This window comes from Aegilops tauschii, chromosome 6, assembly GCF_002575655.3.
Source record: "Aegilops tauschii subsp. strangulata cultivar AL8/78 chromosome 6, Aet v6.0, whole genome shotgun sequence".
NCBI lineage: Eukaryota > Viridiplantae > Streptophyta > Magnoliopsida > Poales > Poaceae > Aegilops > Aegilops tauschii.
Window position 1 is genome coordinate 446,715,859 of NC_053040.3, and position 71,648 is coordinate 446,787,506.

The 71,648-nt window shown below is 47.8% G+C and overlaps 1 protein-coding gene and 2 long non-coding RNA genes across 11 annotated transcripts; 2 read left to right on the forward strand and 1 right to left on the reverse strand.

Moving 5' to 3' along the window:
* The first annotated feature begins 38,224 nt into the window (after positions 1-38,224).
* LOC109744194 (MAG2-interacting protein 2) lies at positions 38,225-42,264 on the forward strand. 7 transcript variants are annotated; one of them, XR_012188118.1, is made up of 7 exons: positions 38,297-39,436; positions 39,789-39,919; positions 40,020-40,098; positions 40,205-40,393; positions 40,987-41,117; positions 41,701-41,843; positions 41,966-42,264. XR_012188118.1 is itself a non-coding variant. In XM_073502412.1 (6 exons), the coding sequence occupies exons 2-6, from the start codon at positions 39,851-39,853 to the stop codon at positions 41,714-41,716; spliced, it is 480 nt and encodes a 159-aa protein (XP_073358513.1). In that variant the 5' UTR covers positions 38,225-39,436; positions 39,789-39,850; the 3' UTR covers positions 41,717-42,264. The 7 variants fall into 7 exon arrangements, 4 of the variants coding, with proteins under 4 accessions (XP_073358513.1, XP_073358515.1, XP_073358516.1 ...); XR_012188116.1 differs by having other exon boundaries at positions 40,987-41,113; XM_073502412.1 differs by having other exon boundaries at positions 38,225-39,436; positions 40,987-41,113; positions 41,701-42,264.
* Positions 42,265-53,660: 11,396 nt separating this feature from the next.
* On the reverse strand, positions 53,661-58,439 carry LOC109744195 (uncharacterized). Its single transcript, XR_005760659.2, has 3 exons — positions 55,137-58,439; positions 54,156-54,891; positions 53,661-54,083 (listed from the first exon to the last, which is right to left on the reverse strand). It is a non-coding gene; the product is annotated as an uncharacterized lncRNA (long non-coding RNA).
* A 4,800-nt stretch (positions 58,440-63,239) lies between these two features.
* On the forward strand, positions 63,240-68,194 carry LOC109744187 (uncharacterized). Of its 3 annotated transcripts, XR_006665609.2 has the most exons (5): positions 63,255-64,377; positions 64,504-64,685; positions 65,281-66,043; positions 66,142-66,325; positions 67,153-68,194. It is a non-coding gene; the product is annotated as an uncharacterized lncRNA (long non-coding RNA). The 3 variants fall into 3 exon arrangements; XR_005760661.3 differs by having other exon boundaries at positions 63,240-64,377; positions 64,504-66,043; XR_012188119.1 differs by having other exon boundaries at positions 63,245-64,377; positions 64,504-66,043; positions 67,646-68,194.
* The last annotated feature ends 3,454 nt before the right edge of the window (positions 68,195-71,648 follow it).

Here is a 71,648-nt window from a genome sequence, read left to right on the forward strand (position 1 = left end):
CGAATGTTTCTTTGTGGTCCTCCAGCAGGGTGCCACGCTTCTCTGTCTTCACCACAATGTCGTCTACATAGACGTGGGCATTTCTGCCGAGTTGCTTGAGGAGGCATTTCTGCATGCAACGCTGAAAAGTGGCACCGGCGTTCCTTAAGCCGAATGTCATAGTCAGGTAACAGAAAGCTCCAAATGGTGTGATGAAGGCAGTCTTCAGGCGGTCTGCTGGGTCCAACTTGATCTGATGGTACCCTGAGTAGGCATCCAAAAAACTCAACAGCTCGCATCCGGCTGTGGAGTCTATCACTTGGTCAATCCGTGGCAAAGCAAACGGATCCTTGGGGCAGGCCTTGTTCAGGCTGGTGTAGTCTATACACATACGCCACTTGTTATTCTTTTTCAAAACCAAGACTGGGTTGGCCAGCCGCTCTGGAAAAAACACTTTCATAATAAAGCCGGCGGCAAGGAGCCGGGCTATCTCTTCTCCTACGATTCTTTGCTTCTCTTCTGACAATCGGCGGAGGGGCTGCTTGACCGGCTTCGCGTCGGCTCGGACGTGTAATTTGTGCTCGGCGAAATCCTTCAGGACACCCGGCATGTCCTTTGGGGACCATGCAAAAATGTCTCAATTCTCACGGAGGAAGTCAACGAGCTTGCCTTCCTATTTACTGTCCAGGTTTGCCCCAATGACAGCAAACCTTTCCGGATTCTCCGGGTCCAGAGGTATCTTCTTCGTCTCCTTGGCCGGCTGGAAGGAGCCCTGCGCATCACAATCTTTGGGATTGGAGGACAGGGCCGGCTGCTTGCCGGCCATGGCCACAACCCGCTCCAGCATTTTCTTCTCTTCTGCCACTACGAGGGACTCGGCCAGCCGGCTGCTGGCCATGGCGCACTCGATGGACTTCTTGTAGTCGCCGGCTACGGTGATGATCCCCTTCGAGCTCGGCATCTTCATCTTCAGGTAGGCGTAGTGGGACACAGCCATGAACTTGGCCAGAGCAGGTCGGCCAAGCAAAGCGTGGTAGGGGCTCTCCAGATCCACTACCTCAAACCAGATCGCTTCTCGGCGAAAATGATCCTTGTCTCCGAAGAGAACATCCATCTTGATCTTGCCGATCGGGGAACAAGACAAGCCGGGGACGATGCCATGGAACACGGTCCGGCTTGGCATAGCTGCTTTGCCTTGATGTTCAGCTTCTCCATGGTATCATGGTACAGTATATTGATACTGCTTCCGCCATCTATCAGGACGCGGGAGAATCGGGCAGCTCGCCTCTCCGTCGCAAGGGTGACATCCAAGACCAGTGCATAGGAGCCAGGGGATGGCATCACCTCTGGGTGGTCGGCCTGGCTCCAGTTGATGGGCTTCTCGGACCAGTGCATGAACTCGGGGGCGCTAGAGGCGACCGCGTTGACCTCTTGATGCTGACGGCTCCGACTGCGCTTGTCTTCGGCTTGGCTTGTGAAGACGACGTAGGCGGCGTGCTCTTCAGGGAATTCATCTTGGATGGCTCCGACTGCCGGCCGAGCCGCCGGCTGCTGGGGGGCTGGAGGCGGCGGGCCGGGAGGCGGAGGCGGCACCAGCCCCTCGCCCTTGGAGATTCGCGTGAGCCAGTGGCATTTTCGGGTCGTGTGGTTGGACGGCTTCGCGCCGCTGTGGAACTTGCAGGGGGCATCGAGAGTCTGCTCGTAAGAGAAAGCCGGCTGCCAAGCCGGCCTGCCACCCTTCTTCTTGGGAGCGGGCCGCTCTTCGGGCTGCTCATCTTCAACTGTGGCCACCTGCCGACTGGTGGAAGGCGGCATGGGGGCCTTGCGCTTGTGATCATTCTAGTAAGGGCGCCGATTGGAGTCGCCAGCCAGCATCTTTGGAGCCGGAGCGAGCACCTTCCCAGAGGCGTCCACTCGGAGCTCGGTCTTCATCGAGGAGTCGGCCGTGGCGTACTTGTCCGCGATGATCAGCAGTTCGTCGAGTGTAGCCGGCTCGTCGCAGAGGAGTCGGTGCTTGAGGAGGGTGCCCTCTCGGCACCCGGCGGTGAAGTACTCGATGGCCTGAACCTCGTGCACCCCCTCGCAGGAGTTGCGGAGCTCGGCCCACCGCGTGAGGTAGTCGCGGGTCGACTCGTTGGGCCCTTGGACACATAGGGAGAGCTGGCGAGGCTTGGGAGGCCGCTTGTACGTGCTGGTGAAGTTGTGGACGAAGACTTCCGTGAAGTCCAGCCAGCTGTTGATGCTGTAGGGCTTGAGGCTGTTGAGCCAGGTGCGCACCGTGCCTTGCAGCATGAGGGGGGAGTACTTCACGGCTACGCGTCGGTTGCCGTTGGCTATGCTGACCGCAGTAGAATAGTCGATGAGCCAATCTTCCGGCTTCACAGAGCCGTTGTACTTGGGCGTGTCTCTGGGGAGCGAGAACCCTTTGGGGAAGGGCTCGTCGCGGATGCGGGGGCCAAAGCATGGCGGGCCGACATCATCTTCTTCTTCTAGCGCCAGGGATCGAGCAAGGCGGTCGATCCGGTGGCGGGCATCGTTCTCGCCGACTCCTTCTCGGCGGCCTAGTCGGTCACCAAGAGTCGGGTGCGTGACGGGCGGCGGGGTGAGACGTCTCTCCCTTCGAGGCGGGGGAGGAGGTGGATTTCCTTGGCGCTCTACCGCTCGAGGGCGGCCTTCCGCGTCGCGCTCGATGGTGATACGAGTCCGGCTGCGGCTAGCAGCCGGCTCCTTGTCTTTCCTCTGGCGGGCGCCGCTCGCAGTCGGCGAGCGGGACGTCGCGGCGTGCTCTCGTCGTGGGGGATGACTATTGGCGCGGGCGCCGGCTTCATGCCGTTCTGCAGCCGCGTCGATCAGCTGCTGGATCCGCCTTGTCATGTAGGGGAGTTCGTCGGCTCCCAGCCCATTTAGCTCTTCAGCGGCCGCCTGAGCGGCTCGCAGATTCTCGAGCGGGGTGGCGTAGACGGGGCGATCTGCCCCCAACATGCTGGCGATAGCCGCGCCGCGCTTCTGGACGAAGCCGGCTCGGCTCGGCCCGCTAGGCGGCGGCGTACCGAAGGCAGCGCGGTAGACTTCGCACTGGTGGGCCTCGGTGAGGCGTCTCATGGAGGCTATCTTCTGGCCTTCCGCGACGAGGGTGAGGCGGCGTGCCTCCAGGGTCTCGGCGTCGGCGTCGGCCGGGATGGGACGGATAGGTCGTGCATCGCCGCTTGCAGGGCGTCGTGGGCGTACTCGCCCGAGTTGGCGACGTGGCTGATGACCAACACTTCGGTGACAGCGCTGCTGCCACTGTCAGCTCTAGGGAGAGGATCGTCGAAGACCACCACGTCGGAGGGGTAGGCGTCGAGCGATGCCGTGTCGGAGTCGACGAGCATCGGGTCGATGGAGCCGACCGACTCCACATCTGCAGCAGGCTCGCTAGAGACGTGAAGCTGGTCGAGGAGGCTTACGAGGCGGCTCTCGGGGTAGACCGTGCCCGCGTCGGACGCGGGCTCGTCGGAGATGCGAGTCTCGCCGAGCAGATCGGCGAGGCAGCTCGCCGCGCAGGCGTCGTCGATGCCTTGCAGCGCGTCGAGGCAAACGCCATCGGGCGCAACAGGCTGGCTGCGCTCGCGGGGAGGAAAAGGGTTCCCGTCCAGAATAGGTCTCCGGACGACGGTGCACCTGGCCCCACGGTGGGCGCCAAATGTCGGGTGGTAGGTGCGACATATGCCAACGGGTGGCTTATCATGGTGGGTGCCAGTAAGACGTCGCCGGTGCCTGGAAACGGGATGAGGCGAAGACATGCACGCCGGCGAATCTTACCCAGGTTCGGGGCTCTCCGTGGAGATAACACCCCTAGTCCTGCTCTGCGGGGTCTCCGCATGATCACTAGATCAGAAGGAGTAGCTACAAATGCTCCTTGAGCTGTCGGGTTCAAGGGAGAAGAAGAGCAAGGCTAGCTCTCGCTTCCCTCTCTATGTGGTGTGTGTGTAACTCTAAGAAGCCAACCCTTTGCATGGGTGCCCGGGGGGATTATATAGGCCTACCCCCTGGGGGTACAATTGTAATCCGGCTGGGCGCGGGTCCCAGTCGTCAGTGTCTGCGCTCGTCGGCTTCTCCGCCGGCCGTTGGGGCCTGCCGACTGGTGGGTCCCGCCGGCTGCCGGCCTCTTGGTCGACAGGCCGGCCCCACTGCCTAGGGGTCTTGTCGGCGGCTGCTTACTGTAGCCTCGCCTCTGATGACGAGGGCTTTGTCGAGGTAAGCGTGGCTACAGTGTGCCGCCTCGAGGGCTCTCATTGTAGCCTTACCTCGTCTTGTGTCCTTAATGTGGCACATGCTTCGAGGGAGGGGGGTAGCCGGCTTCTGGGGGCCGGCTACGCCCTTGGCCGACCGGGGGAGGCCGGGCCGCCTTCGCGCCTCTCTCTGGCTAAAGGGGCCCGCCGCCCGTGGGCCGTACTGGCGTCTGTCGCGGATGACGTTGAGGCCAGCATGGCTACAGTGCCGAGCCGGACGGGAGATGGCTGACCCGTACGGCGTCCTGTGGCCATGCCTGCCTCGGGCTTCGGGGGTAGTGGGCCGCACTGTGGCCACACCCCGTCTTGTCACCGTTATGTGGGTGTAGTTTTGGTGGGTGCGGTCTTGGCCGGCTTTGTGGAGTCGGCGTGCTTCATGGCTGGCTCTTGGAAGTCGGTCCTCTTGGCGCCGGCTTCCTTGAATCGGCCATCTCGCAACCATCTTGGGGGAGGTCACCGGGGCCGGCTTGCCTTTGGAGAGCCGGCCCCCGCGGTAGTCGGCCAGGGGAAGTCGGCCCAATGCTTCGAACGCTTGAAGGCTCAATCGGCCTGATAATTTTTGAAGAGCCACGGGCAGTCGGTTAGGCTACCCGTGGCTATTTACTCCGACAATCATTATCAACTCTGCATCTTTTGGCTTCAATATTATTAATATGTGTATCACTACTATCGAGATTCAACAAAAATAGACCACTCTTCAAGGATGCATGACCATAAAAGATATTACTCATATAAATAGAACAACCATTATTCTCTGATTTAAATGAATAACCGTCTCGCATCAAACAAGATCCAGATATAATGTTCATGCTTAACGCTGGCACCAAATAACAATTATTTAGGTCTAAAACTAATCCTGAAGGTAGATGTAGAGGTAGCGTGCCGACCGCGATCACATCGACTTTGGAACCATTTCCCACGCGCATCGTCACCTCGTCCTTAGCCAATCTTCGCTTAATCCGTAGCCCCTGTTTCGAGTTGCAAATATTAGCAACAGAACCAGTATCAAATACCCAGGTGCTACTGCGAGCATTAGTAAGGTACACATCAATAACATGTATATCACATATACCTTTGTTCACCTTGCCATCCTTCTTATCCGCCAAATACTTGGGGCAGTTCCGCTTCCAGTGACCAGTCTGCTTGCACTAGAAGCACTCAGTCTCAGGCTTAGGTCCAGACTTGGGTTTCTTCTCCTGAACAACAACTTGCTTGCTGTTTTTCTTGAAGTTCCCCTTCTTCTTCCCTTTGCCCTTTTTCTTGAAACTAGTGGTCTTATTGACAATCAACACTTGATGCTCCTTTTTGATTTCTACCTCCGCAGCCTTTAGCATTGCGAAGAGCTCAGGAATCGTCTTATCTATCCCTTGCATGTTATAGTTCATCACGAAGCTCTTGTAGCTTGGTGGCAGTGATTGAAGAATTCTGTCAATGACGCTATCATCCGGAAGATTAACTCCCAATTGAATCAAGTGATTATTATACCCAGACATTTTGAGTATATGCTCACTGACAGAACTATTCTCTTCCATCTTGCAGCTATAGAACTTATTGGAGACTTCATATCTCTCAATCCGGGCATTTGCTTGAAATATTAACTTCAACTCCTGGAACATCTCATATGCTCCATGACGTCCATAACGTCGTTGAAGACCCGGTTCTAAGCCGTAAAGCATGGCACACTGAACTATCGAGTAGTCATCAGCTTTGCTCTGCCAGACGTTCATAACATCTGGTGTTGCTCCTGCAGCAGGCCTGGCACCCAGCGGTGCTTCCAGGACGTAATTCTTCTATGCAGCAATGAGGATAATCCTCAAGTTACGGACCCAGTCCGTGTAATTGCTACCATCATCTTTCAACTTTGCTTTCTCAAGGAACGCATTAAAATTCAACGGAACAACAGCACGGGCCATCTATCTACAATTAACATAGACAAGCAAGATACTATCAGGTACTAAGTTCATGATAAATTCAAGTTCAATTAATCATATTACTTAAGAACTCCCACTTAGATAGACATCCCTCTAATCCTCTAAGTGATCACGTGATCCATATCAACTAAACCATGTCCGATCATCACGTGAGATGGAGTAGTTTCAACGGTGAACATCACTATGTTGATCATATCTACTATATGATTCACGCTCGACCTTTCGGTCTCCGTGTTCCGAGGCCATATCTGTTATATGCTAGGCTCGTCAAGTTTAACCTGAGTATTCCGCATATGCAACTGTTTTGCACCCGTTGTATTTGAACGTAGAGCCTATCACACCCGATCATCACGTGGTGTCTCAACACGAAGAACTTTCGCAATGGTGCATACTCAGGGAGAACACTTATACTTTGATAATTTAGTGAGGGATCATCTTATAATGCTACCGTCAATCAAAGCAAGATAAGATGCATAAAAGATAAACATCACATGCAATCAATATAAGTGATATGATATGGCCATCATCATCTTGTGCTTGTGATCTCCATCTCCGAAGCACCGTCATGATCACCATCGTCACCGGCGCGACACCTTGATCTCCATCGTAGCATCATTGTCGTCTCGCCAATCTTATGCTTCTACGACTATCGCTACCGCTTAGTGATAAAGTAAAGCATTACAGGGCGATTGCATTGCATACAATAAAGCGACAACCATATGGCTCCTGCCAGTTGCCGATAACTCGGTTACAAAACATGATCATCTCATACAATAAATTTAGCATCATGCTTTGACCATATCACATCACAACATGCCCTGCAAAAACAAGTTAGACGTCATCTACTTTGTTGTTGCAAGTTTTACGTGGCTGCTACGGGCTTAGCAAGAACCGTTCTTACCTACGCATCAAAACCACAACGATAGTTTGTCAAGTTGGTGCTGTTTTAACCATCGCAAGGACCGGGCGTAACCACACTCGGTTCAACTAAAGTTGGAGAAACTGACACCCGCCAGCCACCTCTGTGCAAAGCACATCGGAAGAACCAGTCTCGCGTAAGCGTACGCGTAATGTCGGTTCGGGCTGCTTCATCCAACAATACCGCCGAACCAAAGTATGACATGCTGGTAAGCAGTATGACTTATATCGCCCACAACTCACTTGTGTTCTACTCGTGCATATGACATCTACGCATAAAACCAGGCTCGGATGCCACTGTTGGGGAACGTAGTAATTTCAAAAATTTCCTACGCACACGCAAGATCATGGTGATGCATAGCAACGAGAGGGGAGAGTGTTGTCCACGTACCCTCGTAGACCGAAAGCAGAAGCGTTAACACAACGCGGTTGATGTAGTCGTACGTCTTCACGATCCGACCGATCAAGTACCGAACGCACGGCACCTCCGAGTTCAGCACATGTTCAGCTCGATGACGTCCCTCGAACTCCGATCCAGCCGAGTGTTGAGGGAGAGTTTCGTCAGCACAACGGCGTGGTGACGATGATGATGTTCTACCGACGCAGGGCTTCGCCTAAGCACCGCTGCGATATTATCGAGGTGTAATATGGTGGAGGGGGGCACCGCACACGGCTAAGAGATCAATAGATCAATTGTTGTGTCCATGGGGTGCCCCTGCCCCCGTATATAAAGGAGCAAGGGGGGAAGCGGCCGGCCTAGGAGGAGGGCGCGCCAAGGGGGGAGTCCTACTCCCACCGGGAGTAGGACTCCTCCTTTCCTTGTTGGAGTAGGAGAAGGGAAGGGAGAAGGAGAAGGAAGGAAGGGGGCGCCCCCCTCCCTAGTCCAATTCGGACTAGTCCATGGGGAGGGGTGCGGCCACCCTTTGGGGCCTTTCTCTCCTTTCCCGTATGGCCCATTAAGGCCCAATACGAATTCCCGTAACTCTCCGGTACTCCGAAAAATATCCGAATCACTCGGAACCTTTCCGATGTCCGAATATTGTCGTCCAATATATCGATCTTTACGTCTCGACCATTTCGAGACTCCTTGTCATGTCCCCGATCTCATCCAGGACTCCGAACTCCTTCGGTACATCAAAACTCATAAACTCATAATAAAACTGTCATCGTAACGTTAAGCGTGCGGACCCTACGGGTTCGAGAACTATGTAGACATGACCGAGACACGTCTCCAGTCAATAACCAATAGCGGGACCTGGATGCCCATATTGGCTCCCACATATTCTACGAAGATCTTTATCGGTCAAACCGCATAACAACATACGTTGTTCCCTTTGTCATCGGTATGTTACTTGCTCGAGATTCGATCGTCGGTATCTTAATACCTAGTTCAATCTCGTTACCGGCAAGTCTCTTTACTCGTTCCGTAATACATCATCTCACAACAAACTCATTAGTTGCAATGCTTGCAAGGCTTAAGTGATGTGCATTACCGAGAGGGCCCAGAGATATCTCTCCGACAATCGGAGTGACAAATCCTAATCTCGAAATACGCCAACCCAACAAGTACCTTCGGAGACACCATTAGAGCACCTTTATAATCACCCAGTTACGTTGTGACGTTTGGTAGCACACAAAGTGTTCCTCTAGTAAACGGGAGTTGCATAATCTCATAGTCATAGGAACATGTATAAGTCATGAAGAAAGCAATAGCAACATACTAAACGATCGAGTACTAAGCTAACGGAATGGGTCAAGTCAATCACATCATTCTCCTAATGATGTGATCCCGTTAATCAAATGACAACTCATGTCTATGGCTAGGAAACATAACCATCTTTGATCAACGAGCTAGTCAAGTAGAGGCATACTAGTGACACTCTGTTTGTCTATGTATTCACACATGTATCATGTTTCCGGTTAATACAAATCTAGCATGAATAATAAACATTTATCATGATCTAAGGAAATCAACAATAACTTTATTATTGCCTCTAGGGCATATTTCCTTCAGAGAAGTATCACCATACCAAGATTTCTTAAGAGGTGGTGAAATTCTCACAACATTGAGGACAAAAGAGATGTTAATGTTCCAAGGTAAAGAAGAACAATTGCTGGATAGCAAGGAACTCAAGGTATAACACCAAACACGAACAAGCTTGTGTTGGTGGGAAGGCAATAAAGTGGTCAATGATAACACAGATCATCGAGGGAAAGGATGGTATTTCTCATCATGAACTCAATCGATATCCTGGAAGAGCGCATAAGGTTGATGATGATCACGACACATTTGTCGAGAGATTTCATGAAGATTTAATCAATTAGCGATGACATCAAGTCAAAGCAATGATGAAGCAGACGGTTATTGGAACCATGGGTAGGACACAAACTTGAAATCAAGCTTGTTGTTCAAGGTGAAATGGTATGAGAGGAAGATCGGCGTAAGCTTAGCTCATCATCGAAAGTTGTGCTCCAGGGTTAAGGACCAGGTAGCACAGTTAAAATTTAGCACGCTAATGATATAGCCGATCAGGCTAGGAATGACTTAAATGATTATTAAACTCGTAAGCAACGAAAATTACTTAGAGTTACTGAATCGGAGTGCGGACTTGATTCACTATTCGGTGTTCTCGGTTGACAAACAACCCAGAACCCATGAAGTGACAAAGACAAGGTAAGGTAGTACTTCATCAAAGTTTATAAGATGTAGTGCAATGGTAAGATATCCTCGAGATACCAGGGGTAATACTCAAAGATAGATCATAATAGAGGTTGGGCAGGCGTATTGACCTGCAGAAGACAAGTGATTTAACTTGTCCAAGAAATGGTATTTAAAGGAGAACATGGTCGGAAACCACGATCATAAATGATCGAACCACGGATACAAGATGAACATATAACAAGGGGGGTAATTATTTTTACGAGCAGCTTCCATGATAAGTTATACATCGTGTCCATGGGCATGAACTCAAGGTTCAAGGTCGGCTCCCACTTCTTCAATGTATAACCTTCCATTCACTTCTCGCCTTGATAAAGGCATTAGTGTTGAAAGTTTTACCTGGTGAAATACCAGATGAGTATGACTCATGAAAACTTCCGAGTTCACACATATTAAGGAAGGCATAGGTTCAACCCGTCAGGGTATTGTGGAAACATATACCACAAGCTTCAATAGTAAATACCACCAGCTCGAAAACAGAGCATGGTTGAGAAAACAGAGGATACAATTTACCAAAGGCATGGTGTATCAGGGGAAGAACTCAAGGTTTTGAGAATATGCAGGAACGGTCGGATAATAATCCACCAAAGGATCTGGCGGACCGCAAAGAAACTGATTTGAGTATATATGTTCAGCCAGAAGAAGAAATAATGCCAAGGCATCGGATTATAGAAAAATCTGGATAATTCGAGACCTTAAATGCAAGGAATTATGATTTCCAAATTGGGGGATCAAAAGCAGATGCTCTGATCAAAAGACAAGTAAGTTGAATAGACTTAGAGGCACAAACGGTGGCAATTTGATTGGTCGACAACCAGCTCATGTTCAAAATGACGTCCGAGCCGGAAGGATAATTTTCAGGGAATAACTGATGATTGTGTGCATTCACACACATGTTGATCCAGCATGATCAGAATGTCGATCACAAAGTATTTTAATGAATATTGCTAGACATATGGAAGTAACCATTATGCAAGCAAGTAAAGAAGATCAAGAGCAATAGGCTACTGAGGATTTCGGAAGATCGAATGGCATTTCGAAGAATTTTGTGGAACACCTGAACAACTAGGGATGAACGAATCCCCGGTAAGTGTGAGGAATTATTCATACATGTATTCATGAGGAAAAGAAGCTGCAAGGCAGCAGACCCAAAGGATTCTCGGTATCCGAAGTATTTCAGGGTATCTTGTAATAACAAGAACAATTGGAAATGAAGTTATGGACGACAAGTGTATGTAGCTTTCCATAGGGATTTATCGGTGGCATGGATTTGCAACGGCGAAGGGCACCAGGGTCTCGGGGAAACATCAGAGAGTATCTTCAAAAATTTCTGGTGCAGCAGGCAGTCATCTGGACTGAAGGGGCTCTCCGGGAGAAGTATTCTCGAGAACCTAAAGTTAGATTTTAGAAAAATCATTTAACCCGAATAGAAGAGAGATCAGAGTCCCAGAGTATAGACGAGAAATAAAAGATCCTAATACCACCCAATGGCGACGTGGGCCCGTAAGACACACAACCATGTTAGTAAAAGTTTTACAATGTCTAGACTCGACTTCGACCAAGGAGTGTGGAAGGGGGATTCCTACAGGCAGTCGGCTCTGATACCAACTCGTGACGCCCCTGATTCAATCGTACACTAATCATACACGCAACGTGTACGATCAAGATCAGGGACTCCCGGGAAGATATCACAACACAACTCTAAAAATAAAAATAAGTCATACAAGCAGCATAATACAAGCCAGGGGCCTCGAGGGCTCGAATACAAGTGCTCGATCATAGACGAGTCAGCGGAAGCAACAATATCTGAGTACAGACATAGGTTAAACAAGTTGCCATAAGATGGCTAGCACAAACTCGGATACAGATCGAAAGAGGCGCAGGCCTCCTGCCTGGGATCCTCCTAACTACTCCTGGTCGTCGTCAGCGGCCTGCACCTAGTAGTAGGCACCTCCGGTGTAGTAGGTGAAGGAAATATGCCCTAGAGGCAATAATAAAGTTATTATTTATTTCCTTATATCATGATAAATGTTTATTATTCATGCTAGAATTGTATTAACCGGAAACATGATACATGTGTGAATACATAGACAAACAGAGTGTCACTAGTATGCCTCTACTTGACTAGCTCGTTGATCAAAGATGGTTATGTTTCCTAGCCATAGACATGAGTTGTCATTTGATTAACGGGATCACATCATTAGGAGAATGATGTGATTGACTTGACCCATTCCGTTAGCTTAGCACTCGATCGTTTTAGTATGTTGCTATTGCTTTCTTCATGACTTATACATGTTCCTATGACTATGAGATTATGCAACTCCCGTTTACCGGAGGAACACTTTCTGTGCTATCAAACGTCACAACGTAACTGGGTGATTATAAAGGTGCTCTACAGGTGTCTCCAAAGGTACTTGTTGGGTTGGCGTATTTCGAGATTAGGATTTGTCACTCCGATTGTCGGAGAGGTATCTCTGGGCCCTCTCGGTAACGCACATCACTTAAGCCTTGCAAGCATTGCAACTAATGAGTTTGTTGCGAGATGATGTATTACGGAACGAGTAAAGAGACTTGCCGGTAACGAGATTGAACTAGGTATTAAGATACCGACGATCGAATCTCGGGCAAGTAACATACCAATGACAAAGGGAACAACGTATGTTGTTATGTGGTTTGACCGATAAAGATCTTCGTAGAATATGTGGGAGCTAATATGGGCATCTAGGTCCTGCTATTGGTTATTGACCGGAGACGTGTCTCGGTCATGTCTACATAGTTCTCGAACCCGTAGGGTCCGCACGCTTAACGTTACGATGACAGTTTTATTATGAGTTTTGATGTACTGAAGGAGTTCGGAGTCCCGGATGAGATCTGGGACATGACGAGGAGTCTCGAAATGGTCGAGACGTAAAAATCGATATATTGGACGACTATATTCGGACATCGGAAAGGTTCTGAGTGATTCGGGTATTTTTTGGAGTACCGGAGAGTTACGGGAATTCGTATTGGGCCTTAATGGGCCATACGGGAAAGGAGAGAAAGGCCCCAAAGGGTGGCCGCACCCCTCCCCATGGACTAGTCCGAATTGGACTAGGGAGGGGGGCGCCCCCTTCCTTCCTTCTCCTTCTCCTTCTCCCTTCCCTTCTCCTACTCCAACAAGGAAAGGAGGAGTCCTACTCCCGGTGGGAGTAGGACTCGCCCCTTGGCGCGCCCTCCTCCTAGGCCGGCGGCCTCCCCCCTTGCTCCTTTATATACGGGGGCCGGGGTGAAGGAAATATGCCCTAGAGGCTATAATAAAGTTATTATTTATTTCCTTATATCATGATAAATGTTTATTATTCATGCTAGATTTGTATTAACCGGAAACATGATACATGTGTGAATACATAGACAAACAGAGTGTCACTAATATGCCTCTACTTGACTAGCTTGTTGATCAAAGATGGTTATGTTTCCTAGCCATAGACATGAGTTGTCATTTGATTAACGGGATCACATCATTAGGAGAATGATGTGATTGACTTGACCCATTCCGTTAGCTTAGCACTCGATCGTTTTAGTATGTTGCTATTGCTTTCTTCATGACTTATACATGTTCCTATGACTATGAGATTATGCAACCCCCATTTACCGGAGGAACACTTTGTGTGCTACCAAATGTCACAAAGTAACTGAGTGATTATAAATGCGCTCTACAGGTGTCTCCAAAGGTACTTGTTGGGTTGGCGTATTTCGAGATTAGGATTTGTCACTCCGATTGTCGGAGAGGTATCTCTGGGCCCTCTCGGTAATGCACATCACTTAAGCCTTGCAAGCATTGCAATTAATGAGTTTGTTGCGAGATGATGTATTACGGAACGAGTAAAGAGACTTGCCGGTAACGTGATTGAACTAGGTATTAAGATACCGACGATCGAATCTCGGGCAAGCAACATACCGATGACAAAGGGAACAACGTATGTTGTTATGCGGTTTGACCGATAAAGATCTTCGTAGAATATGTGGGAGCCAATATGGGCATCCAGGTCCCGCTATTGGTTATTGACCGGAGACGTGTCTCGGTCATGTCTACATAGTTCTCGAACCCGTAGGGTCCGCACGCTTAACGTTACGATGACAGTTTTATTATGAGTTTTGATGTACCGAAGGAGTTCGGAGTCCCGGATGAGATCGGGGACATGACGAGGAGTCTTGAAATGGTCGAGACGTAAAAATCGATATATTGGACGACTATATTCGGACATCGGAAAGGTTCCGAGTGATTCGGGTATTTTTCGGAGTACCGGAGAGTTACGGGAATTCGTATTGGGCCTTAATGGGCCATACGGGAAAGGAGAGAAAGGCCCCAAAGGGTGGCCGCACCCCTCCCCATGGACTAGTCCGAATTGGACTAGGGAGGGGGGGCGCCCCCTTCCTTCCTTCTCCTTCTCCCTTCCCTTCTCCTACTCCAACAAGGAAAGGAGGAGTCCTACTCCCGGTGGGAGTAGGACTCCCCCCTTGGCGCGCCCTCCTCCTAGGCCGGCGGCCTCCCCCCTTGCTCCTTTATATACGGGGGCAGGGGCACCCCATAGACACAACAATTGATCTATTGATCTCTTAGCCGTGTGCGGTGCCCCCCTCCACCATATTACACCTCGATAATATCGTAGCAGTGCTTAGGCGAAGCCCTTCGTCGGTAGAACATCATCATCGTCACCACGCCGTCGTGCTGACGAAACTCTCCCTCAACACTCGGCTGGATCGAAGTTCGAGGGACGTCATCGAGCTGAACGTGTGTTGAACTCGGAGGTGCCGTGCGTTCGGTACTTGATCGGTCGGATCGTGAAGACGTACGACTACATCAACCGCGTTGTGTTAACGCTTCCGCTTTCGGTCTACGAGGGTACGTGGACAACACTCTCCCCTCTCGTTGCTATGCATCACCATGATCTTGCGTGTGCGTAGGAAATTTTTGAAATTACTATGTTCCCTAACAGTAGGAGTCGTCGTCGACGGTGGCGTCTGGCTCTTGGGCTCCAGCATCTGGTTGCGACAACCAGGTATCAGGGAAAGGGGGAAAAGAGGGAGAAAAGTAACCATGAGTATTCATCCAAAGTACTCGCAAGCAAGGATCTACACTACATATGCATGGGTATATGTGTAAAGGGCCATATCGGTGGACTGAACTGCAGAATGCCAGAATAAGAGGGAAGATAGCCAATCCCGTCGAAGACTACGCTTCTGGCCACCTCCATCTTGCAGCATGTAGGAGAGAGTAGATGGTAAGTTCACCAAGTAACATCGCATAGCATAATCCTACCCGGCGATCCCCTCCTCGTCACCCTGTTAGAGAGCGACCACCGGGTTATATCTTCAAGGAAATATGCCCTAGAGGCAATAATAAAGTTATTATTTATTTTCCTTATATCATGATAAATGTTTATTATTCATGCTAGAATTGTATTAACCGGAAACATAATACTTGTGTGAATACATAAACAAACAGAGTGTCACTAGTATGCCTCTACTTGACTAGCTCGTTGATCAAAGATGGTTATGTTTCCTAGCCATAGCCATGAGTTGTCATTTGATTAACGGGATCACATCATTAGGAGAATGATGTGATTGACTTGACCCATTCCGTTAGCTTAGCACTCGATCGTTTAGTATGTTGCTACTGCTTTCTTCATGACTTATACATGTTCCTATGACTATGAGATTATGCAACTCCCGTTTACCGGAGGAACACTTTGTGTGCTACCAAACATCACAACGTAACTGGGTGATTATAAAGGTGCTCTACAGGTGTCTCCGAAGGTACTTGTTGGGTTGGCGTATTTCGAGATTAGGATTTGTCACTCCGATTGTCGAAGAGGTATCTCTGGGCCCTCTCAGTAATGCACATCACTATAAGCATTGCAAGCATTGTAACTAATGAGTTAGTTGCGGGATGATGTATTACGGAACGAGTAAAGAGACTTGCCGGTAATGAGATTGAACTAGGTATTGAGATACCGACGATCGAATCTCGGGCAAGTAACATACCGATGACAAAGGGAACAACGTATGTTGTTATGCGGTCTGACCGATAAAATTCTTCGTAGAATATGTGGGAGCCAATATGAGCATCCAGGTTCCGCTATTGGTTATTGACCAGAGACGTGTCTCGGTCATGTCTACATAGTTCTCGAACCCGTAGGGTCCGCACGCTTAAAGTTCGATGACGGTTATATTATGAGTTTATGTGTTTTGATGTACCGAAGGTAGTTCGGAGTCCCGGATGAGATCGGTGACATGACGAGGAGTCTCGAAATGGCCGAGACATAAAGATCGATATATTGGACGACTATATTCGGACTTCAGAAAGGTTCCGAGAGATTCGGGTATTTATCGGAGTACCGGAGAGTTACCGGAATTCGCCGGGGAGAAGTATTGGGCCTTATTGGGCCATACGGGAATAGAGGAGAGAGGCCAAAAGGAAGGAGGCGCGCACCCCCGCCCCCTCTGGTCCGAATTGGACAAGGGGTGCAACCCCCTTTTCCTTCTCCCTCTCCCCCTCTTTCCTTCTCTCCTACTCCAACAAGGAAAGGAGGAGTCCTACTCCCGGTGGGAGTAGGACTCCCCCCTTGGCGTGCCCTCCTCCTTGGCCGGCCGCCTCCCCCTTGCTCCTTTATATACGGGGGCAGGGCGCACCCCATAGACACAACAATTGATCGTTTGATCTTTTACCCGTGTGCGGTGCCCCCCTCCACCATAGTCCACCTCGATAATACTGTAGCGGTGCTTAGGCGAAGCCCTGCGTCAGTAGAACATCATCATCGTCACCACACCATCGTGCTGACGAAACTCTCCCTCAACACTCGGCTGGATCGGAGTTCGAGGGACGTCATCGGGCTGAACGTGTGCTGAACTCGGAGGTGCCGTGTGTTCGGTACTTGATCGGTCGGATCGTGAAGACGTACGACTACATCAACCGCGTTGTGCTAACGCTTCCGCTTTCGGTCTACGAGGGTACGTGGACAACACTCTCCCCTCTCGTTGCTATGTATCACCATGATCTTGCGTGTGCATAGGAATTTTTTTGAAATTACTACGTTCCCCAACAGTGGCATCCGAGCGTGGTTTTATGCGTAGATGTCATATGCACGAGTAGAACACAAGTGAGTTGTGGGCGATATAAGTCATACTGCTTACCAGCATGTCATACTTTGGTTCGGCGGTATTGTTGGATGAAGCGGCCCGGACCGACATTACGCGTACGCTTACGCGAGACTGGTTCTACCGACATGCTTTGCACATAGGTGGCTGGCGGGTGTCAGTTTCTCCAACTTTAGTTGAACCGAGTGTGGCTACGCCCGGTCCTTGTGAAGGTTAAAACATCACCAACTTGACAAACTATCGTTGTGGTTTTGGTGCGTAGGTAAGAACGGTTCTTGCTAAGCCCGTAGCAGCCACACTTTTGGGATTAGTGTTGAAACTAAATAAGTTGTTGAGGATATAGACCTTAGAGTCACCCGCCAGGAGGGGCCGGGTTACTCTAATGGTCATTACCAGAAGCCCGGGGCCAAGCCTGAAGACGATGGGCCAGAGATGGGCTTAAGACCCGGATATGACTTAAGGCCCAGAGTTACAATCATTATTATGGTAGAGCTTGTACTGTAAGGCAAGTATAGTTGAGAGTCCGAGCCGGACACTCTTATGAGCCGGCCGGGACTCTGAGGGCTGCTGGGCGTCAGCCTCCCTATATAAAGGGACGACCCGGCAGCGGTTTGGGGACAAGAACAATCTCATCGAAAGCCGGGCATAGCAGTTTAGCTCCCTGGTGATCGTAACTCTAATCAATACCACCTCAACTGGATGTAGGCTTTTACCTTCACCGTAAGGGGCCGAACCAGTATAAACCCTCGTGTTCCTTGTCCCACATTAACCCCTTCAAGCTTCCTAGTTACGATGGCTCCACGACTAAGTCCTAGCTCGAGGACATCTGCCGTGACAATTCCATGACAGTTGGCGCCCACCGTGGGGCCAGCGCACGGTGGATTTGAGTCCTTGAGGGGCAGCTTCGAAGGGCTCAAGGGATACGCTGTGGGCCGGATGACCAAGAGTCGTCGCGGCAAGCTCTACATCGACGATGCAAACTGGTGCCCCGACGCCGGCTCAATTGAGTACGGGTACCGGGTCCCCTTCGGCGGAATTCATGTTTTCATTGGCAAGATTGGTGAGCCGGGCCCTGAGCCGGGTCTCTGCGCCGATCTCATCGAGACGGCTCAGCGTGCGCGACCCGCCCGGGCCCGGCCTGCCTTAAGGCATGCTTTTGTGGGGTGTATCCATGGAGGACTCTCTGATCGATCTGGATCTGGTGATGAGACGGCCGCCGGCTCTGACGGCGAGTCGGCCACCGATGAGTCAAACTCGTTATACCAACTTCAAGACGGCAAGCTCATGGGTTGTTCCGAGGGTGACAGTATTCCGGACCTATTTGAGCCGCCAAGTCAGGTTGGAGTTTTTATGGCTGGTGCGCAGCCTGTTCAGAACCCCGCTGCTGGAGCGGAAAACCCGGTGCCTTCTCCGGCTCAGGTGCTGATGGATCTCACGGACAAGATGACGTCCCTGCTAACCGCCACGGTTGACCCGGCAGATCAAGCTCAGCACGATGCAGAGGTGGCACAGTTAAAATTGGATCTAATGAAAGCTAAAGAGGATCTTGCAGCAGAAGGGATCAGGCTGACTGCGGAGAGGGCGGCTCTCGATGCCCAAACTCAGCTGATCCAGGCGTAGTCCTTCCAACTCACGATGGATCAGAACGCGGCCAATGAGGTCATGAGAAGGAGGCATCAAAAGACCCAATCTCGACTCCCTCCGGTTTACGATCCACGCAATCTCTTCAACATGCCAGGTGCAGGGTCTAGTAACCCGCCAGGGGTCATAGCGCCCGGGTCTGGACCTCTTATTCAGCCACGAGTGATGGGGCCTCCCCAGGTGCCCCCTGCCCCACCTCAGTACGTGCCAATACCCCCGGGTCATTATAATAACCCGCTGGAGAACATGGTCGCTGCGGCAGCACGGCTGGCGGCTCTCCCAGTTGACGGCGACTCTCCGACGGCTATTGAAACCCGCCGGGTCAGGGAACTCCTTCAGACAGCACTGGCGCAGCAAGAGGCGTACTCCTACAGCCGGGACAGGATCCACTCGACCCCTCGTCCAGGCCAGAGCCCGAGTTACAGCCGGCACATGGTCTCAGCAACCGGCTCAAGTAACGTCCGACGCCATGACCCGCCCCCTGGCCATGGCCCGGCTCACAATGGAGCCTTTTACACAGCAGACCAGGACAAAGCGCGGCAAGAGGCGGAGCAAGTGCCTCAATTGACGGCTTACCAGACCCTCCCGGCTTATCCGACGACTTCCGTCGATGTGGGTGTCCCTACCAGGACCGGGGGTGTCCCTTGTTTAGTGCCAGCTATCCATAATGAACGTCTACCTAAGGACTTCAAGGGCCCTAGGAAGGTGCCTAATTACACAGCTGACTTACAACCCGCAGCCTGGATCGAGAGTTATGAGATGGCTATGGAACTGCTGGAGGTCAGTGAGGCGGCCATGGCCAAGTATTTCACCATGATGTTAGATGGGACTGCCCGCACTTGGTTGAAAGGGCTACCACCGAATTCCATTGGGTCTTGGGCTGAGCTGAAAGCCCGGTTCATCCAAAACTTCAAAGATACCTGTAGGCAGTCTATGTCAATCGTGGATTTGACTAACTGTAAGCAGCAGGAGGGTGAGTCTACGACACATTGGGTTCGCCGGGTTAAGGAGATCATACACTCGTCAGACAAGATGGATGCCGGCTCAGCGGTTTTAATGCTGGAGCAGAATTGTCGTTTTGTGCCCCTAAAGATGAAACTCGGGCGGCTTAAACGCGACTGCAGTGATATGGGTACACTAATGGCAGCTCTTGTCAAGTACGCCAATTCTGATGGTACCAAGGATCCCCCTTCAGATGATGAAAGGACAGGGAAGGGAAAGAAGAACGGCAATGGCAAGGGTCCTCAGTTTAACCCAGGGAACCAAGGAGGAGGCAAGCGCAAGGCCGATGGCAGCCTAGAGTTTGTAGCCAATGCCAGCTCACAAGGTAATAACCAGCGACGCAAGGGGAGGCCCCCTCCCCGAGGCGGCGGGTCAGGTCCGACGCTGGAGCAACTGTTGAATGAACCTTGTCCAAGGCATGGCTCTAGAGAGAAGCCAGCGACTCACCTGTGGAAGGATTGTGCGATCATGAAGGCCTTTAAGAATTACAATGGCCCGGGCGGCGGCTCAGGCGCCGGCGGCTTTCATGGCCCAGGCGGCGGCTCAAATTCCGGTCCTCAGAATGGTCAAGGGGGCTTTAATCAGCAGTCTAGCCAGGGTCATCAGCAGCAGCAGGGGGGTTATCAGACCAATCCAAAGCAGCTCAGCGGTGGACAGTATCATGTGTTTACCACCAGTCTGTGTAAGCGAGATCAGAAGCTTCATAAAAGGGCAGTGAATGCTGTTGAGCCGGCGATCCCACGCTACTTGCGGTGGTCTGAGCTGCCTATAGTGTGGAGTAGGGAGGATCACCCTCCCCGGGTGGATAACCCGGGCCACTTGGCCTTAGTGGTGGCTCCTCAAGTGGGAGGATATAAATTCACAAAGGTGCTCATGGATGGAGGTAGCAGCATCAACATCCTCTATTATGAGACTTTTCGCCGTATGGGGTTGGTTGATAAGAACCTTAGCCAGTCAAACACTATCTTCCATGGTGTGGTACCTGGTAAATCAGCTTATCCAGTCGGCAAGATCGAATTGGAAGTGGCCTTTGGTGATGAGAACAACTACAGGGTGGAGAAATTGACCTTTGAGGTGGTCAAGATAAGAAGTCCATACCATGCTATATTTGGACGGCCGGCTTAGGCCAAGTTCATGGCACGGCCGTGTTATGTGTACTTGCAGCTCAAGATGCCGGGTCACAATGGGACCATTACGGTTCACGGCAATCGGAAATTGCTCTGGAGTGTGAGGAAGGCGATGCGGCTTATGCAGAATCTGTGTGTGCTACAGAGGAGTTGAAGTTTTACAAAGACAATGTTGACCCAACAGATATGACCTCTCTGAAAAAGCCAACTACAGAACACGAACCGGCAATGAAATTTAAATCGGCTGATGAAACTAAACTTGTTGATTTTATTCCAGGTGACTCATCTCAGCAGTTTAGCATCAGTGCAAATCTGGATCCAAAATAGGAAAGCGCGCTCATCGAGTTCATCCGTGAGAATAGGGACATCTTCACATGGAAACCTTCTGACATGCCAGGTGTACCTAGAGAACTCGCTGAGCATACTCTCAATGTTGATCCAAAATTTAAGCCGGTCAGGCAGTTTCTTCGGCGGTTTAATGAAGAGAGGCGGAAAGCTATTGGTGAAGAGGTGGCCCGGCTCTTGGCGGCCGGGTTTATCGTTGAAGTCTTTCACCCAGAGTGGTTAGCTAACCCGGTGCTCGTACTCAAGAAGAACGGCACTTGGCGGATGTGTGTGGACTACACGGACTTAAACAAGGCGTGTCCGGCTGATCCTTTTGCCCTCCCCCGTATTGATCAAATCATTGATGCTACGGCAGGTTGTGCACGCTTAAGTTTCTTGGATGCTTATTCCGGATATCATCAGATTAAGATGGCAGTTAAGGACCAGGAGAAGACGGTGTTCATCACTCCCTTTGGAGCCTTCTGCTATGTGTCTATGCCTTTTGGACTCAAGTGTGCACAGGCGACTTACCAGCGTTGTGTACAGAACTGTCTTCATAAACAGATTGGGCGCAATGTTCATGCTTATGTGGACAATATTGTGGTTAAGTCCATAAAAGAGGAAACCCTGATAGATGATTTAAGGGAAACCTTTGATAATCTCCGGGTCTACAAGATGATGCTTAACCCAGCCAAGTGTGTCTTTGGTGTTCCTGCAGGCAAACTCTTGGGTTTTTTGGTTTCTGACAGAGGCATTGAAGCTAACCCGGAGAAGATCAAGGCCATCACCTCCCTGGCTAAGCCGGCGTGTATAAATGACGTTCAGCGTTTGGCGGGTCGCATCGCTGCTTTAAGCCGTTTTATAAGCCGTTTGGGTGAGAAGGCCATGCCATTATATCAGTTGATGAAGAAAACTTATAACTTTGTCTGGAATGACGCGGCTAATACCGCTTTTGAGGATTTGAAGAAGCAGCTGGCAGAGCCCCCAGTCCTTGCTGCTCCGGTTGATAAGGAGCCCTTATTACTGTATGTGGCGGCAAAAGCACGAGCCGTCAGTGTGGCTATTGTGGTGGAGCGCAAGGAGGAGGGTAAGGAACATCCGGTTCAACGGCCGGTTTATTATGTCAGCGAAGTGCTCATTGAGTCCAAGCAGCGGTACCCGCATTGGCAGAAGCTTGTGTATGGTGTGTTCATGGCGAGCCGGAAACTTAAGCATTATTTTCAGGGTCACCCCATCACTGTGGTCAGTTCTGCCCCTCTTGGTGATATCATTCAAAACAGAGAGGCCACAGGGAGAATTGCTAAGTGGGCTATAGAACTTGGACCTCATGGTCTCAAATATGTGCCACGCACTGCTGTTAAGTCTCAAGCCTTGGTGGATTTCATCAATGATTGGACAGAGTCACAAGTGCCCGAGCAAAAGCCGGATAACACGTATTGGACTATTCACTTCGATGGGTCCAGACAGTTGGAGGGCTCGGGGGCTGGCGTTGTATTGGCTTCCCCTAAAGGTGACAAGTTCCATTATGTGCTACAGTTAATGTTTCCTTGCACTAACAATGCGGCTGAGTACGAGGCCTTGCTCCACGGTCTTCGGATGGCTAAGGAGATGAGCTTGAGCCGGGTAAGGTGCTTCGGTGACTCAGACTTGGTGGCTCAACAAGTATCAGGCAAATGGGATTCTAAGGACCCTCTCATGGCGGCTTATCGCCGCAAAGTTGATGCGATTGCTGGGCACTTTCAGGGCTACCAAGTAGAGCACATTGATCGCAGGAAGAACGAGGCGGCTGATGCTCTAAGCCGGCTAGGCTCTCAGCGAAAGCCGGTGCCGCCTAACACTTTCCTGGACATCCTGTATAGCCCTTCGGATACGTTGCCTACGGAGGAAGACTTGGCTGTCCCTGACCCGGAGGCACGACTGGTGGCGGCTCTCCATATTATACCAGACTGGACAATGCCATATCTGGCTTACATGACCCGGGGCGAGTTGCCTGAGGATGAAACTTTGGCCAGGCAAATAACCCGACGGGCTAAGTCAATGATTGTTATCGATGGCGAGTTGCATCATCGCAGTGTTACAGGAGCATTTCAGCGTTGTGTCTCCCCTGAGGAAGGTCAAGAGATCTTGCGTGAGATCCATGAAGGGGATTGTGGCCATCACGCCGGCTCAAAGTCCCTTGTGGCCAAGGCTTTTCGTCATGGTTTTTGTTGGTTGACGGCTCATGCTGATGCAGAGGACTTGGTCAGTAAATGTGATGGTTGCCAGAGGTTCTCACGACGGGCTCATGTGCCGGCTCAGGAGCTGAGGATGATCCCAATCACTTGGCCCTTTGCGGTCTGGGGGCTTGATATGGTTGGGCCTTTTAAAAGGTCCAAGGATAAGAAGACCCGCCTCTTGGTGGCAGTTGATAAATTCACAAAGTGGGTGGAAGCTGAGCCAGTTAGCAAGTGCGATGCAGCCACGGCGGTTCAATTTATGAAAAAGGTGATTTTCCGCTTTGGCTTTCCGCACAGCATTATAACTGACAATGGCACCAATTTCTCCAAAGGCGCCATGGAAGAGTTTTGTCAACGCGAGCATATCCGACTTGATGTTTCCTCAGTGGCTCATCCTCAATCCAACGGTCAAGCTGAGAGAGCTAATCAGGAGATTCTGAAAGGTATCAAGCCCCGGCTTTTGGTCCCTTTGCAACGGACGCTGGGTTGTTGGGTGGAGGAGTTGCCCTCCGTGTTATGGAGCATCAACACTACTCCTAACAGGTCTACAGGCTTCACGCCTTTCTTCATGGTTTATGGAGCAGAAGCAGTCCTCCCCAGTGACATCCGTCATGACTCACCTCGAGTGGCGGCTTATGTTGAGGCGGATAATGAACTGGCGCGACAAGATGCTCTTGACCTATTGGACGAACAGCGTGATGTGGCAGCAGCTCGATCAGCGATTTACCAGCAAGACCTGCGCCGTTACCATAGCCGCCGGGTTAAATCCCGGGTCTTCCAGGAAGGCGATCTCGTGCTCCGGCTCATCCAGGATCAAACAGATGCACACAAGTTATCCCCGCCTTGGGAAGGGCCCTTTGTGGTCAGCAAGAACTTGCACAACGGGTCATATTACCTCATTGACATTCGGGAGCACAAAGATTCACGTAAGTCGGAGGAGGAGACCCGTCGGCCGTGGAACATAGCTCAGCTTCGGCCTTACTACACTTGAGCCACCAGCTCTCGTGGTGTACATATTTCTCTCAGCCATGTATATATTATGATAAGCAATAAAGCAGGACATCTGTCCTTTTTTCTCCTCCAAATATGCACGTGTTGTTCTTATTGCAAGATTACATGGTGACTTAAAGGAGGATCCGGTTTATGATCGTATTCGAATCTAGCCGTAAGCAGTAAAGTCACTTGGGGGCTTCCTGTTCAAACATGGGTCGTATTCGAACCAAAGAGAACATAGCTGTCGATACCCATTTGATTGGCAAAGCGCCGAGCTCATTGGGAGGTTACCTTTGGTCATATTTGAATCATAGTTTAACCCCTCTGAGAACCAACGTGGATCGTATTCGAATCAGCGTCGTTAAACAATTCTTAAAATCACTTGGGGGCTTCCTGTTCAAACATGGGTCGTATTCGAACCAAAGAGAACATAGCTGTCGGTACCCTCTTGATTGGCATCGCCACACCCACTGGGGGCTATATGATCGTATCCGAATCTTAGCTTAACCCCTTTGGGCCGGGTCTCTGGTCGTATTCGAACCGGAAGCCCCTAAGTTCTTCTGCTTTATCACAAGTTTACTCTGATTATGTCAAGATGTGTACGGCCGGGTCTCACTTTGCCGGCTTAACTTTGGTTTACAGTGTTAGTTGAACGCCATGGGTGTTATTAAGACAAGTAAATCGGAGTTAAGATACCAACCTTGTTACCCGGGTTATCTAAACCGGAAGTATGCTTACAGGCCGCTAAGTGTGTTATTACGGCTGTGTTAAGGATATAATTGAGGACCAGTCTTTTTTTGATTCATATTCCGGGTTATCTATCCAAAACACCTGATTCTCAGGGCGGTAAGCCGCCTCGAGACTTGTGATTTGCCTTTCTATGCAGGTTACCTAAAGGCACCTCTTTGAGGTTGAGAAAAACAAAGGGATGATTATGACCCGGAGAAACATCAAAGAGACAACTTCAAAAGACCTTGGCATTCAATACGTGCACGATGGCACGGCAGAGATAAACTGTTGCACCTACTCTATTACAAAACTCATCAAGTCTAAAAAGGGTGGAGCATTGTTTGGTAAACCGCCAGCCGAGTTACGATGCCCGCTGAGTTGAAGTCTCCGACTCGTTCCTATCCTCTCCTCCGGCTGATCCCAAGAGCTGGAAGGTTGATGACTTCCAGTCGATGCCGCTGAGAGCTTCGAATTGGGCTTCCTCGTCAATTAACCCGGCCGGGTTAATCTCTGGGGCGAAAGTGTGCTGACGAGCCGGCAGGATCAAGTTGAGGGCTTCATAGCAAGGGGTTGGAATCCTCTGATTCTCCGCATCATATCCCGGCTGGTACTTGGTCAAATCTGTGTCGTTCCCGATAAGGGTGGCCACCGGGCGTACCGCCTTCACGCAAGCCGCGAAGTCCTTCTGATCGAAAGCTGAGCCGTCTTCCTTCAGGCTTGGATAGCCAAGGGCGATGTCCGCCGGGTCTAACTCCGGCAGGAATGCCTTGGCCCGGCTCAGCGCGGCGATCGCTCCGGCCCTCGCAGAGGCCCGTCGCAGCTCTTGGATCCGCTGAGGCAGAACGGCGAGCCGGCGCAGGACTTCTGCCAGGTGAGTCGGCACCTCGTTGGATAGGGCCACCACAGCTAAGGCACGCTGTGACCCGGTGAAGAGCTGCTCCACCAGGGTATACACGGCCTTTAGCTTGGTGACCACGCTCTGGTTGAGGTTGGCACTTCTGGGACCTGTTTAACAGAATCAGATAAGCCGGCGACAAGGATGAATCATGAGATATAAACATTCTAAACTTGATGAAAGCCGGTGAGGCGACTTACCGAAGATGGCGGCCACCATTTGGGAAACCTGGCGCTTTAGGCCGGAGAGCTCGACGGTCTTCTCAGAGAGAGCCTTCTCCGCCTGTTCCGCCCGGGTCACCAGTGCGGCCTTCTCTTCGGCCCAGGCTTTCCGCTCAGCATCAAATTCTGTCTTCAGCTTCTCTTGAGCGGCGATGCTGGATACAAACTTGGCGTTTGCCTTCCGGGTCTCCATCTCCTGCGTCTTCAGCCGGCTCTTGAGATCCGCAAGGTCCGCCTCTAGCTTCTTGCCAACAGCCTGCATACATTTCCGGGTTATTAACAGTCATTATATAAGTCCCAAGCGTTTTCCAAGCAAAGACACTTGGCACTTGGGGGCTAATGCATATTGAACGTATCTATCTACATACTGCCGGCTCAATTGCGTAAGCCGGAACCTAAGTCTACAACATATTCACTCATAAGTCGTCGACTTGGGGGCTATCATGGCAAAGGTAACTATGCAGTAAGTAAGAGGACAGCAGAATGATACCTCAGATTTTTGCTGGATCTGGTTCACCATGGCGACCTCTGCGTCCCGGCTCTTGTGCACTTGGCTGATGTAGCCAGAGACGAGCTCTCCAATGCTCAAGTTGGTGTAGTCGGAGAGGTCCAGGTTCACCCGGTGGGGCGGCAGCAACTCCCCCTTAGCGGAGCACTTGGCCAGCACGGTAGGTCTCCCCGGCTCAACGAACTCCGTCCGGGTGATTACCACGTCCGGGTCGTCTGCTGGTGGAGCCAAGCCGGAGGCCTCCGGGTTAATAGAAGCTTCGGTCATTGCCTTGGTAGTCGGGGCAGTGGCCTCAGGTGCCGTGTCCATTGGAGTGGTGGCTTCGGGGGCGGAGGCAGCTGACGGTTCTTGAGCCGTCACCTCCGGTTCAGGCAAATCCGGCACTCCGGCTGACTTGGTCTTCTTCGCTCTTTTGGTGAGCTTTGCCTGGGCGCTGAAAGGACAGAAACATTAAGCACAAAAAGAGTAAGTACAGACAAATATAATATGAGATGGTTGTCATTACCCGGGCGCGGTCTTGAAAGTCGGAAGACTCGACTGCATAGAGTCGCCCGAAGAGGGAGAGGTCTCCTGATAATTGGAGTCAGAGGAATTGAGTGGCTGACGGATAACACCCGCCAACGGATGAAAAGGGTACAAGTGGGAAATAACCTCAGTTCGGCGCTTCCTTGTTGCGTCGGGTAACCCGGCGGAGAGGTCGGTGTCCTTGTTGGTCCGGGTATGACGCCGGCTTTCATGAGCCTGTCGCTTTAAAATAAATTGAGGGTCTTGATAAGCTAAAGGATGTGAAAAGCTTACTTTCCGGGTTACCCTTCGGACTTTCAGCTGTGGCAAGGGCTCCGAGTCGGAGGAAAGTGACATTACCTCTTCAACCACCGGGTTACTGGCGCCGGTGTCATCCTGTCAATGAGCAAGTATTGATAAGGCGGACAACAAACAAACAGTGAATATAGCAAGGACTTAAAAGACTCAGGGGTTACCTCTGACTCGGAGTTGTCTCTTAATTGCATCAGCTCGGAGGCAGTAGGCCTGCTCCCTTTCTTGCGAGGGGCGGTTTTCTTGGCGGCTTTCTTCGCCTTCCTGGCCTTCTTGGCCGCCTCATGGTCATATTTGACCCGCCAGAACTTATCATCAGCCTGAAAAATACAATGATGAATTCTTCAAACGGTTCAGATGAAGGTTACATGCAGAAGTAGATAAAAAGTTAAAGTCGGCGGCTTACCGCTGGGGCTGGGTTGGTCTTGCAGAAGGGAGCTAACCCGGTCCTTCCGCAGTCTGCCAGGCTCTCGTTTAACAGAGCCTTGGTCATCTCCTCTGCAACGTCTTCTGGAAGATCATTGCGGCTGTGTCTCTGAGGGTCATCCTTTCGTCCTGTGTACTCACACATTAAGCCGGGGCGGCGGCTCAATGGGATCACCCGCCATGAGATCCAGACCCGGACCAGGTCGATTCCGTTCAGACCATTGCCCAGGAGAGCCTTGATCTTGTTGATAGTGGGGAGCAGAGGCTGGCGCTCCGCTTGAGTCAGCTTGTCCGACAGTGGGTGAGTCGGCTCCAGACATGTTGGGCGAAAGCCGGGCAGCGGGCTTTCATCAGCCGGGGATGTATCTTGGCAGTAGAACCAAGTCATGTTCCAGTCCTTTGGGTGGCTCGGCGGCTCTGCGTAAGGGAAAAGGCAGTCCCTACGCCGCTGGATGGAGATACCACCTAATTCCAGACTTGGCCCATTGGCGCACTCATTCTGACGGTTTAAATAAAAAAGCTCTCTGAAGAGCAGCAAACTAGGTTCTTCTCCAAGGTAAACCTCGCAGAAGACTTGAAAATTGCAGATGTTGGACACTGAGTTGGGTCCTATATCTTGAGGCCGCAAGTTGAAGAAGTTGAGCACGTCCCTAAAAAACTTTGAGCCGGGCGGTGCGAAGCCCCGGCTCATGTGATCCGCAAAAATCACTACCTCCCCATCCTTTGGCTGTGGCCTCTCTTCTAACGGGTCAGGGGCACGGCAGGACATGATGTCTTTCTTGGGCAGATATCCTGACTTAGCAAAATCAGCTAGGGTCTCGTTGGTCACATTGGACCTCATCCAGTTGCAAGTAATGGGAGCTTTGGGAGGCATGGTGAAAGTCGGCAGTCTATGACAAAAAGGAAAAACGTCCGGGTTAATTATAAGCCGGAGGAGATCTACAGTTCAAAACTAAGGTGGCGGCTTATGAAGGGGACTAATGGTATATACTCAGGTACAGTAGGTTATTTAAGCCGCAGGGGCATTCAGAATAAATTGATTATCTATGGCCTTATCACAGCTAAGCCGGAGGATTCTACGAAGCATGGTTTTCTTTAAGCCGGAAGGGTCTATGGCGCGTGGTTTCTTTAAACCGGAAATGTAAACCGCCGAGGCTCAAGGATTGCAGTTTTTTTACTAAGTACGGTAAAACAGGTTTCACACATCGCAGTAAAACTTTTGGATCAAAATGGTCGGGTGAAATAAAAAATTTCTAGACCTAGAAACAGACGAGCGGATGTTCTTGAGCTCGAATGAAGCCGTTATGCAGTGGAAAGAGACCTACTGGCATTTGAAATAAGTGCCAAACAGCCACCGCACTAATTCTATGCAGATCTAAGATCAAACAAGGGCAGTAACTATGAGAACTACCGAAGCTTGCGGACAATGGCGACGAACACGAAGAACGTGGGCAAATCCTACGGCAGATCTACTCTACAGGTCAAGCAGGACTTACCGGAGCTGAAAAGGTGCGGGGGTCGCCGCCGTTTGTCTGGTCCGAGTCAGGGTGATGCAGCGGCCAAGGTTGAAGAAGACCGGAGGCGAGATGACGGCGGCGGAGTGCGAGCTCAGGCAGAGAGGCAGTGGCGCGAGGAGGAAGAAGGGTGGCAGAGAAGCCCGTCGGGCCGGCCTATTTATAAGGCGAACTCGTAAAGTGGGCGCGAGAATCAAGGAGACCGTGGCGTGGATATCTCCCCCCACAACGCCTCGATTTTCAGGATGACAGTAAAAGCAAAGATCCGTTGCGGATCTGGCGGAGTAAAAAACGGGCTTAATGGAAGATGACGTCATGGCGGATATCCGGAGTCCAGAGGATGGCGTCACGCCGGGTTATGGCCTTCACATAAATGGTAAGCCGGAGATTTTTTCTGTCGAAAGAATTGAAGATTGACATGAGCCGGCTCAAATCAATCTGGGGCCTAATGTTGAGGATATAGACCTTAGAGTCACCCGCCAGGAGGGGCCGGGTTACTCTAATGGTCATTACCAGAAGCCTGGGGCCAAGCCTGAAGACGATGGGCCAGAGATGGGCTTAAGACCCGGATATGACTTAAGGCCCAGAGTTACAATCATTATTATGGTAGAGCTTGTAGTGTAAGGCAAGTATAGTTGAGAGTCCGAGCCGGACACTCTTATGAGCCGGCCGGGACTCTGAGGGCTGCTGGGCGTCAGCCTCCCTATATAAAGGGACGACCCGGCAGCGGTTTGGGGACAAGAACAATCTCATCGAAAGCCGGGCATAGCAGTTTAGCTCCCTGGTGATCGTAACCCTAATCAATACCACCTCAACTGGACGTAGGCTTTTACCTTCACCGTAAGGGGCCGAACCAGTATAAACCCTCGTGTTCCTTGTCCCGCATTAACCCCTTCAAGCTTCCTAGTTGCGATGGCTCCACGACTAAGTCCTAGCTCGAGGACATCTGCCGTGACAATTCCACGACATAAGTGTTATTTGGTGTTTGCGTTGAGCATGAATATGATTTGATCATGTTTGTTGCAATACGGTAATTCATTTAAATTAGAGAATAATTGTTGTTCTGTTTACATGAATAAAACCTTCTATGGTCATACACCCAATAAAATGGTTTGTTGGATCTCGATCGTAGTGATACACATATTCATAATAATGAAGCCAAAAGATGCAAAGTTAATAATGATAGTGCAACTTATTTGTGGCACTGCCGTTTAGGTCATATTGGTGTAAAGCGCATGAAGAAACTCCATACTGATGGGATTTTGGAATCACTTGATTATGAATCACTTGATGCTTGCGAACCGTGCCTCATGGGAAATCATACATACAGATGTATGTGGTCCGATGAATATTGAGGTTCGTAGCAGGTATCATTATTTTTTGACCTTCACAGATGATTTGAGCAGATATGGGTATATCTACTTAATGAAACAGAAGTCTGAAACATTTGAAAAGTTCATATAATTTCAGAGTGAAGTGGAAAATCATCGTAACAAGAAAATAAAGTTTCTACGATCTGATCGTGGAGAAGAGTATTTGGGTTACGAGTTTGGCCTTCAGTTAAAACAATGTGAAATAGTTTCACTACTCACGCCACCTGGAACACCACAGTGTAATGGTGTGTTCGAACATCGTAACCATACTTTATTAGATATGGTGCGATATATGATGTCTCTTACCGATCTACCACTATCGTTTTGGGGTTATGCATTAGAGACAGCTGCATTCACGTTAAATAGGGTACCATCTAAATCCGTTGAGACGACATCTTATGAACTGTGGTTTGGCAAGAAACCAAAGTTGTCGTTTCTTCAAGTTTGGGGTTGCGATGCTTATGTGAAAAAGTTTCATCCTGATAAGCTCAAACCCAAATCGAAGAAATGTGTCTTCATAGGATACCCAAAGGAGACAGTTGGGTACACCTTCTATCACAGATCCGAAGGCAAGACATTCGTTGCTAAGAATGGATCCTTTCTAGAGAAGGAGTTTCTCTCGAAAGAAGTGAGTGGGAGGAAAGTAGAACTTGATGAGGTAATTGTACCTGCTCCCTTATTGGAAAGTAGTTCATCGCAGAAACCAGTTTCTGTAACGCCTATACCAATTAGTGAGGAAGTTAATGATGATGATCATGGAACTTCAGATCAAGTTATTACTGAACCTCGTATCAACCAGAGTAAGATCCGCACCAGAGTGGTACGCTAATCCTGTTCTGGAGGTTATGTTACTAGACCATGACGAACCTACGAACTATGAAGAAGCGATGGTGAGCCCAGATTCCGCAAAATGGCTTGAGGCCATGAAATCTGAGATGGGATCCATGTATGAGAACAAAGTGTGGACTTTGGTTGACTTGCCCGATGATCGGCAAGCCATAGAAAATAAATGGATCTTCAAGAGGAAGACGGACGCTGATAGTAGTGTTACTATCTACAAAGCTAGACTTGTCGAAAAAAGGTTTTTGACAAAATTTAAGGTGTTGACTACGATGAGAGTTTCTCACTCGTATCTATGCTTAAGTCTGTCCGAATCATGTTAGCAATTGCCGCATTTTATGAAATCTGACAAATGGATAAACGAAACTGCATTCCTTAATGTATTTATTAAAGAAGAGTTGTATATGATGCAACCAGAAGGTTTTGTCAATCCTAAAGGTGCTAACAAAATATGCAAGCTCCAGCGATCCATCTACGGACTGGTGCAAGCATCTCGGAGTTGGAATATACGCTTTGATAAGTTGATCAAAGGATATAGTTTTATACAGACTTGCGGTGAAGTCTGTATTTACAAGAAAATGAGTGGGAGCACTACAACATCTCTGATAAGTATATGTGAATGACATATTGTTGATCGGAAATAATGTAGAATTATTCTGCAAAGCATAAAGGAGTGTTTGAAAGGAGTTTTTCAAAGAAAGACCTCGGTGAAGCTGCTTACATATTGAGCATCAAGATCTATAGAGATAGATCAAGACGCTTGATAAGTTTTTTCAATGAGTACATACCTTAACAAGATTTTGAAGTGGTTCAAAATGGAACAGTCAAAGAAAGAGTTTCTTGCCTTTGTTACAAGGTGTGAAATTGAGTAAGACTCAAAGCCCGACCACGGCAGAAGATAGAAAGAGAATGAAAGTCATTCCCTATGCCTTGGCCATAGGTTCTATGAAGTATACCATGCTGTGTACCAGATCTATTGTATACCCTACACTGATTTTGGCAAGGGAGTACAATAGTGATCTAGGAGTAGATCACTGGACAGCGGTCAAAATTATCCTTAGTGGAATAAGGATATGTTTCTCGATTATGGAGGTGAGAAAAAGGGTTCGTCGTAAAGGGTTACGTCGATGCAAATTTTGACACTGATCCAGATGACTCTAAGTCTCAATCTGGATACATATTGAAAGTGGGAGCAATTAGCTAGAGTAGCTCCGTGCAGAGCATTGTAGACATAGAAATTTGCAAAATACTTACGGATCTGAATGTGACAGACCCATTGACTAAAATTATCTCACAAGCAAAACATGATCACACCTTAGTACTCTTTGGGTGTTAATCACATAGCGATGTGAACTAGATTATTGACTCTAGTAAACCCTTTGGGAGTTGGTCACATGACGATGTGAACTATGGGTGTTAATCACATGGTGATGTGAACTATTGATGTTAAATCACATGGCGATGTGATCTAGATTATTGACTCTAGTGCAAGTGGGAGACTGAAGGAAATATGCCTTAGAGGCAATAATAAAGTTATTATTTATTTTCCTTATATCATGATAAATGTTTATTATTCATGCTAGAATTGTATTAACCGGAAACATAATACTTGTGTGAATACATAAACAAACAGAGTGTCACTAGTATGCCTCTACTTGACTAGCTCGTTGATCAAAGATGGTTATGTTTCCTAGCCATAGCCATGAGTTGTCATTTGATTAACGGGATCACATCATTAGGAGAATGATGTGATTGACTTGACCCATTCCGTTAGCTTAGCACTCGATCGTTTAGTATGTTGCTATTGCTTTCTTCATGACTTATACATGTTCCTATGACTATGAGATGATGCAACTCCCGTTTACCAGAGGAACTCTTTATGTGCTACCAAACGTCACAACGTAACTGGGTGATTATAAAGGTGCTCTACAGGTGTCTCCGAAGGTACTTGTTGGGTTGGCGTATTTCGAGATTAGGATTTGTCACTCCGATTGTCGGAGAGGTATCTCTGGGCCCTCTCAGCAATGCACATCACTATAAGCCTTGCAAGCATTGTAACTAATGAGTTAGTTGCGGGATGATGTATTACGGAACGAGTAAAGAGACTTGCCGGTAACGAGATTGAACTAGGTATTGAGATACCGACGATCGAATCTCGGGCAAGTAACATACCGATGAAAAAGGGAACAACGTATGTTGTTATGCGGTCTGACCAATAAAGATCTTCATAGAATATGTGGGAGCCAATATGAGCATCCAGGTTCCGCTATTAGTTATTGACTGGAGACGTGTCTCGGTCATGTCTACATAGTTCTCGAACCCGTAGGGTCCGCACGCTTAAAGTTCGATGACGGTTATATTATGAGTTTATGTGTTTTGATGTACCGAAGGTAGTTCGGAGTCCCGGATGAGATCGGGGACATGACGAGGAGTCTCGAAATGGCCGAGACATAAAGATCGATATATTGAACGACTATATTCGGACTTCGGAAAGGTTCCGAGTGGTTCGGGTATTTATCGGAGTACCGGAGAGTTACGGGAATTCGCCGGGGAGAAGTATTGGGCCTTATTGGGCCATACGGGAATAGAGGAGAGAGGCCAAAAGGAAGGAGGCGCGCACCCCCCCTCTGGTCCGAATTGGACAAGGGGTGCAGCCCCCTTTTCCTTCTCCCTCTCCCCCTCTTTCCTTCTCTCCTACTCCAACAAGGAAAGGAGGAGTCCTACTCCCGGTGGGAGTAGGACTCCCCCCTTGGCGCGCCCTCCTCCTTGGCCGGCCGCCTCCCCCTTGCTCCTTTATATACGAGGGCAGGGGGCACCCCATAGACACAACAATTGATCGTTTGATCTTTTAGCCGTGTGCGGTGCCCCCCTCCACCATAGTCCACCTCGATAATACTGTAGCGGTGCTTAGGCGAAGCCCTGCGTCAGTAGAACATCATCATCGTCACCACACCGTCGTGCTGACGAAACTCTCCCTCAACACTCGGCTGGATCGGAGTTCGAGGGACGTCATCGGGCTGAACGTGTGCTGAACTCGGAGGTGCCGTGTGTTCGGTACTTGATCGGTCGGATCGTGAAGATGTACGACTACATCAACCGCGTTGTGCTAACGCTTCCGCTTTTGTTCTACGAGGGTACGTGGACAATACTCTCCCCTCTCGTTGCTATGCATCACCATGATCTTGCGTGTGCGTAGGAATTTTTTTGAAATTACTACGTTCCCCAACATATCTGGCATTTGGAAGGGTGTGTTTTATTAAGTATCCGGTTCTAGTTGTCATAAGGTGAAGGTACAACTCCGGGTCGTCCTTTTACCGAGGGACACGGCTATTCGAATAGATAAACTTCCCAGCAGGGGTGCACCACATTTTCCAACACGCTCGATCCCATTTGGCCGGACACACTTTCCTGGGTCATGCCCGGCCTCGGAAGATCAACACGTCGCAGCCCCACCTAGGCTCAACAGAGAGGTCAGCACGCCGGTCTAAATCCTATGCGTGCAGGGGTCTGGGCCCATCGCCCATTGCACACCTGCACGTTGCGTACGCGGCCGGAAGCAGACCTAGCCCCCTTAATACAAGCGCGAGCTTACGGTCCAATGCGGCGCGCGCCACTCAGTCGCTGACGTCAAAAAGAGCTTCGGCTGATACCACGACGCCGAGTGCCCATAACTGTTCCCACGTAGTTGGTTAGTGCGTATAGACCAAATGGCCAGACTCAGATCAAATACCAAGATCTCGTTAAGCGTGTTAAGTATCCGCGAACGCCGACCAGGGCCAGGCCCACCTCTCTCCTAGGTGGTCTCAACCTGCCCTGTCGCTCCGCCACAAAGTAACAGTCGTCAGGAACCCAGGCCCACCTCTATCGGGATGGAGCCACCTGTCCTTTCAGCCCCCTCATCAGAATCACTTGCGGGTACTCAACGAGCTGACCCGACTTTAGTCACCACATGTGTCATGTATATAAAGTATATAGTATATACCCGTGATCACCTCCCGAAGTGATCACGGCCCAGTATTATAGCATGGCAGACGTACAAGAGTGTAGGGCCACTGATGGAACACTAGCATCCTATACTAAGCAGTAGGATAGCAGGTAAGGGTAACCAACTGTAGCAACAATGACAGGCTATGCAGCAGAATAGGATTAACCGAAAGCAGTAACATGCTACACTACTCTAATGCAAGCTGTAAATAGGCGATATCTGGTGATCAAGGGGGGGGGCTTGCCTGGTTGCTCTGGCAAGTAGGGGTCGTCAACAGCGTAGTCGTTCGGGGCACCAGCAGCGACGTCGGTCTCGTAGTCTACCGGAGAGAAGAGGGGGTAGAAACAATGAATATAATGCAAACATAAGCATGACGATGGAAGACATGACAATGTGCGGTGCTAGGTGTGCCCTAACGTGGTAGGAGGTGGTACCGGCGAAGGGGGAAAACATCCGGAAAAGTATTCCCGGTGTTTCGCGTTTTCGGACAGATGAATCGGAGGGGAAAAGTTACGAGTTTGCTATGTTAGGGATGTGTGGCGGACGAACGGGCTGCGTATCCGGATTCGTCTCGTCGTTCTGAGCAACTTTCATGTACAAAGTATTTTCATCTGAGCTACGGTTTATTTACTATGAATTTCTAAAGGTTAAGGTATTTTTTGGAATTATTAATATTAACAGAAAAGGAATATTGCATCAGCATGACGTCATTGTGACATCAGCGGTCAATAGGACGGCTGACCAGGTCAAACTGACCAGTGGGTCCCACCTGTCATCGACAGTGGACTGACAGTGGGTTATTTTAATTAAACATGGCTAATTAGCAGCTGGGCCCACATGTCAGTGACTATTTAGCTTAACTAATTATTTTTAATTATAAAACATTTTAATTAGCTTAATTAAGCGGTGGGGCCTGCATGTCAGTGGCACTGGGCTGCCCAGTCAGCAGTTGACTGGGTCAACCCAGTCAACTAGGGCCCGTGGGGCCCACTGGTAGTGAGCCAGGGGTGGGGCCCGGCCGGCCACGTCGGCAGGGCACCGGAGAGGGGCTCCGGCGAGCTCCAATGCGGCGGCGAGGCGCGGGTGAGCTTCGGGTTTCGCCCACAGGGCATCCCCGGGGCTGTGGTTTGGCCCGTTCGAACGGCCAGTCCACACCGCGTCGAATGGAGGTGGTGGCGTGGCCGGGGACGGCCGGGAACATCGCCGGCGGCGAGTCAGGTGGTGGTGGGTTTTCGGTGAGCGGCGAACAAGGGGCTGCGGGGCACGGCGAGAGCAGCAGACGCGCGCGTTGGGCCACTAGGAACCCCAGGAGCACGATGCGGCGCTCGGCCGCATGTGAAGGCGACCATGGCCACGGCGCCGAGCTCGTCGGCGGCAAGGTTCTTCGGGCGAGCTACGGGAACGGGGCTATGGGCGTCGGAAAAGCTCGGGAGAGAGAGGGGAAAGAAGCGCAGGCTCACAGTGCTCCTGCAGATGTGCTCAAGCATGCTCGAGGAGGGCTCGGTGCGGCGGAATCGACGGCGAAGCTCGTCGGAGAAGAGGAGGAAGACGACAACGTAGGGGATGATGCAGAGGTGCTCCTGCTCGGGTGATTCGTCGGGGAGGAAGAGGAGGTCGAGGCGGTCCTTCTTGGCGTGGAGGAGAGGCGAGGCGGTGTCGGGGACCGCGTGCGTTACGGCGGCAGGGCCACAGCAGCGCTCGGATGCGGTGGGGAATGGGAGAGGCGGAGAGGGCAAGCAGCAGCTCGTGTGGAAGGGGGGAAAGATCTCTCGGAGGAGGCAGGGGGGTCGTCACTGGCGTCCTTATCCTCCCCGCGGCGCCTGTAGCGGCGTGGCCGGCGAGGTGGTTCGGCGGCGACGCCCCTGTTGCGGTCTGAGACCTAGGAACAGGGCGGGGGGGAAGACAGACCGCTGCGAGGGGGCAACTGGGCTGGCTCGGGTGGGTTAGGTGGGCCGGCCCAGGTGGGTTCGGTCTAGGGAGGGGGGTTGCTCTCTCTCTCTCCCCCCCCTTTCTTTCTCCTTTTTTTTTGTTTTTCTTTTTCCAGCAGCTTTTGCATTTTTCTTTTAGCCACTAATGACTTTGCAAAAATTATGCCACTGGCTAAAACAATTCCAAAGAATTATTTTGCATTGCCACAAAAAGATTGTGAGGCTTTGTGAAAAAGGTAGCAATTTTTATAAATTAAAAAGCTATTTAATCTATTGTTTTAGCCACTGCTTTAATTGGTTTAGGCCATTTAAACACCTTGCAAAAATGTTGGTCCACCACCAATATTAACAGATGATTATTTGCCACAAGATGAACATTTTAGATTTCATGTCTGACAAAAAGAATTTTTGACTTTAGATTGGATTTGAATTTGAATGGTGATTTGGATCAAGTGAAGATTAGCAACAGTAATCTGATGACATGGCACCATTAACAAGTGATTACTGTAGCATGACACTGGGGTGTTACATCCACCAACAAGGATAAAAAAAGTACAAAAGGCCTAGTAATCAGACACACGCGACTTTTTAACCAGAATAAACTGGTTACAAAACCAGGATCTCCTCCTCCTCACCGTCGCCCTCCCTGCCTTCCCGGGCCCGCCTCCTCACCCCCTCCTCCCCGAGCCTCCTCACCCCCACGCCCGGGCCTGCCTCCTCCCCCCCTCCCTGCCCGGGCCCTCCTCCCACGCCGCCCCGGGCCCGCCTCCTCTCCCCCTTCCTGCCCAGGCCGCCTCCACCCTGCCCGGGCCTCCTCACCCCCACGCCCGGGCCGCCACCACCTCCCTGCCCGGGCCCGCGCCGCCACCCCCTCCTGCACAGGCCCTTCTCCTCTCCCCCTCCCTGCTCGGGCCTCCTCTCCCCCCGCCCCTCTCACCTGCGCCCTGCTAACCCTATGCACATCCCTAACCTATGCTCCTAGTCCTAAGCACTCTACTTCCCTTCTACTGCTACTTCGTGATGACTCTGCTGCTGCCGAGCTAAATAAGGCGGTGGGAATCAACGTGAAGTCGCGATGTGGGACTAAAAAGACTCATCAGGTGGCCGGAGTTCTGTCTTACCCGACTGGCCGCCGTCCTCCCGCTCCACCCACCCCCTTCCGGCCATCGCTGCTGCACCTCGCGGGAAGAAAAGAAGGGGCAGACGCTGACGCCTCGCCTCCATCTTCCTCCCCATCTCAGGCGGCCGTCGGCGCAAAGCTCCGGCCACCGCCTGCCCGACCGCTCGCGCCGACGCCGGTGCATCGAAGCAATCCTCCCCTCCGCGCCCTCGAATCAGACGAGAGATCGGGAGGGGGAAAACTAGATTACACGGCGGAGCACTCCGGCGAGAGTGATTTGGGGGAGGAGTTGGACGGAGATCGCGATGAGATTCTTTTTTTAAACCAAGAAGAATCGCGATGAACTGGGACTGATAAAAGAGAGAGCACGAGCAGTGGGCCTCGGTCGGGACTGTGAGTCTATATGGGCCGAAAGGAAGCCCAAGTCGGGACAGTAAAGGGACTATACGGGCCCCGACCCGATCTCGGAAAAAAAAAACCAGGCCCCGACACGACCCTCTCTCGCGATCCCGGCGCAACGGCCCGGAGGATACGGCGGCGGCGTGCTCCCCCTCTCTCCCTCCTTGTCGGCGCGAGCTCGGATACGACCCAGAGGTGGACTGGGAAGCCGCCGGAGAGACGAACTCAATCCTCCATTGAAGACCGGCTGGCTGCTGCCTTCTACCTACCCCCCTCCCCAGCAGCAGATCCTCGGCGCGACCCTCTTATTCCATCCCGGCGCGAGCTCGAAGGGGATCTCGAGGTGCAGCGGTGCGAGCACGGCGGCGCCCGCAGCGACCCCCATCACCGGCGTCCGCTCCTCCCAAAAATTATCTTGCCACGAGTAAGATTTTTGCCCTCTTCTTTCCCCTCTCCTTGTCCCTCTTAATTTCTATTCTAGATGCTTCCAGCTCGTCTGCCAAGAGATTATGCAGACAATTATACGTAGGCAGGGATTATGCAGGAGGAAAGGATTAGTGGGGATTGGGTGACGGGGTGGGGATCACCCAAACCCTGGGTGGATTGAATCCAGTAGGGGATTGGATCCCCAACAACCGGACAAAGCCCAACTCTTTCTCCTTCTTCAAATCTCAGTTTACCAATGATCGTTCTGTCTAAACCTTAGGCTCGTGAGGTGAAATTTGATTGAAAAGATCGAAGGCTAACCAAGTTAGGGGAAACCATCAAATCTCCAGAGGAAGAAACCTGCTCCTCTGCTCGAACTCCCAACTCGGAGATCTCGGGCGGCGCCGGAGAGATGGGGGCGGAAGTCGACGCACTGTACGAGATCGGCCGCCACGCGACTGGATCCCACGAAATCCCTTGTGTGAGTGTGGAAGTCGAACCCGTCCATTCATCCAGATTTTGCATTTACCTCGGTGGCATTCGCTGTTATCTTTGCCGTTATGTAATTCTTGCAACCACAGGAAAGAGACGAAACCGCTCGAGCGAGCGGCGGCAGTTCAGGTGAAGGAGGAGGCGTCCTCTCGTATCTCTCCTTCCAAGGTTGGATCTTTTACCCCTGCCCTCGAATCAGTTTCAAATCCTCCAAATATCCATCCAGTAAAGGCTCCTAACAATTAGCTTCCACGTGCTACTACCTTCTTGGAAGGCGTAAGTAAGCTCAGGGAGAGGTGGAGCAGGTACAACACTCTTGGGGGGAGTAAGCGGAGGAAGAGGGAAAATGCAGCATCCTTGTTCGTCTCGCGGAATGCGGAGTATGTTGCTGTAGCTGTTGGGAACCGCATTTATATCTTGAGAAAGAGCGATGGCTATGAATCACCCTGCGGCATATATACAAGTCAGTCAACTTTCTACCTGTTCCCACATTGCATTGAGTACTGTCTAGTATAATTCATTGGGAAAAACTGCACAAGCTCTTACTGGTACAAGTCCTTTTGTGAAATGTTATACCTGTGAATCTGTGATGCTCATACATTGCATTCTTAAACATTAGCTTACACTGGGAATTGTTTAAGCTGTCTTTCTTTTGTCTTGGCAATATCGTTTCATGCTTGTAGTTTTGAATGAGACTGCTATTCACGATTGGTGATGAGCTTTAAAGAATCTGGGTGGAAAATTATTATTTTCACACTAAGTATTCAGGAAGAAAAGTTGAACTCCTATTGTAAGTTTGTTTTGTCCCTGAATATCTTGCTATTATTTGTTCATAATCACATGTTTGGCAGAAGTTATTGCCTCCCAGTATAATCTAGATAAGGATGACGTGCTTAAAGCATGCTGGTTGCACTCTGCTGGAGATATTCATGATATACAGTCATACTTGGTGAACATCAAAGACCAAGCATTTGTATTGTCAGAATGTGTGAATATAAGTTGGACCTACAGAAGCAGCTTTGAAAGCCCTATTTTCTTTTGGCTTTCGCATGACAGACTGTTACAAGTTTTCGGAGCCGGATAATAGCGGTGATGGCTCAGCATGGGACAGTCGTATCATCAGGCTTCGTTTATTGTGGTACAACGACTTGCTGGAGACATTCTTGGGAATTATTATGGGAAGGTAGGTATGTTGTTGTCATTCTTACAGTTTTCTCTTTGCATAATAAATGCAGTCAGTTCACATTGGAAGTGTTTGCAACTGTGCTCCAGCTGTTGAGCCATATTGATCCTGCAAAAGTTTACAAATATAATCGATTTAACTTTTTCCATCATACATGCATTGGCCGTTTTGAGTCTCAATGCAATATTTTAAAACGGACTATGGATACTTTTGAATACTGCTTTATTCCTCAAGCAAATCAATTACGCCTGCCACTTTTTGCAATTCCCAAATGAGCACAAAGTAATGCCAAGCTGGATCTTGGTTTGTTTAACATGAAGTATTTTCGGACGGAGGGAGTATATTCTAACATCCAATTAGGATAAGTTCAACAGCGAAAATATCCATCACAGGAGGTGGACACCTTTTAATTGCCAGCTTTTGTAAGTACTAATAATAGTGCTTCATGCAAATAGCTTAGTGCGGCATGCACATTTCTTGTACCATCTTCCAACATAGGAGAGTGCTGCAATCTGTAAGTTCAAACTGTTTGCATCAACCAAAGATCACACGCATGGTTTTTTCTACTTGTGTGTCTAACATAACAGGTACAAAGCAAACTGAATGTCAGCAAGTTGATTGGCTTCCCTTCAAAGGAACATTGACACCAAACCATCTCAGGCCATCACCGCTACCAAAACGAGTAAATATGCCATCGCCCCCATGCTGTGAGCAAGCTACTCCAAAACAGGTCTGCAGGAGTACGCAAACCACACACTGATGAAGTACCAAAGCATAGTAATATAACAATCACGAAGATCAGATCAAAAACTGCATTTGTACTGACTTGTGTTTCTCAATCCAAACTACCAGTCAGAAGAGAAGCTTGGGATACTGTTACGGGAGCAGAATGCCCGTGGCCTAGCCAACATATCAGAGATGCGCATATCGTTACAGTCATCAATGTTGACTTCCACGGACAAGCTCATGCAATGTTTAGCTGAAAACTGCACATATTGCGAGATTTATGGACTGTGGTCGATAACAAGTTTATAGGAAACAATCCATTGTCATTGCTGTTGATTGGCTACAAAACATTGTACCAGCAATTCTTCTGTAACACATCACACGGCAGTATTTCAGTAGAAAATATATCGGCATACACAAAGAAAGGTACAATCCTAGAATAAGGCTAGTATGATGCAACCGAGAGGCTATTGTTAAATGTGATTAGTTCGGCAAGAAGGCATACCTGATGAATTGGAGGATACATGTGAACCAAACACACAGGGCATTCCAATAGCTCACGCACATTGGTAGAAACTATGACATTTCGTTTCCGTGAATGCTCGATAACATCACCGATGAGTTCTGCGACATCGAACATCTCATTCTTTGGAGGGTCGATAATTTCAGCGTCAATGTCGTCAAGATACGCAGTTAACGGCACGACCAAACCTATAGATACAGAATCATGTATGGATGATAAATATTTAGGCTTGGAAGTAAATGAGAAAGATTATCATCATTTTAAAAGGCAGGAAACGAATGGCACAAGCAATCGGAGAATAGTGGTGAATAATGGTGACGCTGCTCTGCTCCTAATCGCAAAGCAAAGATCAAACTACTACAACCAAAGAAACTCTTCTAACTATCAAACTCATTTCAAATGCCAAAGGATCTGGGCAGTGGGCCTTTTCTTTGTGAAGAACAACACTGAATCAATGAATAGACCACAATAAGAAGGAAAAAAGAGGACCAAAAGAAAAAGGAAAGGAATGCACAACCCAAACAGAGGCACCCAAACTCCCGAATGGAGGCATGCCGCTATTGCCTGGGTGCAATCAATACCTGATGACAACACCAGCTGTTGATGCATCTGACAGAGAGCCACCACATGCCACGACGCTCAAATCCACACAAGAGCGCTGCATGTCCACTGACATCAGACCCGGGAATAAAGCAGGCCCCACCTGCAAACACCCATACCCAACACCCAATCGATAACTCGAAATAGAACGCCGGTGAGCATACAACAAACCGAAAAAAAATAACCAGAGATGAGATGAACCGAAAAATTATTGAGCTTGTAGTACAAATACCAACTACAAACGCCTTATCCTAGCTTATAAGGAAATCATTTCATCAACCAAGTAGTACGAAAACCAAATACTGTGTAGAAGCTTCTAAGATTGGAACAGTGTCCCTGTGCTGTATAGCATTTGGACTGGATAATTTGGAACAACTGGTTCAGCTTCTATAATTTGGCCCTGCTAACAAGTGATTTAATGGATAATTTGGAAGACTAGTGTATCAAATTTAAGAGTGGAACAAATTAAATTTTGTCAAGACCAACACCAAAAGATAAATATGACATCATGTACAGGTGTATCAAATTTAACAGTGGGACAAATTAATTTTTTCATAATGACATGATGTACATATTAGCATATGATGTCCACACAGGATACCCGGCTAAATAGGATAGAAGCATGTCGCGTACTTCGTATCTCTGGAATTAAACATGGCAATGCTATACAACACAACAAGGCAATAGACTGGAAATCTGATCGGTCTACATGAATACAGTCCAAACTGGACCTACATAGGTAGCTTATATGTACATATAGCACATCATTTTTAGAAGGCGGGTGGCACGAACTCTGTATTTTCATGACATCTCCAATAGTAAGACACCTTAATCTTTTATCCCCTGTTTTAGGGAGCTTTATGTGGTAACCAAACTTTTGTTTGTACTAGATCATTTTGCGGATTGGTACCCCTCGGGTCGCCCCCGCGGGCGACCAGGGGGAAACCCTAGCCGCCGGCGCCCGGACTCCCCCGCATCTCCTCCATCCTCGCCGCCGCCAGCAGCGCCGCCGGGCGAAGCCAGGCCGGCAGGGGCGGCGGCGGGGCTCCCTTCTCCTTCCCCCGAATGGGCTGGCGCGGGACGGCCGTTCGAGAGGAGGCGCCGTACTTTTGCGGGGTGCGGCGGCGCTGCAGATGGATCCTGGCCGCGACGTGCGCAGCGCGCCGGCGGTTGGGGTTCGTGCTCGCGGCGTGGTGCGGCCGCTGGATCTGGTGGTCGCGTGCGCCGTCGGTCTCGGGTTCGATCCTTCTGGATCTGGTGCCTGATCGCCGCCGGCCGGCGCAGGATGGTGGCTTTCGTCGCTGACCAGGTCGGGTCTTCTTTGATCCGGCGCCTGGATGGATCTACGCCGGAGGTGTTGAGCCTTATGGTGCTCCCCTCTCTGGAGTTTTCGGGTCTTGGCTGCTGCCAGATCCAAAGCAGATGGAGATTGGTGGTACAGGAAGAGGACCGGAGGAAACTTTGGCCGGCTAGCTCGGCCCGGCATCGGCGACGGCTTTGACGTCGTTACCCATCTTGATGGCGAAGTCGAGGTCCCTCCTATCCACCTCCGTCCCGTTCCCGGACGAAAGTCCAAAATCCGTCTTGGATTGGACGGCGGCGGTGCCCTTTGCGTCGTAACCTCCATGGAGGCGCCGTCTTGGGAGGCTTGGGCGTTCGGGGGAGTTGCTATGGGTGAAGGGCTTCGTGTGTCAGCTCCAGCAGCGGCAATGGTGTGGAGGTTGGCAGGAGGAGCGGCGTTCTAACCGCGTCAGATGCGTCTGGTAAGAGATGTCAAGTCATGCCTGGCCGACAGGTGCTACGCTGAGTCATGCCTAATCGGCAGGTGCTACGTACGACAGATCTTTCAGAGTGTCCGCCTCGGGATGGACGAGCGCAGAGCGGTGGAGCTGTCTGGCGTCGTGGTGGCGTCGACGGTAGCTAGACTGTGCAAGGTTGATGCAACAGTACAGCTCTGAAGATGGTTTGGTGGCAGGTGGCTGCGGAGGCCTCATACCCGGCAGTCGTCCTGGTTGAGGAGTGCGCCGGACTGGTAGGTACCCCATACCCGGCAGGCGTCCTGGTTGGGACCTCAGGTCTTAGATGTTTAGGTTTGGCTGCGATGTCTGTTTGGTATTAGGCCCAGACTATCAGCGCCCCTTCATCGATTGGATAGGTGTAGCGACAGTTGTTGCTTAGAAAGTGGCTTTAGTCTTGCTGTTGTATGACTTTGTAAGATCTTGTGAGAATAATTAATAAAGTGGCCGTATGCATCGCCCAGATGCAGAGGCCGGGGGTCATCCTCCTTTTCTAAAAAACTAAATGCAGATATGAAATTGGTCTTCATGGATGATTGTAACTACGCTCTTCTTTGTACTTTGTACTAATCTAGATATTAAAAGGTTCCGCTGGATTGCAATAACCGTAAGTTGACATGTACCATTTGTAGAAAATCTGATATTTTGTAAGGTTAGGTGGTCACATGAATATTTGTTCCAGGAGAGTATTGTCAAGACATTTTTGTTCCAGAAAAAAGGTAGTGATCTTTTAACTAGGCAATAACAAGATCAAATCTATAGATGGCAATATCAATGAATTATGACAATTTTCCTCTGTGGGTCTGCTATTAATCATGAACTGTGTAGAGGATACATCCGAATTGTACTGACAAGCAGTCCAAATAGTCCAAGTATTGCGATAAACTCTACCCGATCGTTCTTCTTGATGTAGTATTCCTACATATTCAAGGAACATGCTTATGAGAATTTTGAGAAAATATTGTTGATAGTAGCAAGATACATATAATACATCACAAACCTCCCCAACATTCCTAAATGCAAAACAGACTGTCCTGGCATCAACAAGAGCATCCCCTAGAAGTGGTGTTCTACCTGGATCTGCAGAAAAGGAAGTTTTTTGTAAGCTGATAAAACTTGAGAAACGGAAGTTAGGTTCTTATCTGAGCACATCATACCACTTCTTAGTGCCAATTTGATATATTATTCAGTTGTAATATTTTTGAGCAGAAATTCAGCAGTAAATTTGATCTCCTAGACTACTGTACGATCATGAGTTTTTCTAAAGAAAGAGGATAAGCATGATACATACTATCACAAATTTCTTCCTGTGTGTATCCTAGGTTCCTCACTGAGATTCTTCTCAACTGGCACTCTATCATGAGCACTTCCATGCACTATACATGAAAATCAAAACTATGTCACGGTTGCATGAGGTCCGATTAGAGCTCACCTTATTGTCCTTAGTTTCACGAGAACAGATGCACATCTGGAACTGGTCACCATGCCACTCCGCCTTGTTCCCCTTCTGGTCAGGAATCTCGTGTTGTAAACCTGTGGAAAATGCATAGAGGTAAAGGTTCAGAGAAATCACCCAATCCAAAGGGAACAAATAGTACATGCCTTGTTCTTTCCCCTAATAACATATCAATAGTTTAATAGTACTATTTCCGGCCACCGAAACAGAGATAAACTAATTCGCCATACAGCAGATCAACTTGATCATGTGCGAATTGACCAGAACTATACTTCAAAGATGGCCCGCTACAACAGAGTCGTCCATTCAAGTTACAATTTCAGAATAAATAACCATGAAACGATCTAGCCGCCAATGAATAAAGAAACAATCATTTATTTGATTCAAAAAACGTCAAGGATCTTGTTTGAATCGACTAGAACAACGAGAAAGAAATTGGTCAGGCAAAGAGAAGATAAGTCACCTGGTGGGGATCTGAAGCGGCCAGGGGAATAGTCCTCACCTGGTGGAGAAAGAAATTGGCCAGAAGTAGTCCTCTCCGAGCGGATCCCCAAAAGCAGCAGCCGCACTTCAGGATGGGGAAGAGTGAAGTGGCGCGGGCATGGCCATGAGAGGCCATGAAATTGGCCACAAGTAGTCCTCTCCTTTATTTGTCTTCTTTTCTTTTCCTTTCCTTTTCTTCTTTTTACTTTCTTTCCCCATATTTGATAATTCTTTCATTTTCTTGAGACAATAAAAATTTAAAGCAGGAAGAAACCTTGCCGCTTCAGGGTAAAAAAATAATATGAAGTCAATCTATTAATCAGTGAGTCATGTTTGGAACTAATGCTCTTTTTGCGAATATGTTTGGAACTAATCCTAGATAGATTCTCACCCAGGTTTATTAGGTATTTGACACTTCTCATTATTTAAACTGGCAATAAGCTTCCGATTTGTGGCTGGTGTAAAACTTGGGAAAGAATAATATAATAACACCATGTCGGCTTTGTTTATTTAGCTAAAATCGCAGAAGTTTGTTACCTTATTTCCTGGTTCCACTATCAGCTCAATCCAATCTTCATAGCCTTGTTAAAATATTTCGTTCTCGTAGGCCTGTTGATATATTCCATTAGCAGCATTTCAATTTTCCCAGAACCGCTCTCTCATCTTCACAAGATTTCCTACAATTATTGAAGCTAAACTCGTAGGCCTGTGAACTAAACTCCCAATACATTTTGGAATAATGATGTGTTTGAGGCCAAATTTTAGTACATTCCCAAGAGTCTTTGGAGTTGCAGTTAAGCTGAGAAAACAATCATGAAATTATAAACGATACAATTATGAATACTAAGCATGAAGCTAGCCCATAGCCGCGATCATAGTAGTATGCATATTCAAATTAGCAAGTGAGATTTGACAAGACACGCTAGGAAAGCAATTATCTCAAACTGCACACGCTGGCTGAACAATATAGTATACATTGGTAACCATGGGTGTTTAGAGTTGTAATGGTAACCATAGTATATATATATATACATGGTAACCGCGCTGAACAGGATATATTATGCATAACTTCTCATCATTCAATATATTTCAGATGCAACAGTGACAACACTAAATTTTTGCAATATAACATGTACTTCCTAACAGAGAAGCATGTTACGTGGACAAGATATAGCAACTTTAGATCTTATACAACCTATTTAACATGGAAGCATGTTGATCTGCGGGAGCAACTGTGCGGGATGTTGATAATTTCTGGGAGATGCTTTTCTTAACATTCAATTGTCGTCTCCTAAGCATACATACATTGCTGATAAGAGAAGTCTTGTTACTCTGAGAACAAGTTCAATTGTAGCCTGAGAAGACAAAGCACATGCTAGTGAAATGTAAGTTTAAGAAAATAAATGCTAAAACAAAACTAACCTAAGCATGAATGGGTTGTTGATGGCCTACTTGGCTTGGTCCCTCTATACAAGCAAGAAATTATCAGCATAGACAAATTAAATTAGACCTACAAAGTTACCTTTCTAGAAAGAAATAACAAATAGTTCAGTAGGTCTTTAGCACCCTGTTTTACGGTGACCATCTCCTATCACATATAGCAGGTAAAAATCCATGCTTCCAGGTTGCCCTGCCGTGGCCCTACTTAAGCTCCTTCTCATTCTTACTCTGGTTCCAATTAGGCAAACCCCCTCATCTCCAACATATTGTCTAATCTTACAACAAAACATCACCACGTCATGCAGGCAAGAGAAAACTCGTGCCAAATGTACAGTTGCAGGAGCGCCGAACAACAAAGCTTGCACGATGGACTGGACAAAATAATATACCTCACCTCAAATATTACTTGGAGATGAGTTCGTAGACCTGTACGTATACCTCTCACATATATCCTTATATGGGTCATCTCCAGGCCCAGGTTCCTGGAAATGAGTTGCAAAAGGAAAATCATTGAGAAATTTACTCCGAACAAAGATAAGATCAACAAAAGCCAAAATCAATGTCGAACTCATCACCAGCATCCTGCACCTAGTGTGCGGGGCGGCGCGGCCTGCTGGCCGGGGCGGCACGTCACTGGAGCGCGCGGGCCGGTGGCGGCGCGGCGTTCTTCGCGGCGGATCTGAGGCGGCGGCCTCGCTGGTGCGGACGGCGCTCCTCCGGCGGCGGGGAGTGCTCGTCGGTGAGGTAGGCCGGATCCCCTCGGCTGCGCGGGCAGCAAGGTCCCGGTGGGCACTGGTCATGGCGCGGGGAGGCCCCGGGCTCCCCTCGTCAGATCGGAGGCGATCTGATCTGCTCGTGATGTATGACCTCCGGCCGGCCTGGATCTCCGGCGTGCACGCGCCTGCTGACGTTGTGGCTGGTTCGGAGGTGGCGGCAGGGTGCTTGGCCGGGGGAAACCCTTGGCCGCCGGTGGCGGTCACGGCGTCCCGGACGCCATTCCCTCGTTGGTGGCGGCGCCGAGGCTAAACCTCCCCTGCTTCCCCCTTCCCCTGCGCCCGGGTGAAAACCCTAGCCCCGGTGGTTAAGCGGCGGCGGCGCCATAGCGTCGTCACCTTCTTGAAGGCGCCGACTTGGGCATGGGGATGCTGGGCGTGCATGGCGAGATTGTCTGGATCCTGATGGCGGCCCGTCTGATCTACCGCGTCGCAGCTCCGGGCATGTCTCGTGACTGCGGTGCTTATCTTCCGGCCGTGTCTCCGACGGCGACCTCGCCCTTCCTCACCTTGTACTTGCCGTGGTGGAGCGGTACTTCATCTCACTCATTGATGGCGGCGGAGTTCGGCGGCATGGCGCTGTGGAGGCTCGGCGTCCGATGCGCGGAGATGGACTCGCGCAGGAGGAGGTAGCTGTCTGGCGTCATGGTGACGTCGATGGCAGAAGTGGCCTTCACAAGGTAGAAGACTCAATATAATCTGAAGACGGACCTGTGGAAGATGGCGGCGACGACACAAGAGTGCGTCTGACCGGATTGTGCCCCAGACCCGGTATGTGGCTCGGCTGGGGCTTCCGGCTTTTGATGTTAGGTTTAGGTGAGTGGTTTGGGTAGTGGCCCAGCTAGCATCCCTTCATCATATGGATAAGAGTAGCGGCATATGTTGCCAAGATGGTGGATTCAGGTATATTGTTTGTAATACTTTGTAAGGTCCTCGAGAATAATTAATAAAGTAGCCGTATGCATCTTCCAGATGCAGAGGCCGGGGTCATCCTCCTTTTCTAAAAACTTACTCCCTCAAAAAAAAACATCCTGCACTTACCGAGTTATCATCCTCCGCTTCCTGTGAGAAAGAGGGGCATGGGTGAAAAGTAGAACTGAATAATTACACGGTGGATGATTTTATTCTGATACATAATTTAGACAATTAAAATTTTCAAATAAAATAAAATAACTATTATATGATATATTATATGTGCACAACTTGGATTGCACGCTTATATAACTAAACTTATTTGACATTGTGCTTCTGTGCCCAGCCGTGCATCAGTACTTCAACCACATTATTCATCCAGTGCATTATTATTCCAAATAATTCAATACCCATTGAATGTAAATCTTTAGCCATATCCAGTAGGTACCATGACCAATAAGGAGCACCACTGATATACATGTTCTAGTAAACTGCATCTGTTCTTATGCTCGTACACTTGCAAACTCGGTGCAAACACCACGGCAAAAGATTTTTACCCTCCCAATAGAATTGTCCAGATATGCCAATTGATTTCTTCAGCAGAGAAACTGTGAGTGGGATGCAAATAATACCTTCAGGTGGCAGTCATGAAAACCTCGGTGCTTCCGAACACACTTCCGCAATCAACTGCCAATATGCTCTCTCTACTATAATTTCCATGCTCCGAATCTCACAACACAAACTCCCAATCATAAGAGGAGCATTACCTAAGTTAATTAATAAAATCCTCATCCCACCACGAATTTGTGTCTTGTGCTCAGCAAAATATGCATTAGTAGGTCTGTACCGTATGAAGGACAAGTATACCAAGCTACCTCTAGATCAAAAGTAGAATTTAAGTTTTGTAATAGAGGTGCAATGCATCGGGTCTGGGACAGCATACCAACTTTTCCTCTACTCTATTTTTTTGAACCCTAAACCATAGAACAATTGTTCTACGGTATATATGTGTGAAGAAGCGGAGAACATTGTACCTCTCTCGAGGCGACGGTTTCGTGTTAATATAGACAGGGGCGTATCCCTGATAAGCATACAATGCGGTTGGGATTACATCTTGGAGATCAAGGAAGAAAGAGATAAGATAGAGATGAAAAGATTACAACTATATACCCTAACAACCTCAATCTATCTAGACCGGTTGAGTCAAACCGGTGCGCCCCTAGGAACCTGATTAACATGTCATTTAATACCCTCCCATAATCACAACTTGGAAAAGTTGAGATTACGTTTGAATTCTTCAAAACTTCTTATAGACAAGCCTTAGTGAAGCCATCTGCAACTTGATCTTGTGATATGTTTAATCCTTGCATGAAATATTGGGTTAGCAGAAAGATAGGTAGCACCAAGATTGTCACACCATAAGCATGGGGCTTGTTTTCAATGTATCCCAAGCTCTTTCAGCAACGACTGAACCCAGATAATTTCTGCGGTAGCATTTGCTAGTGCTTTGTATTCTGCTTCTGTGCTGGACCTGGACACAATAGCTTGTTTCTTAGCACACCACAAGATCAGATTTGGACCAAAGAACACTGCAAAACCACATGTTGAGCGTCTGTCATCAAGACAACCTGCCCAATCAGAATTAGAAAATGCACTGGCAAGTGTTGACGATGACTTGGTGAAGGTGAGTCCAACACTGAAAGTATTCTTGACATATCTAAGTATGCGTTTTGCAGCTGTCAAATATACTGTAGTGGATGCATGAAGGAACTGACATACTTTGTTTACAACAAAGGAAATATCAGGCCTAGTCAGTTAAGTATTGCAGTGCACTTGTTGAGAAACGTTGCATGGAAAAAAAAATTCTACGCACACGCAACGATATATCCATGGAGATGCATAGCAACGAGGGGAAGAGTATGTCTACGCACCCTCGTAGACCGAAAGCGGAAGCGTTTGACAACGCGGTTGATGTAGTCGAACTTCTTCTAGCTCCGGCCGATCAAGTACCGAACGTACGACACCTCCGAGTTCTGCACATGTTCAGCTCGATGACGTCCCTCGTCCTCTTGATCCAGCAAGATGTCGAGTAAGTAGATGAGTTCTGTCAGCACGACGGCGTGGTGATGGTGATGGTGAAGTGATCCGCGCAGGGCTTCGCCTAAGCACCGCGAGAATATGACCGGAGGTGTAAACTGTGGAGGGGGCGCCGCACACGGCTAACAATTGATGTTTGTGTGTTCTTGTGTGGCCTCTTCCTCTACGGCTGGCGTGCCACCTCCACTACGGCCGGCGCGCCTCCATCCCCGCCGCCGCGCGCCACCTCCGCCACGGCCGGCGTGCCTCCATCCCCGCCGCCGCGCGCCACCTCCCCCGCGGTCGGCGCCCCTCCTCCTCCAACGCCGGCGCGCCTCCTCCCCCACGGCAGCCGCCCTCCGCCCCAACCACCTCCCCGCCACCAGGTGCGCCGCCGCCAGTAACCACCTAACGGCCGTCGTTGCCTGCAAGGCTGCAACCCTGCGCTTCCGTCGCTGGACCACGACCTTTTCTTGGATCAAGACCGGCCCTCCCCCTGGTCTCGGCCGAGCTCCTCCCCTCCCAGCGTTCCACCTCCTACCTCGCCAAGGTCGGCCGTCACCTACGCCATGCCCCGGTCCTCCACTCTGCGCAGTTCGACCTCGTACGCCCGCACCGTTCGACCTCGCCGGAGCCACCAGTTCATATGGAGGAGATGTTGCTGGTTGATTAGTTTGATGCCCCACGCACATGGGCAAAGCATGAGCACGAGCAGCCAGAAGGAGACGCTCATCGCATGGCAGTGGCATTGCGTCTGCTCTTGTACATTGTCTCTCTCTTCTTGTTGACTTTCCTTCTATCTCTCCTAGCTACAAGTAGTAGGTGCATCTCTGTCAGTGCTACTCTCTGTTCTTTCTCTATGCTTCGGTTAGCAAATATGTATAAAAGGATAACTATATACTGCTTTTAACAAAGTTCAACAACAAAACATCGGGGGGATGTTTGGTGGTATGCTTTGGCAGAAACCTTAGTAATCAGTGGACAATTCAAGTTCAGTACAAGATTTCAGCATGGACCATTTTCAGTCCAGGGAGATGTTCAACACTACTAAAATTAGTTTAGCTTTTCGGTTCTGCCCTTACTACAGATTGTTTAATTTCCATACTGATGTGGGCAAAAAAAAGGTTACATCTTCTTGCAAGTTCAGGAAGAAGAAATTCAGTTCAATTTGTTCTAGGGAAAAAGGTTAAATCCTGTGTCGCCGCAGGTCAGCCGCATGAGGGTCAACATTCACCGCGTTCGACTTGCCCTCGCACCTCTCATAGAACTTCCCCAGCTGCTTGATCTGGTGGATAGAACAGACAATATTCATCGTCTAATGGTTACTGAATTTCTTCGGCAGTCACCAACAGTCTGAAGTGATAAATCCATGCAAAAGTGTTTCTGAAGGTTTTGTAGAGAGACAGAGAGAGAGAGCATAGCAACACTGAGAGGATAATATTGTAATGTGTGGGAGAGAGAGAGAGATCCAGTGACTTCACGTTGCAACTTTAGGCTCTTCATCTTCATCCAAAACAGATCCAATGATCCATATCACACAAAGGCAAAAGCCTTCAGCACTTGGTCAGTTTTGCAGCCCAGCAGCGACAGAAGACTCATCGTAGGATTCAGTTAAAACAGATTACATGCCAACTATCTAATCTTCATTTCTGAATATATAAACTATAGGTCTATAGCCGTTTCAACATACATGAAGCAAGGTTATCATTTGGCTGTACCTTCCACTTTGCTGAACTAAAAAGATCATACATGCACATACATATTTTTGACTGACAATACTCATGAAACAGATTATAGAGTGGCATTTGACATTGAAAGGCTGCATCATAGAACATCCACATGCTACAGCAAGAAATGCCAATGTCGAGTAATCATTCAAGTACACAAAAGCAGGCCATTTCACTTGTACACTTAGGCCAAAATAGACTGGTTAATCCCCAAAATACTGTAGTTAACCCTGTCCAAAATACTACCTAGCAACTTTGAAGATACTAGATCAGATCATCATGAAGATATCATCGTCAACTCGTGAAGTTGTCAAAAGCTTGGTAAAGCTGTCGATTGCATCGTATTCTTGACGCTTCTCACTTTCTCCTACGGGACTCCCTCCTTTGTTTGTGCCATCATTCTCCACTTGCACTTGAGGCTGCACACTGTCTTTTTTCTTTTGTTGTTGTTGCTGCCACTGTAAATGAAAAATCATTTTGTTAGTTTAGGAATGAATAAGAACAGATAGTACATACATACTGCAGCTGACCTTTGCTTCTTTTTTTGTTGTTGCCGCTGATTTAGGTTGCTTTCGCCCCTTGCATAACTTATCAAACCAAGTTTGCTTTCTCCTTAAATTTTTAGATGAAACCTCCTTTTTCTTCAGTTTTGCAGAACTAAGAAAGTCATTGGCTTGCCGCACATTTGGATCAACATTTTCTTGATCAATGGAACATCCATCCGTAGCACTAGTAGCTGATGCATTGAGTTTATCCTCTAGTTGTGGCCAAAGAGAATCAAGTGCATTTTCTAGCAACAAACGACATTCGGGATCATCGGCGGTTTCAATTTCAAAAGCTTGTCTTTCTGAAATCTTTCTTTGGGATACCATCAAGTGGCGAGTTTGTGGCAATTGCAACAAGTGGTTGTGTTCCAGCACAACCTCGGTTACTTCATAATTTCCGGCCCTCTCGATCCAATTGAAAAGACATACGAGCTTGGCAATTGGTTCTTGTTTCAGCTCTAAAACGCTTTGGTGCATGATCACTTTGCCCTTTTCTTCGATGACCCTCGTTGGAACAAACAAATCTACATGAACCAACCTGACCATCAAGTCTGCTTTTGTTTGCATATCTCCTTCTCACATCAAAGCCTGTGTGACCCCCATATGCAACCCAAAATGCCCAAGCCTCATCCACATTTCTGAATCTCATACCAACTTGAGGTATTCCCTTACCAATTTCTGCCATCTCACAATAGTCAATTGTGAAGCACGACACTGAATTCTGTCAAATAGCACAATAGAGGGCACTCAATTTCAGAAATTCCAAATGAAAGTCTAAAATCAGAGGACAAAATTTCATCACGAGTGTACGTGCAAACTGTTCCAAGCAATTTGTATTGTACATGCATCATGAGTAACCAAACTGACTACCATTATGCATCCAAGCAACTCAAACTGAAGCTGTACATGAACTGCTCTGTACATACCTAACTCTTAGTGTATCTGTATGAATCGGGGACACATTACCTCAACTGGATGCGGGATGGCAGAGGTCCGACGGCGACGGCGGCACGCGTGGCCTTCCTACTCCTCCGGCGGCAGCCCGCCCCTCCCTCTCCTCCAGCAACGGTGCGGCCGCGCGGCTCCTTTTCCTCTTCAATGCGGCGGCTGGCGCGGCCGCGCGGCTCCTCTCCGATGCGGCGGCCGGCGCGAGTCCCTTGCTCTCTCTCCCAGATGTTGCGGTGTGGTGTGGTTCCTCTTCCTCTCCGATGCGGCGGAGCAGCGCCGTCTCCCTGTCCGAGACGTCGGCGCGGCGCGGGAGAGCGGAGCAGATTCCCGCGAACTTTTTTCTTCAGCCTGCACTCGTCCAAAACTGCTAAGTGCTGAGGGCTTTTGCCTTTGTGTGATATGGACCATTGGATCTGTTTTGGATGGAGATGAAGAGCCTAAAGTTGCAACGTGACTTCATCAAGTGAAGTTACCGGATCTCAGTCCGAGAGCAGCAACAAGCAACAGTGAGAGGATAATATTGGAATGTGTGGGGGAGAAGGCATCACGTATTCTATTGAGTATTGACCACTACTTTTTCCAACTAGGTGCGTTTTTAAAGTTGTAAACATGTACTGATGTACACGTCTATCTCAGCCTTGCCGCGCCTTCTTCTCTTGGTGTGATAAATTCTTCCAAATTTTTTGTGCCGTTCAATGTGTATACTAAAAGAAGGGGAAAACAACATGTGAACATCAGTGTGTATTGACCACTATTGAGTATTGACCACTAATTTTTCCAACTAGGTGTGTGTGGGGTGTTGCTCTGTTTGTCTTGTACTATTGTGCAAAAATTTCGATTTAAATTTCGATTTGTGAAGGTCAAAATGTTGTGTTCGAGAAGGTCAAGTGTGTTATGTGTATCTCAGCAAGTTCAAATATTTTAAACATGCAAAAGAAAACATGGGAGATTTGCAATTTTTTTAGAACTTGAAGTGACAATCAAATTGAAAAAGAGCATAAACAAAATTTAAGTCTATAAAATTCACTTCAAAATATTAACAGGAAAAAGAATGTTCTCTTTGGTCTCAAACAAAAAAACTAATAAAAAAAGGGAATGTAGTTTACTCTTTACAAAATCCTCAGAAATGTTTCCTTAAATCAATTGTGCTTCTCCTCTATACGTGTTCATTGATATTGCCAACAAGCATACTATTTTCAAAAAGTGGTTCGATGTTTATTACAAGACTAGATTTTGTTTTCTGCTACTAAGAAATAAACCAAGAAGTCCAAAGTAAAAAGATGGAGAAGTTCGATGATTATAGACTATGATTTTCCTCGTTATTTCAGAATGGAAACAAGAATTTCAAAAATAAAGTAACACAATAGTACGATGTATAAAAAATGGAAAATCCTAATCTGTTTGTGGGAAGAACATAAGAAGTTCAGACAAAAATAACACAATAGTACAAAAAAATAAGAGAGCACTCTGAAATGGATATTTCACCGTTTCTAATTAAAAAAATAAGAAGTTCGAATTTTAAACATAGAGCAGTACAAAAAATCATAAAAATGGGATTATCACCATTTCTAAAAAAACTCTAGAAGTTCAAATTTAAATAATGGGTCTGTTCAATATTTATTATAAAACTAGGATTTTGCCGTCAGTGAAAGAAATAAACCAAGAGGTACAAATTACAAAAATAGACAAGTTAGAAATTTATAATAAAAACTCAAATTTTCCTTGTTACTAAAGAATAAAAATGACGAAGTGTAAATTAAAATAGGGAGTAGATCGATGTATACGGGAAACTCAAATTATTGCCGTTTCTTAGAAAAATAAAACTATGATGTTCAATTTACAATAAAATGTTTGATGCTTATTTAATAACATATTTCCTTTCTAAGAATATGACTAAGAAGTTGAAATTAAAATAACAGAAAAGTTCCAATTATATAAAAACAAAGATTTGTTGCAAGAAGTTCGCGTGCTCCTCCGTGCACGGTTTATAATTTATATTGCGGGACATTCGAACTCCAATTACATGTTTGAAAATGGCAAAAAATAACGTCCGACATTCATTTACATTTAATTCAGCGTATACACAAAAATGTGATAGAAGTTCATAGTGAAAACAACGAGAAGTTCAAGTACTGTAAGGAATGCATTTCAGGTGAGAATAAAAGTATAGAAAAATAAAAGCTTAAAAGGTTAGTTGAAATAAGTTCAAGTGCTCTGCCACGGGAAGTTCAAAAATTCTTGCGAGAGAGGTTCACCTTGTATTTCCATGTTCAAAAACACAAAAAAATTTGTATTTTTGCGTTTTAAAATAATTCTTTCAATCCACAAAGAAGTTCATTTATTATTTGGGAGCAATTTGATTTCGGAAAGAAAAAATAATTCAAATTATAAAGATTAAGAAATAAAACCAGGAAGTCCATATTAAAAAGATGGAGAAGTTCGATGATTATAGAAAACTCAGATTTTCCTCGTTATTAAAGAATGGAAACGAGAAGTTCAAAAATAAAATAGCAAGAAGTTCAACTTTTAAATATAGAGCGCTTCAACATTTCATAAAAGGATTAAGAAATAAAACCAGGAAGTCCATATTAAAAAGATGGAGAAGTTCGATGATTATAGAAAACTCAGATTTTCCTCGTTATTAAAGAATGGAAACAAGAAGTTCAAAAATAAAATAAAAAGAAGTTCAAATTTTGTAAATAGAGCGCTTCAAAATTCATAAAAAGATTAAGAAATAAACCAGGAAGTCCATATTAAAAAGATGGAGAAGTTTGATGATTATAAAAAACTCAGATTTTCCTCGTTATTAAAGAATGAAAACAAGAAGTTCAAAAATAAAATAACGAGAAGTTCAACGTTTTAAAATAGGGCGCTTCAAAATTCATAAAAAAGGATTAAGAAATTTAGATTAATATTCATAAAAAAATCAGATATTTTCACGTAAGCGAGAGAAGTTCAGATTAATAACTGCCAGAAGTTCACGTACTACACGGTGTGCATTTTGTATTAAAAAATAAAAAACAAAGGCTAAAAGTTTTTTGTTGTTGTAAGTTCAAGTCCTCGGTCAGAGAAAGTTAAAAAAAATTATTGTGAGAGAGGTTTGTACAAAAGGAATATGATTTGTGTAACACCGACGAATGGATGACAAAATTACAAATGAAAATACGCCACAGAAGTTCAATGTGAAAACAGCAGGAAGTTCGACTACTATAGTGAATGAATTTGAGATGAAAAACTTCTAAAATTGTCGTGAGTATGAAAAAACGATCAACACGGGAAAGTTGCGTGTTTACAGCAGCTTTCCATCGGTATATCACTTGCTCAATTCCGGTGAGTGGATGGAGAGCTATGACTAGTGGATGGAGATCTACGAGCAAAAAAAGCACGTGAAAACAGAGTGAAGTTCAAGTAGACATGCCGAGAAGTTCGGGTTCTTCACGTGGTGCATTTTCGAAGAATCTGTTTCGCGATAAAGGCAGAATGAATGATCTTGCCATTTTCGAAATTACTTGAAAATGGCTAGGAATCACAGAAAACCATCAGCATGAAAAAGTTTCGCATTTTCCTTAGCTTTTCAATGGTATATTATTTGCCTCATTCCGATAAAGTTTGTAGAAATTACAGCGAAAATACGTTTTTAGCCATTTTCAAAATTGACTTAAAACAGTAAGGAATTGGGAGAAACAATATACACCAAAAAGTTTCGCATGTCCTCAAGCTTTCCAATGCCATATCATTTGCTGTATTCGGATATACGGTTAAAAAAATAGATCGAAAATACAAACTCGGTGAAACTTGTACCGTTTTCTAAATTACTATTAAACCATTCAAAATTAGAAAAAACTTTCTACATGAAAAAGTAGCACATTTTCATAAGCTTTCCAACGCCATATCATTTGCCTCAATTGGATTAGCCGTTTAGAAATGACATAAAAAATACGAACTCGGTTGTTCGGTTTGCAAAATTTTATGATTTTCCAAACTACTATTTAACCGTAGGGAATTAGAGAAAACTTTCAACATGTGAAAGGAGCGGGTTTGCAGCAGCTTTCCAACGCCATATTATTTGCCGCATTCCGATAAACGGTTTAGAAATGCGATCGAAAATACGATTCACGTTTTTTGTGTGAAGAAAAAACGATTTTCAAAACTGCTCTTAAACCGCTTACATTTTGCCAAAAAAATTAACTTGGGTCATGATATTGGTGTCCATAGCTTTCCAACTATATATAGCAAGCCTCATTTGGGCAATGTTGGCGGAAGTTCAACCTAGCACTGGGAGAAGTTCAGGTCGAACAACTCAGGCAGTAAATTGCAAAAAACGCAATTTCAACACGACCCGAGAGCAAAATCCGACAACGAACGAGATTCCTATTTAAAATCGGTATTTAGTTGCTAAAAAACTGTAACACCCACGATGCGGCTATATCTCCCACGTGTCGAGGCACGACTTAGACGCATAACCGCATGGTGGTTTTGTCGCAAGAAGGGTCATCTTCACACAATCCCATGTAATGAACAAGAATGGGATAAAGAGTTGGCTTACAATCGCCACTTCACACAATACATTAATTAAACATACATCATTCAGAGTACACACAGAGTCCGACTACGGACAAATCCAAATGAAAAGAAGACAACCCCAAATGCTAGATCCCCGATCGTCCCAACTGGGCACCACTACTGATCATCCAGAAACGAAATATAGTAACGACCAAGGTCTTCATCGAACTCCCACTTGAGCTCAGTTGCGTCACATGCACTGGTATCATCGACACCTGCAACTGTTTGGAAGTATCTGGTGAGTCACGAGGACTCAGGAATCTCACACCCGCGAGATCAAGACTATTTAAGCTTATGGGTAGGAAAGGGTAGTGAGGTGGAGCTGCAGCAAGCACTAGCATGTATGGTGACTAACATACGCAAATAAGAGCGAGAAGAGAAGCAACGCAACGGTCGTGAAGCTAGAAGTGATCAAGAAGTGATCCTGAAACTACTTACGCACAACCATAACACAAGAACCGTGTTCACTTCCCGGACTCCGCCGAGAAGAGACCATCACGGCTACACACGCGGTTGATGTATTTTAATTAAGTCAAGTGTCAAGTTCTCTACAACCGGACATTAACAAATTCCCATCTGCCACATAACCGCGGGCACGGCTTTCGAAAGTTTATACCCTGCAGGGGTGTCCCAACTTAGCCCATTATAAGCTCTCACGGTCAACGAAGGATATTCCTTCTCCCGGGAAGACCCGATCAGTCTCGGAATCCCGGTTTACAAGTCATTTCGACAATGGTAAAACAAGACCAGCAAAGCCGCCCGATGTGTCGACAATCCCGATAGGAGTCGCACGTACCTCGTTCTCAGGACACACCGGATGAACACTACGTACAACTAAAACCAGCCCTCAAGTTTCCCCGAGATGGCGCTACACGTGGCTCTAGTTTGGACCAACACTCCGAGGAGCACTGGCCCGGGGGGGGGGGGGTAAAATAAGATGACCCTTGAGTCTGCAGAACCCAAGGGAAAAGGCTTAGGTGGCAAATGTTAAAATCAAGGTTGGGCCTTGCTGGAGGAGTTTTATTCAAAGCGAACTGTCAAGGGGGTCCCATAAATCACCCAACCGCGTAAGAAACGCAAAATCAAGGAACATAACACCGGCATGACGGAAACTAGGGCGGCAAGAGTGGAACAAAACACCAGGCATAAGGCCGAGCCTTCCACCCTTTACCAAGTATATAGATGCATTAATTAAGATAAGAGATATTGTGATATCCCAACATATCCATGTTCCAACAAGGAACAAACTTCATCTTCACCTGCAACTAACAACGCTATAAGAGGGGCTGAGCAAAAGCAGTAACATAGCCAAACAACGGTTTGCTAGGAAAGGTGGGTTAGAGGCTTGACATGGCAATATGGGAGGCATGATATAGCAAGTGGTAGGTAGCGCGGCATAGCAATAGAGCGAACAACTAGCAAGCAAAGATAGAAGTGATTTCGAGGGTATGGTCATCTTGCCTGAGATCCCGCAAGGAAGAAGAACGAGTCCATGAAGAAGACAAACGAACGTAGCCGAACGAATCCTCACAACTCCGGAACGAAACCGAAGCTAACGAGAGAAGCAACCCGGAAAGAAACAAACAATATAGTAAACAACCACCACATACACATGGCATGATGCACAAACAAGTATGATGCATGTCCGATTTAATGAGGCATGGCATGGCAAAGTGCATAAACAATACTACAAATTAAGTGGAGCTCAATATGCAACGAGTTGCATATTGACGAAACACCACATCAAATATTTAGTTCTCTCTCGTTTATGTACCCAACAATATTAAAAGTTATTACACATGGCAAGAAGTGAAGCATCATTACTAACTATTTAGGCAAGTTTAAATGAGGCCGAAAACACAAACAACAATTCCGGAAAATCCCCATGTCATTTAGCAATTTAAAGCAAACAACAATTTTAAATGTTCTTAACATGATGCGGATGACATATGCAAGTCTTATGCAATTTAAAGAAAATATTGACATAAGCATGTCATGAAGCATTTGTCACCGTGGTGGAAGAAAGGGGTGCCACGGCAACGAATCCGAAAATGATGCCACGGCAACATATCGGTTCCGGTAGCTCATTGAGATATCGGTGCAAAAGAAGCAAGTGAGCGGATGTGCGGAACTTGCTAGAGATGGTGGGGTGATCCCGATTACCGGGTTCCCACGGGTCGACGGCATGGCGAACAAGGAGGAACGTGCAATGACAACTCGGACACGATGCAACATAGGGTGCATCTCATGCATCGCAAACATTCGTTCTCGGAAGGTCATCTCGGCGGTTATACCTTTGAAGCGTGCATCTTCGGAACGGATCAAGTTCGTCGAAGGAAGTAGTGGTCCATGGGACGTAGTGGAAGTAGTTGTTCTCGCGACGGTAGTCGAAGTAGACGTTCACGGGTCATCATGGGAAGTAATCATACACGGCGACGGTAGTTGTACACGTCCGGAGAGGAACTTGTCGCATCCAAGTCCTTCGGGGCGAAATGCACGTCCACGATAGTCCTTCTAGGTAGGAAACGATAGCTGAACACGGTTCGTAGATGTTCATGTCGCCACAGTCGTTTGGGTCTTGGAATGATGGTAGTCGTTCACTTGACGGCAGTAGACGAACTTGGCGGTCCTCGTCGTCCTGGTACTTGGCGTCCTCTCGGCCTTGACGGTGATGAAACGGAACGAGATGGTCGTGGTACTTGGCGTCCAGTGCAGCAACCTCGCGATGCACAGTTGCAATGGTGGTCTTGGAGGTTCGTGACCGGGGCGTGGAGAAGGAGTTGCAGGCGGGAGCGACTGGAGATGGCGGATGCAGGAGGCTCAGGGCGAGAGGAGCAGATAGAGGCTCGGGCTCCTCGAGCCATGGGGATGGCCGGAAACAGGCAGCTGCAGGAGGCCAAGGGGAGCGGCGGGGTCGACGGAGTGGCGGACGACAGAGCAGGGCCTTGGCGGCTTGGCTGGAGGATCCTGGCGGTCGGAGGTGATGAAACACGCAGGGGACGGCGAAGCATGGAGCGGCGACGGGGCGGCAACCGGTAGCGGCTCCGGTGGCCGGCGGACTTGGAGCTCCAGGCGAGGCGGAGAAGCGATGGCACGGGCACGGTGCCATGGCGAGGCGACGACGCCGAAGATGGCGCGACGGGCGGCGGCCGTTGCCAGAGGCGGGGAGGCCGGCTGCTCTGGTGGGACGCGCGATGGAAGGCGCCAGGAGGAAGGAGGCGATCGAGGAGAAGAGCTCTTCTCCTGTGTGGCGGCGGGCAGAGGGAACGAGAAGGAGAGGTATCGAGTAGGGGGTCGGGCTAGGGTTAGATAGGGGCTGCTGGGCCTTGGGCCAAATGGGCTGCGGGGAAGCAGGCCGGCCTGGCTGCTGGGCTCTCTTCTCTCTCTCACTCTAAAGAAAATAAAAACAAAAACAGAGATAAGAAAGAAAAGAAAGAGAGGTTAGGGGAAGAAGTTTGGACACGGGATAATTTTTCCGGACTCACAAAAATGTGCTTGTTCCGAAAAAATAGAAAAAGGCCATGATTAAAAGATTTAAATTCAAACACATTTGATTTAAATTCAAATGATTTGAATAGGAAGTGAGGGTTGGGAAGGTCCAAAAATGTTCGGATTTTTGATGGAGCTCCGGATTATCCCAATGCCTTTGTTATCTTAATTCTTGGTCTCCAACCTTGCCACTGAAGCCACACGAGCTCGCCTCCAAAGCTCGCGGTCTACTGAGCCAGAGATGGCATCGGCCACCGCCGCGGCTGGTCACGGACGCCTCCGGGGCCGACGCACCCTGAACCACCAGCACGCGCCATGGATGCCCACACCAACCCACGTCCGTACAGGGGGGCCTCGTAGCAGCACCTTCAATGGGGATTGGGCGCTACCTGCAGCTGAAGGAGGCATCGGCCTGCAGCTGGAGGGAGCATCGACCTGCAGCTTGCCGCGCACACCACTGCGACCCACTGCCACCGCGGTCCACCACCTACAGCCGGCGCCGTAGCACCTAGGCCGTTCAACTATGCCACCTCAGGCCGTTCAACCCCACACCGTGCTCCTCGTGGATGACCCCCGCCGTCGTCGACTCCATTCACTTCCTTCCGCTGTATGCAGCCAGCTCTATGAGCTACTCGCCTGTACTCTGTCTAGGGGAACGCTGTGAGCTCGTCACGCTATGGCTGCTTCTCTGCTGGTATATACTTCTCTGTTGTTCATCTTAGGAGATGTTAAAAAAAGAATCCTTAACGATTGGGTCTGCATCTGCATTAAAGGGAGTCCCTTCAGAGGTTTGATTCGTTAGTTCATTTCATATCATTTAAAAAGAATTAACCGTGTAGAATGTGAGGAATTGAGATTAGAGTTCATTTTTTTGCTGAAAAAATAGGAGACATTTTTTATCTCAGCATGCATACCATATTTACAGAGAACAGACAATGTTTCACCATGTTTCTTGGTTATCAAAATAAGTGTTCTCCATCGTTTTCATGAATGGCTTAATTGATGAAAAACATGCTGCTACTCCCTTCCGGTGCTATGTGTGTGGAAGAGCATCTCCGTGCCTCACCTGTCTTGTTCTTCTGCTCTCTAAGATACTATCTTAAGCTTGTACAGCTTGTCAGACCAAATGAAAAAGGTACTAATCTGAAGTTCAAAGATGATAAAGAAAGAAGATGTGGGGATCTAGGATCTAGTGGTTTCCATTAAGGTAAGTGCAGCAAAAATTCTGCTTTGATTTCAAAGTTGTGAAGTATCAGACTAGAACATTTGTTATCTCATAATGCATAGTTGCATACAGTAAGTTACAACACGCCTCTGAACATTACTTTCTCAGCCGCAGCCATGGGCATTTGCCCTGATGTACAAACTCGGATGACCTCCCGGCACCGTACCTCCGGCCTGCGACCTCCCCTTCTACCACGTCTCCACCGGCCACCGCCGCTGCTACCTCCCGGTCATATGAAACGGTGGTGCCGCAGTCCAAATTGTGCCACACCAGCAGGACGGCTCATCCAGGTTGTGCCATTCGCCCTTCTTCCAGCAGTAATTAGCATGGCTAGCTGGGTAATGCTAGCACAACTCATCTTCCACTATCATGGCGAGATGTCGTGTGTGTGTGCACACATCTTAATCAAATCTTACTCTGTTATTTATATGGCGCCACTACATAATCAGTTGAGATTAGATGTAACATTATTTGTGGAAAATGGCAGCGGATGGATAGGCTCGTTGTGTGTGTCTCTGGATGTATCACTGGAAGTGTAATATACTACAGTCCAAATGTTTGATTTTCAGCAGGCCAATGTGTTCATTGACCAATTTTGTGCATTGTAAAAACAGTAGGTAATGTTTATGAATCTGTACAGTAAAAATAGTAGGTCAGCAGGCTAATGTGTTGATGAACCAATTCAGTAGGGTGTAGTGTTTGCTACAAACATGGCTAGCTGGGTACTACAGGGGTATTTTAACTTGACTAAAATGCGTCATTGTGTGTGTTGCAGTGACGATGAGGATGCACCACTCTGCCTTTCGTATTCGGTTTAGTAGCAGCAGTCCCCTACTATTTGGTGCTTTCCCCCCCTCATTTATGCTCAAAAGTTTGTGTCTCCAGGATCCTCCGTGCCACTCTGCTGCTCGCTACCCACATGAACAGAGGGAGGGAGAAGTTCACCACATGGCAGCGGAGAAGGTCACACATGAGGTGCAGGGGACAGGGGTGTCGCCATTCGGAAGATGGTCTGAGTTCATGAAGATGGTCGTCGTTCGTGAGAATTAGTGTTGTTGCTGGGTTGCAGTGTTGCTTCTTGTGAGGCCGCATCCAGCCTGTATCCTCCTCTGCCCGGGTGTCCGCCTCTGCATCGCCGTGGAACTTCTCTGTCATCCAGCAAAAAAAGATCTCCCTCCTGTAGTTCTTTGCATCTACTACAGAAAAAATGCATTGGCCGTAGAAGTTCAGGAATAGCTAGAAAGGAACAACTAACGTGGAGTAACTAGTCCCGAGCACATATGCGCTCGATATCTGCAGCGTCGGTCAGTGCTTCTGGATGTGGGCCATTTCTTTATTTGCGTGGTCGTGGGCTGCCAGAAATTGGGCACTGTTTGCAAATATGTACGCCACAGGGGTAGGTGGTGGGCCACGGAGATGGAATAGAATGGCTAGTTTTAACACGAAGGTGAACGACGGCGAGGTGAGCCGTGGATCAGAATCGCGGCTCCCCGTCTGATCCGTTCGCTTTCCGTCTAAGACGAATTGAATGCAGGGGCGAGAGTCTTCTTCCCCAAGGGTCATTTGGTAGCTGATGAGGAGTGCGGGATAGTGGTCTGGACCGCCGGCGGCGGGGCACCGTGAAGCTTCTGATGCAACCGATTGGCTGGTACGTTGATCTTTTGGTTTTGGACGGGCGCATCTCCATTTGTAGAGGGCCGGCTTGGTTGACTGAGAGGATCCCTTTCTCCCGCATTGCTTGAGGAGGTGGGGGAGAGTTTGGTCCCCGCCCCTGTGCGTGCGAAAGGCCAAGTTGTGGCAGGGCCGACGGCGCCGCGGCAGACAGCGGTGAAGAGCAGATCTTCGCGGCGGAGGGAAGGGAGAGGTCACCGCCGACATCGGAGCTGTCAACAGAGAGGATGGATCCTCAGGCGCCCGGATGGAACCAGAGGTTAGTGAACAAACAACTTTACCCCATCGAACATGCAGCGATTTCTGAATAAAATAGTTGGCATGACTGAAGAAATAGTACAGTTAGAGCCTGTAGGATTCATTCGCAGTCTGCTTGCTCAATTCAGAGAGGTCATGCTAGGAGTGCCTTACTGCAGTAACTAGCAGGAAGGCCAGCCACTGAGTAAACTGGAAAGCTGTATTGACTTTCAGCAAGATCATGCGATTATCTTAGTATGCTTCTGCTGCTGTACTGTCTGGAGTAAGAAATACAGTCTGTCAAAGTATGGATGTGGGCAAAAATGGAACCCGGTGGATAGATAGTTCCCTAGAAAATCCGTTGAAATGTGAATCTAGAAGTGCTGCTGATTGTAGAGATTGAATCTTCGAATATGTGAATCTAGAAGTACCGCTGATTGTAAAGATTGAATCTTCGAATCTATGAACCTAGGAATATATGAACTGAAAGACTGAATCTATGAATTGCGAAACAGAATGCAGCAGACGCAATGTAAATGTAGGTACACACGACGCACCTGGAAAGCTAGCGATAGCTGGTCCGGCAAGAACGGTCCAGCGGTTCCCTACTCCGTGGATCTAGAGCTTGCTGCGTATTCAGTAGTATTTTCCTTGCTTATTTCCAATGTGCACAATGCTCATCCTCTCAAACTATGTGTAAATCCGACTAAGTTTGCTTATTTCCTTCTTGCTTACCGTGTTAAATGGCAAAAGCACATTGGAGCCTCCTCACGGTGCATTTTCAGTAGTATTTTCCTTCTTGCTTATTTCCAATGTGCTTTTGCCATTTAACACGGTAATGCATTTCAGGATAGGAAGAAGATTATCAAAAGCTTTTGCCATTTAACACGGTCTATATATGTAATATATTTTAGTGTTTAAATAGGATCGTACTGTGTGAATTCTATACTCTCACCTATACAAACATTCTTCCAGTGCACACAAACTTTGGATGGTTTTATGCTTCCAAGCAATTAATCATCAACTGAATTAACATGTATTTTTTTCCTCCAGTTTGTTGTTTGTCTTCTATCCATTGTTGATAACGCAAAACTTGTTACTGAGGTTAGCCAGCACCAATCGTTTGCTTGAACCAGCTGTTATGCTTATAGCTTACTTATAAGTTGATTGAACCTTTTATCTGGGAGCTTCACTGACAGGATCCATGTACTTCAGGACTGGTCAATTCCCATGTCTTTGCAAATTTTGTTTTCACTTTTTCATGATTTATAATTTAATTTGGTTTAGAAAGCATGGTTGAGATGCAGCCTATTAACAGTAGAGGGTCGTGGTCTACGTAAAGGATTACTAGGATGGCGAGCCCACGATGGCGCTGATGATCAGCTGATCAAGCAGGTGATGATGAAGGCGTGGGTCTACTCAGTGGGGGCAGCGGAGGGCGCGGACAGTAATAATAGTTGGGGGCAGCGGAGAGTTGTCTGTAATGCATTTCCCATGCCATCAGGCTGTATCTTTGTTTTTCTCCTTTCTTGTAGTACTATAAATACAAATGTATGAGTAGATCTGAACTTATAATTTCTCTGTAACACATGCCTAAGCTTCCTAGAAATGCTCACGTACAGAACAGAGACCAAACAAGCCAACTGAATTAGCGGTGGCAAACAGGCACCGCACAGTCGTGTCTCGGGAGGGCGCTGAACCCATCACATTCAGAGATGCTGGCTGCTGAAGCTGCACTTCACTTGGCGTCAGATTTAGGAATGGGCAAGGTCTACATGGAAACTGATGCTCTGTTGCTGAAGGAAGCGCTAGATGATACTGGCATTCATCTCTCGTGCCTTGGTGTTGTGGCGGACCGCTTAAAAACTTTTATCATGTGTAATTTCATTGAGTGGCAAGATTGTGCACTGCTCTAGAATATGTAATCAGGCAGCGCACACCCTTGCGACAAAGGGCTCGCTGATGGCCTGGGTGCCGACCTGACCCATGTGGATTCGCTTTGGCTTCACACACTGTTTAATGCAATGTCACAACCACTGTCATAAAAGGAACAGCTGAATATTATTCAGAGATAACCATGCTTACATACAGTGACCTGACGAAATAGCAGTGGGGATGACGCAAAACAGGTCATTGCTGCTTGGTACAGGGCATGACGGCTTACACAGGTCCGTGCAACAAACTGGAATTAGATAATTAAGCAGTAGACGACTCTCCCTAGTGCAGGACCGTTGTACACGGTACTAACTGCTGCGCTGCAGGAAAATTAAGAACAGCATAGCGATGAAAAGGATCACGTTGGTGCCGGCAAGCAGCACCGTGTTGGCTGCCCGTGGAGCAGCAGTGAGGTGCCGCGCAAGGGGGCGCGGCTGCTGAAGCTGTGGTTGGGCACGTCCATGAGCTGGTTGAATCCCCGCCCGGCTGCCGTCCAAGAGATTGTGTTCGCGCCTGGATCTCTGGTGAAGGGAAGTGGATGTGTGCACGGCTAGAGGCTGGCGTAGTACCTATGGCTGGGACAAGCCATGGCGACTCAGCCCCGGCAGGTACTTGTAGAAGCGTACCTCGGCTCGGTAGTGAAGGTGACCACCTTGTCGCCGCAGGTGGGGCAAGGAATCAGTGGCAGTTCATCGTCGGGCTGCGACGATGAAGAGGAGGTAGTTATCGTCTCCGGATCTGGTTCTTACCGGCGAGATTGAAGAAAGATAAGTGTAGGGATTGGGAGGGGAACGAGACTTCCGGCGAAGGGATGGATCCGTTTGTGGCGTAACCGCTGAGCCGTGGCCCACGACGGGCGCACCGTGAGCTGCCTCGCGGAGGGACAAATTTGACAATTTTGACCTATAATCGAAATCAAATCGCAGAATGAACTGGTTGCGAAACTATTTCACTCCCCTGACCCTTTTGTGTAGCGCCCGCCTCGCCGGCGCCACACCCTACTGTGCAACGCCTCCCAGATAGGCGCTACACGGCCAGCGTCGCACCCATATGTGCCCAAGTCAGCGTGCAGCGCCTGAGAGCTAGGCGCCACACTACACAGTGCAACGCCTAGCTCCTGGGCGTTGCACTAGTGCAGCGCCTAGCTCCCGGGCGTTGCACTAGTGCAGCGCCTGAGAGTTAGGCGCCAAGGGTCAGCCGCGTGAAATAGTTTCACGGACAGTTCATTCTGTGATTTGATTTCGATTAAGGGTCGGCCGAGGGATGACGAATGTCGCATTAAAGGAGGTAGGTGAGTGGGCCATGGGAGGCGCATATACAACTTCGAATACAGATGAATATACATTGGATGGTGCGAATCTTAGCAGGAGCTGATGGCTAAGATATAGAGCTCATCTGAGCTCGAGCTCAGAATAGCATTTTCGCAACTATAGCACTCTCTATGCAAATGTTGTGTTTGGAGAGGCACAGATTAAATTTTGATTTTGGGCTTGTATGTACGAGGTGTATGACAGAAGGTGAGACAGTGAAGTGAAGTCCATTTGGACATGTGAAATTTCGTGAGGCATAAGAAGGGAATAAGATCGTTAGTTTATTTGGCCCCCATTTGTACATCATGTTATCTACATTCTTTTTTTGTACTGTTTCCTGAAGTTCAATAGTATGCGTTGATGCAAAAAAAAACGTGTTTTTAGTATGTTGGTTTCAGTTAAAGAAAACTACAATAAACACACAGAGACGTCCAAAAAAGGAGAAAAAAAGAACACAAAAATAGTTATGCCGTGAAAAACAGAAGTCCCACCAAGAAAAAATTTTAACTTGGAGTTCGAATCTCATTAATTTGAGAGTTCGAAGAAAATATGACGGATGTACAACACTTTTCCCGATGGATGTTCCTTCTTTTTAACACCATAAAGTTCAAATTACAATAACACAATAGTTAGATCTTTGTAACAAAAACATATTCATCATGTTTCTAAAAAAACAAGAAGGTAAAACTTAAATAACGAAAACATTTCAAAAAAAGTTTGTAGAAAGAGCACTTTCCCCATTTCTAAAAAAAACCTAGAAGTTCAAATTTAAATAACGGGGTGGTTCAATCTATGTAGTAAACTATAATTTTGTTTCCCGCTGCAAAAGAATGCAACACAAAGAAGTCGAAAATTTAAAAATGGAGAAGTTCGATGTTTGTAAAAACCTCAGATTTCCTCGTAATTAAAAAAAAGTCAAGAAGTTTAAAATAAAAATGTTCATTACAACATGTTTGAATAAAAAGAGGAACACACCATCAAAATATCTCACAATGGAAGGTCAAATTAAAATAATATAATATCTCACAATGAAATTAAATTAAAATATCTCACATTAATGAAGAATAAAATCAAGAAGTTCAATTTAAAAAGTGGAGCAATTTGATATTTGTTTGAAAAACTCAGATTTATTCGGTTACTAAAAAATGAGACCAATCAGTTCAATTTGAAATAACGGAGAAGTTTGATGTTTCTAACAAAACTCCACTTTTCACATTTCTAAAAAACACACACAAAGAAGTTCAAATAAAAAAGTTAGAGTGGTTCGATGTCTATAAAAACTAAGATTTTTTTCGTTACTAAAGTGAAACAGAGAGAAGTTCAAAGTGATAACAGCCAGATGTTCATGTACTGCATGGTGTGTGTTTCATACGCGAAAAAGAGTAAAAAGGCGAAGTCTAAACTTTTTGTTCCTAGAAGTTCAAGTGCTCTTCCCTCGGATGTTCAAAATTCTTGTTAGAGAGGTTCAACATGTGTTTACATGTTCAAAAAACACAAAAAGATGTTGTGTCTCATGTTTTAAAATAATTCTCTCAATCCAGTTAAAGTATAAAAAAGTAGTTGCAAGAAGTTTAGGTGCTCGGCACGGGAAAGTTCAAAACTTCTTGTGAAAGACGTAATCGGCACGGTATATTATTTGTGCAACTCCGATGAACGGGTGAGAAATTACGAACAAAAATACGTGGTAGAAGTTCAAAGTAAAAACAGCGGTAAGTTCGATGATTATAGAAAACTCCGATTTTTCCTCGTTATTAAAGAATGGAAACAAGAAGTTCAAAAATAAAATAACAAAGAAGTTCAACTTTTAAAAATAGAGCGCTTCACAATTTCATAAAAGGATTAAGAAATAAACGAGGAAGTCCATATTAAAAAGATGGAGAAGTTCGATCATTATAGAAAACTCAGATTTTCCTCGTTATTAAAGAATGGAAAGAAGAAGTTCAAAAATAAAAAACAAGAAGTTCAACTTTTAAAAATAGAGCTTCAAAATTTCATAAAAAGGATTAAGAAATAAAACCAGGAAGTCCATATTATTAAGATGGAGAAGGTCGATGATTATAGAAAACTCAGATTTTCCTCGTTATTAAAGAATGGAAACAA

Bases quoted from the DNA above. Each gene is read 5' to 3' on its own strand.
- LOC109744194 (XM_073502412.1), top strand. From the start codon at position 39,851: ATGGGGGCGGAAGTCGACGCACTGTACGAGATCGGCCGCCACGCGACT. The intron at 39,920-40,019 runs GTGAGTGTGGAA...TTGCAACCACAG, and splicing joins GATCCCACGAAATCCCTTGT to GAAAGAGACGAAACCGCTCG. The intron at 40,394-40,986 runs GTCAGTCAACTT...TTCGCATGACAG, and splicing joins ACCCTGCGGCATATATACAA to ACTGTTACAAGTTTTCGGAG.